This window comes from Ceratotherium simum, chromosome 17 (genome assembly GCF_057802395.1).
Source record: "Ceratotherium simum simum isolate JZ-2026a chromosome 17, ASM5780239v1, whole genome shotgun sequence".
Lineage (NCBI taxonomy): Eukaryota > Metazoa > Chordata > Mammalia > Perissodactyla > Rhinocerotidae > Ceratotherium > Ceratotherium simum.
The window spans coordinates 18,067,699-18,139,486 of NC_141916.1; the positions used below are offsets into that span (position 1 = coordinate 18,067,699).

Genomic DNA, 71,788 nt, shown 5'->3' on the forward strand with positions numbered 1-71,788 from the left:
TCCTAGTGCACAAGCAGCCCTAGTACAAGTGCCCGAACCAGTTTCACTCAGACAGGAATGGCTTCCTCAAAGAAAGCAATTGCTTTTACTCTACCCGTTTCATCCACTGGCACTCACAGGCCAGGCCGGCCTCCAGCTCCTGCCGAAAGGGACACAGATGAAATCTGAGGATAAACGTTTTCAAAGTCAATTAATTGTTCATTAATATCCAGGAGTGGCAGATATATGATGCTAACCTTTTCATGGAAGGTCAAAGATGAAATCTGATCATGCTTTGAAGGGTGTGGTTTGCCTTTTGAAATTCCCTGCCGCGTCTTTACCAATGCTGTGTTGCCCCAGAGGAGCTTTAAGTGCGTTTATCTAACCAAGGGAGGCGCACTTGTCCACATATATAGAGGCAAGAGCTGGCACTGGGAAAAGTCAAACCCCTTCTGCATCATGAAGAAGCAGGTTAAGACTGAGGCAGCTCCGCAATGTGAGCTAAGTAAGTAGCCAGCAAGATGCAACAGCCCAGGAAGTTGTCCAGCTGAGCAGACCTGGAAGGGCCACAAGAATCCCTCCAGCCATTTTATTTTCTAGTTGCACCAGAGGTTCCCAAAGGAAAGCTTCTGGTCTGGAGGGACTTCATTAAGCCTTTCTGAAACTCCCCAGATGTGTTGTAGAAAGATCTCAGAACTAATTTGTACATTTTCTTTTCTCTCCAGGAGAAATTCTGTATGGAAACCAGCCTGTACCAGATAACTGATGATGCCTGGCCCAGTTTTTTTAGTCCCTGAGTCTGTTTTTATTTGGTATTTTATTTGGATTTTTCTTTTTGCAGTTCACTTTCCTTTCCTCCTCTCTTGGACTCTTTTCTCAACTAATAAAATTTTCTCCTAGCAGTTTTTTACTGGAAGAAAGAAGTTGGAGGGGTTTATGCTTTTCTTCTCTAGGCCTACGACTTGGTATATAAGCTTGGTTATCTTTAGTGTAAGCGGTAGGGGGTCTAAGAATATTTCTGGTAGCGCTAAACGACATTGTAGAAAATTAGGGTAATTTGCCAGACCATTTATTTTCTCCCCTCTAAAGCACCACTCATCTGCCCGTCATCTTCAGAGACAGACTCTGGGGTGTGAGCTTAGGCTGGGGGTGGAGTGGGATTGCTTTTGGGGAGGTGGAGATAAAGCTCAGGGAAGAAGCGAGGCAGCTGGGTAGCACCGAGGAAAACAATTCATTACCGAGCTTGGGAGTAGGGCATCTCAGGCGGTCGAACTGGCTGCACTAGATGACGTTTCGCGTCGTTCCTCCTAGGTGTGGGATGCTCTTGGTGTGGCAGCAGATATTATGATGTGGGGGCGAGAGGAAATGGTCCTGCCAGGTGGCTATGCTTATGGGGTGGAGCTGTACCTCGCAGAGCCACGTCTCCAGAAGAAAGGGGCTTGACTGCCAGTACCTAACGAACTGCGGCAGGAAACTTCTCTGCCCCCAGACGGCCCGCGGATGGGAGCCTCCAAATCCACGCTCCGTGGGTTGGCGCGGCGCAATGACCTGCTCTGCAGCACGCAGTCCCCGCTGGTGCCGCCCAGGCGCCGCCTCCAGCCTAACCTCAGGGTGGGCGGAGCCTCGGGACTCGCCGTCAGCTGGCCACGTGCGCCGGCCGCCCCGGGAATCCGGGGAATCCAGCCAATAGGAATGTGCGGCTGCGGTCCTGTCGGCCAATCGCGGGGCGTGTAGGAGGTTGGCCGGTTTGGCGCTGGCTCCAGGACTATGGGGCCGCCGGCGCGGGGGCAGCTAGTCAGGTGGTGGCGGAGCCGGTAAGGCGAGGGGCCGGCGAGGTCAGGGGTCACGCGGGCGCTGCGCTTTCGGCGGGCGGGTGGGGAGGGCGCAGGGCGGCCTGAGGGCCAGCCTGGGAGCAGGCGGCGGGGCCACTGTGGGGCACGCGGGGGCCGTGCGGGGCTGCCAGGGGCGGTGCGGGCAGGGGGCGCTGAGGCGCGGGGTCCAGATGGAGCCGCATTGTTCGAAGGAAGCCCGAGAAGAGGGCGCCGGGGGCGGGAGCGCACACCAAAGGTCACGGGGCCTCGCCCCTTCCCGGCCGGCCGCGGCCTAGGAGAAATGGCCGAGCCCCCTGCTGGACCCGCCGCGCCTCGTGATGACAGTGCGCTGCCCGCTTCACTCTGCGGAGGAGGCCGACGGGCACAGGGCAAGGTCCCCGCGGCCGCCTTATCTGCCGAGCGCTGGGCCCCGGCTGCCCCCTGGGCCTCCCGCTGCCTCACTTCAGCGAAAAACTCCCTGTAGCTCAGCCGACGTCCATGGAGCGCCTTCGGGTGAAGGGCCTGGGCAGGCCGCGAGGACTTGTGTGTAGGTTGGTTTTAGGGCTGTTTGTGCAGCTTGCGGGCCCCAGCTACTTTGGTAGGGCTATTGTTGCACACGGTGTGTGAGCGGGGTGGATGCTCTCCAACTGCTCGCTTTCATGTCCCTTCTTTTAAAACTGTCGCTTACATTTCCATTTTCAGCCTTTGGATTCTTTTTCACTTTGCCAAATTCCCTACCTCGTATATCAGAGTGTTTCAAAGGGCATCATTAGAGGAGAAGTCGGGGAACCTGGGCTTGAGTTTTCCTGTGTGTAAAATGAAGATATATCGCCCACTGCTTTCAAAGGAGCATTACGAAGTTAAAGGAGTGTGACATCTCTTTAAAGTGGAAAACAAAAGCAGAAATTATATGGAAGGAGAGGCAAGGGGAGATAGGCTTCCAGAAACTTTTGCTGGCCATAATTTTAGTGAATATTGATGAAACCAGGGAACGCTATGTTTCCCTTGACTCCTGTGGATTCTGAAGCCCGACCGTTTGTATGGCTTCTTGGCTGTGCAAACCTTTGAGCAATTTGCTTGGCCTTTTTGTTGTTTTGTCTCCATATACTTAAGTGGGGATTGATGATAATATCAATCTTAAGGGTTGTTGATAAGTATTAAATGAGTTAATACACATAAAGTGCTTAGAACAGTTCCTGGCATATAGAAGTTTTTGTTCTTATTACCTACGTATGCCCTCTTTCCCTTTAAAGATTCCAAACTAAAGATCCTGAGCCTGTTGCTTATGAACCCTTAGGCCCATAGTTTTCATCCATGTCCTTAAACGTTGGTCTGAGGGTGTAGTATAATTAGGTGTGACTAGAGGCTTTCTGCTGGGTGTTTATCGTTAAGTAGGGTTAGAAACTATCATAATGCCAGGTCTGTCTGTAGCTGTGTTGGATAAATGACACTTGAGAACTTCTTTGGCTATTTAGTTTTTCATTGGATAATATTTCATTTACAGTCCTGGCCTAGGCACAGTTTATTCTGGACCCAATACCGAAAAGGCCATGATTGCAGCATACTTGGTTTCTCATGTTTCTGGAATAGCTGTGGGACTTGGGAGGGGAATTTCTGGGCAGCCTGGCAGCATTTCTTGTTAACGAATGGGGAAGCTTGGTACGAATCTAATCTTATTCTACTTTTAGGAAATCAGCAGTGATTCCTTGGATTACTCTAGAGAGCTGCCAAACAAGCAGCTTTGGTTCAGTTTTGACTCAGTGAAGTGAAGGTTAGAGAATGGTATCCACAAAGTAGCATCTTTCCTATTTGACTTTTCCTGCTTAGAGCTTGGGTGGACGCTGTGGAATCAAAGACATCTTTATTCCCTGCCTCCTCACCATGTACATAAATACAAATGTCTGTTGACTGATTTATGCCCTTTCTATGAGCTTAAAAGTCCCTCTCAAGTTCTCTTGGTGCTGTCTGGAAGGCTCTAATGGAAGACTATTTTGCCTTCCAATTCTCCCCTTCCAAGGAAGCTGCTATTTGTACACGTAGCATTATTGAGAACTAATCACCAATTGAGAAACTTTGAATTTACAAAAAAGAACATCGCTTACTGCAGCAGTATGCTGGCCCAATTTGGCTGAAGTACAGATGGCATAAGTTTAGTTATTTAACTTTGGAATAAGACAGTTGAGTACTTCTGTAGTACTGAAAGTTTGACGTTGGCTTGATGAGAGTGGAGGACATATCTTTGTGAAACCTGTATTTGTGCTGGCATAAGGAGGAATGAGAGTGACATCTTTAAAGAGTTGGATGTTTGAGGTAGAAAGGGAAGCCTTTTGCCCTAATATTTTTGTCTTTGTTATCTGAGTCTCTGTGGTTTGAATGAAATATTTTGGAAAAGAAAGCAGGGAGCATTTGAATGTGGAGACTATAAGGAGTTAGAAGACCTAAACCTTTGTTGTCTCACTCATCAGATGCCATTTATTCTTTTGATAATTTAACAAACATGTATTGAACAATTAACATTTGTTGGCCCCTGGAGACACAAAGAAGAGCCCTCCAGGTATTCAAGAATATTATGGATAAAATAAAACAACATATATGCCTTATAGACTATATTTTAATAAAATCAGAATGTAATATAAAACAGTTGGCCAAGAATCATAAAAATATATTTATTGTCTAATTCCTCTTCCTCTTTTAATTTAAAGTCAGAGTAGCTTACATTTTTTTAATGTAAGAACCAAAGTTTCTAGTAAAGACTTAAATTCGGAAATTAGGGTTCTCAGTCTTATCTTAGTTCTTATTGCTAGGTCATCTTGTATGGGTTATTTTTATTTGTTTTGGTCCCAATTATCACTAATTAGTGTCTGTTAAAACTCATAGGTAATGAAAGGAGAAGGCTACAAATTAATTATTGAAATTTTGACAGGCTCCAAAGAGCAGGAGGAAGCATGTATAAGGCTGGAGAATCTTGTAGTATGTGTCGTCTGTCTTTACATATAATTTTTCTTTGCTTTAAGAAAAGAAACATTGGGGAAAATATGTACTTAAAATTGGTAAGGCCAGTCTGTATCTGGGGGGCCAGTATCTGTTCATTGGAATAAATGAGTTGAATGTAATCTAATGATAATCATTCTTCACATTTGCCAGAGAAAAGTGACTCAAGTAAGTATGAGGGCAAAATATTTTTTCTGAGTCAAGAAGTGGGTATAGACTGATTTAATAGACATTCTTATTTCAGTATAAAGGGGTCTTTGAAATTGTTTGTAGAGCTTGGAGTTATGTTCCAGGATAGATGCGTCAGGTCAGGAGGCCAGTGTATTTCCCCCATAGGGAAATACACTGCTGAGGTTGGTCCCCCAAAGGGAAATGCACTGCTGTAAACTTCTGGTTAGGAGGAAATCAGAGGAAGCTCACACTGTGAGAGTTGGGAGGGACAAAGACCAAGCTATAGTCTCTAGAAGTAAGACTTTAGTGACCCTGATGTGTGAGCAGTCAAGGAGTTTCGGAAGCTGGTTAAGCCTTAGAGCACTGGGCAGAGAAAATGAAGAGTTCTGTTTAACAGGTATCAGGCCCTTCTAATTCTGAAGTCTCTGGTTGATGACTGATATTTTTGTCTAAAAGATCAGTACTTCTTGACAGCCTGGCCACATTTCTCCCAACTGTTATCGTCTTTGACACCCAGGCAGCCGGTTTCATTATCAGCTGTACTTTTTCTCCCCATATCTTACTCCCTGTCTCCTCTTCTTGCTGCTTAACATTTTTTCCTTTTCTTCTTCTTTATCATTAGATGTTCTCAGTATTAGGTTTTTCTTTCAACTATAATAGATTCTCAGAAGTCCAACTCAGGTGAGAAACAGCAAACTTGATGTTGAGTTGAAACTGGTTCTCTGGTAGACTAAGCAAGATGTCGCCAATTTTGAGATTACTTTGGCATCCAAAGTCAGTAAAGCCAAGAACAGTCTAAGATGGTATCTCAGTGGCCACTGTGCCAGAGTGAGAGAGAGACACACACACCTACAGAGGCCCTGATGCATAGTAAGCACATTGTACAATAGCAGCACTGTTTGTACTTTATGAACTGGGCGTGTTTGTGTGGCTTTCAGTTGAAGACATTCTAACACTACCCACTTAGGTAGAGAGGCTTAGAGTTTCGAGGCGTTTTTTTTCAACTTACACCAGTTAGTTCACTGTTCCTTCTGTCAGAAAGTAGATATAATCAGTCTTCAACCTGTCTTTTTTTTTCTTTTTATCAATTTTACATCAAATTCATTTTCATAAGAGAAAAATAGGGTGCACTTATCCAAATTTAAAAAATAATTCCAAACTTTACATTCTCAAGAATAATTTAGAAATTCACATGACTTTTCTAAGCTGTTTCTCTCCCGTTACCCCCAGTGGGGGCAGATTGAGTTTGGGAACTAATTATAATTAGATGGATATTCTTGATGGAAAGACTCAGAAAATGGTGCTTCTTCCTTGACCTGGAATGGAAAAACAGAGGAAGTAATCTCTCATTTTTAAAAAAGTGGCTAGTAATCTTCCTTATTAAAATATGTAGGGTTCAGAAACCAATTAGCTCTGTTCCAACCAGTTGAATATTTCAGAGTTTTGTTGACTCCCAGTCATCCCGGGGCAGGAGCTCACCTTCATGAAGAGCATCTTGTACAACATAGGTGTTAGATTAATAGTAATGGTTTAGTAGGAATATCAAATACTTGAGCCTTAAACTGGACCTTTAGAAAAGGGAATTTTAGAGGGATCTGGAAATCCTTGCATTTTCTTGAGGACAAATGAGGTGATACCTTTTAAAAAGTGGATCTGAGGGGCCAGCCCGGTGGTGTAGTGGTTAAGTCCGCACGCTCCGCTACGGCGGCCCAGGGTTCACAGGTTCAGATCCTGGCCGTGGACCTATGCCACGCTCATCAAGGCATGCTGTGGCGGCATCTCATATATTTAAAAACAGAGGAAGATGGGCACAGATGTTAGCTCATGGCCAGTCTCCCTCACCAAAAAAAAAAAAAGTTGGTATCACTTTTTAAAGGCTTGATCTGTGCATCTGGCAGTTTCCACTTTGTTACCAGCATGTTGCTGGCACTGAACATTGTCTGAGGGAAGCATCAAGAGGCAGAAGAGGTGGCTTTGCCAATCAACTTGAAACATTCCTGTTCACGTTTATTTAATCAGTTGCTTCCATGCAAACACTTTTCTGGTTGCCTCTCGGCCTTCTTTTCCTACTTAATGCTGTCTTTGACTTTATTTATGTAGGGGAGGGGAAGAAAAAACAGGGGAAGAATTAGAGCACTGTTCAAAAATATTCCTCTCTAAACCTTACAGTTAATTTTAGGGAGAGCTTTGGAACACAGCTCTAAAATCAGTGAAATGGTTGTGAGTGCCTTTGCTCTCTACAGGGGAATTTTATAAGCAAAAATTATTTCAAATTAAAAAAATGTTTTTAACCATAGGGAAAAAAGTTTAAGTCATATGTATTTTAATATTCAGTATTTCAACTTTCTTGGGGCAATTTTTAAAACAGGTTTGGGCTACCCAAATTGTTCTTCCAGAGTTCTTGTAAAGGCTAAGAGAACACGGAATTATTGTTAATTAGATGTTTAGAATTTATTATAGTTAGTATGTGTTTTGGAGGATCACTTTTTATTTTGATATAATTTCAAACTTATAGAAAAGCTGTGAGAATAGTATCAGGGAATAAATGATTTCAAGATAATGTGATAAGAGTAATGGTACTGGTAAGAGCAGGTGCCTTGGGGGAACATGGAGGAGGGCCATTTAACCCAAATTCGGGAGTTGGGAAATGCTTTCCTGAGGAGGTGGCTTCTAATTCAGGTGAAACTCTGAAATCATAATTTCAGAGCATGGTGATTTGGGCACTAAGACAAAGTAGTAGTAAGTTAAGGCAGTATAGGCCTGCCAACTGGACAGCTGCAGATCTCTAATTATCCATTACAGAAACTTTATCAGAAAGAGTTCAACTGAGCATCCCTAAAGTGTTTGTTGAGAAGCTGAGTGAATCCATGTGATCTTTACTTTTTCTTTTTTTTTTTTTTGGAAGGTTCGCCCCAAGCTAACATCTGTCACCAGTCTTCCTCTTTTTGCTTGAGGAAGATTCGCCCTGAGCTAACATGCCAGTCTTCCTCTATTTTGTATGTGGGTTGCCACCACAGCATGGCTAATTAGTGGTGTAGGTCCATGCCTGGGATCTGAACCTGTGAACCCGGGCTGTTGAAATGGAGCATGTGAACTTAACCACCAGGCCACGAGGCCAGCCCCATGACCTTTACATTTTTAAAAAATAAATGATATACATACACGGTAAAAAGTTTTTTTAAGTGGAAAATGGTATACGCTGTATATTCAGTGAGAGGTCTTCCTTTCACCTGACCTCATTTGTGCTCCCTGACTTCTTCCTCTTAGGGACAGTATAACCAGTTTTCGGCGTGTCCTTTGGAGATAGTCTGTACATATACATGTGTGTATTCTCCTTTTTGCTACATTATGATAGCGCACTGTTCTATAATGGGTTTTCTACTTGATAACATATTTTGGAGATTGTTTCCTATCAAAATACATATATATCTGCCCTGTTTATAATAGCTGCATGGTATCCCATCCTGTACATAGTTTATTTAACCAGTCTCCTACTAATATCTAGGTTGTTTTTAGTCTTTTGATAGTACAGACACTGCTATGGGAAATATCCTTGCACATCATTCCTTGTGTGAGTGTTTCTTTAGGATGTACTCTTAGAAGTGGAATTGCTGGGTCAAAGGATGTGTAGACTTTTGACATTTTAGACAGAAAATGTGATTTTATTAGCATTTTTATCCTGTAAAACAGTCTTACAACTTTTGATAAGGAATGGGAAAAAATAGGTATATTATATTTAACCACGAGTGCCATTTTTCTATTGTTGATTGCTGTTCGATAGGAGGATACTTACTGACTTTAAGAAAAGGTGACACTTTATGGTTGGGGGTGAGCTAGAATATCAAAGTAGTATTAATCATAATTATCAAAGTATCGCTGGGTTGATTCTGGTTGGTTGTATCTCAACTTGATCTTTTCCTTAATGTCATTAAATGACGGAAACAACCTGGTGGTACGGTCCTAGAGAGCAAAACTGTCTTAATATTAATTTACTGCTTCCATATGGTGTTAAGTTTTCGTGGAGACTTAAATACTGTGCAGCACACAAAACATAACTGACCCTCTCTGTTCCCTGCCCTACTTGTGTTCTGTGGACACTGCAAATAATGGAGCTTATAGTGTGCTGACTAAAAGTTTTGATGAGAAAGTTGGGATCTAGAATCCGTTTTCTCTCTTGAAATAATACATTCCTGAGATTTCAGAGAGAAGACCAGACTTCTTGTTTTTTATCGACTCTGTATGTAATTAGCATAGGAATAATCACTTGGAATACTAATAATAATTAAAAATTTTATCGTGAAATATTTCTGTCTAAAATTATTTGACTTCACCTTTGCAGACTATGGGCTTGGAAAAACACTGCTATCTCAATTGTTTGCTTTTTAAATATGACTCTTAAAAACCTGTTTTGTGGGCCGGCCTGGTGCCATAGTGGTTAAGTTCGCGCGCTCTGCTTCAGTGGCGCGGGGTTCGCAGGTCCGGATCCCGGGTGTGGACCTACACACTGCTCATCAAGCCATGCTGTGGTGGCATCCCACATACAAAATAGAGGAAGATGGGCACAGATGTTAGCTCAGGGCTAATCTTCTGCAGCAAAAAGAGGAAGATTGGCAACAGATGTTAGCTCAGGGCCAATCTTCCTTACCAAAAAAAAAAAAAAAGCCTATTTTTGATAGGAGTTTTCTTCAAATGTTTTAAACATTTCTGTGCCTTCTTAAACAGGATATCAACCATCACTACAAAAGCAATCTAATCAGTTCTTGGTGAGTAGGGCCACAGTTAGAAACTTGAGTTGTTCTTAATAATAATAATATAATATTAATAGTATAATTAATAATATATTAATAATAATATTATTCTCAATAATAATATTCTCAGAGCTGATCGAAGTATAAGGAAGGGCTTTTTGGCTCATACCAAATGGCTCAAGACCTTTTCCTGTAAGAGCCATAGTCCCAGATCTGATTTGTGGTTTCTAATTTATTGTGGGTTAGGATAACCTGATAACCTGGCTTCTTAGAATTATATGTAAAATAAAAGTAAAAAGGCTCTGGGTAGGGCCAAGGGACCATGCTGTGATGGGAATCCAAGTGCCTCCTGCTACTCGGAGTGGCCAGATATGTAACTGTCATTTAGGTGAGGTGCCGTTGTAACTGGCTGAAAGAGGGGTGAGTTTAGTCAGTGTTACTGAGATGTGTTGGCTGGTGTTAGGCCATCTGGTGGCTCAAAACCTGATAGGAGGGACATGGCTAGTTGTCCATTATAACAAAATAGTTAATATTGCTGACTATAGAGATGAAAGATTATGTTTTCCAAATTAGCAAGTGCTGGTATGTTTTACATCCCAGAAGATAGATGAAACCTAAGACCTGCTTCAGTCTGATTCTGTAATTCTATAAGATAGGTATAGAATATGTTAGTAGATAGATTATCTAGAAGAGAAAGTAGAAGACTGTTCATATAGGAGCAAAAAAGGGACAGGAGTGGAAAAGACTATTTAAGCAGTAAAAGATAGCTAAGGGGAGGGTTCGTGACTTTTTCAGTAGGATAGTTACTGGGATTTAAGTGTGTGTGGGGGTAACAATAACTATTACACTGTCTTTTCCCTTCTAAATTTGGAATCAACTGGGAAGTAGATTCTTTAATCAGTGGGTCAAAATTTTTAAAAAATCAGCCTTACTGGTGCAGCTGACTAGAGAATATGCCATAGATCTGTGCCCAAATGGGCTTACTGATATCCCCCGTCCCCCCAGTTAAACTTACCCCAACAGGGTGCTGGACATCTGGGACACCCCCATCCCCTGCAGGTTGCTTATTGCAGGGTGGAGAGAACTGCTGGCATCCTGCAGACCATGCCTAGGCCTGCTGGTGCCTCAGCTCTCCTAGAGAGCCCAGGAGGGGAGGACCATGGGCATTAGTTTCTTCTCCTGGTTGTTGAAGGGTTGGGGAATGAGATCTGAAACATAGCTGAAGTCTCGTCTCAGGGAAATTTGAGGCTAGGAAATAGTGGCCCTCCACTACCAGTATGCTGGTGAAGTGCTTTTTGTCCCCCCTTCCCAGTAAATTGAAGCGTTAGCTTAAATTGTTAGATCAAGAGAGTTATACATCTCTGTCCTTAAAAACTCATAAAAATGGGGGAAAATCAGTCTGGTTTTAGATATTTGGGTTAATCTGGAGGCAAAGGCAGAGACTGGGTGGTTGCCTAGCAGTCTGTCTGTGGATGTTCATTAAAAAGTATTTGCCTACTTCCCTGAAATACCTTTTGCTTCAATTTGGTTTTCAAGTGTTGCCAGCAGAAACGTGATTAAGACTTTTACATTTTTTATTAAATATCTCTTAATCGTGTTCTGAAAACTAATTATTTTCAAGGTTATCTAATTCAGTAGAAGATTTACTCTTTTCACACAGTAAGGGTTCATTTGTACCGAGTAACAAAATGCTGGTTCTCAACTTGTTAGTTTGTTCTCGCTAATTCCTCTCCCTCCTTTTTCTCCTTTCCAGAATCCTCTTCTGAGCACTCGGGCACTCAGGTATCCACCATGGTGTTGGGTCCTGAGCAGAAGATGCCAGATGGTAATTTACAGCTTTGTGTTATTGTCTAATTTTTATTTGGTTTTAGGCTTGAGTCAGTAATAGAAATTTACCATATTTCCCTTCTTGTCTGTTCCAACAAAAATTGTCCTCATCTCCTTTCTCCCAGCCAACAATATCATCACGGAGGGGCCGGCCTGGTGGCATAGCAGTTAGGTTTGTGCGCTCTGCTTTGGTGGCCTGGGGTTCCCAGGTCCGGATCCCAGGTGCCGACCAACACACCGCTTGTCAAGCCATGTTGTGGTGGCGTCCCATATAAAATAGAGGAAGGTGGGCATGGATGTTAGCCCAGGGCCAGTCTTCCTCAGCAAAAAGAGGAGGATTGGCAATGGATGTTAGCTCAGAGCTAATCTTCCTCACTGAAAAAGAAAAATTATATATATGTGTAATAAAAATAAAAAAAAATTATATATATATATACATACACACATATCATCACGGAGACCTGCTCCATTCAGAAGTCATCATCTGGTGACTTGAAAATGGATTTATAGCCACAGACACCTGCCTCATATCTTACTTTAAATTCTGAGATGAGCCAAAATTAGCTACAAGGTTGGCTTCTATAGCAGTAATGCTTGCAAGGGCAGTATTATTCGCAGACCTGGCATAAAAACCTCTGGAGTGCTTTGGCTGCTCCTGGCACTTCAGATATGCATGAAGCAGTAAAATACTGCATGAGCACCTTATACTGTGTATTTTATTAGAGCTTCTTGAGTGCTTTGACTAATCGTTCCTAATTCTAAATTTGCCTTTTAGAGTTTCCATTCCTTTTCTATAAATTTCTTCATCAATTCAGGGCCACTTAAGATGAAGTGGGTCAGCTCCCTGTAGAAAGAATGCTTTTGTTTGTCTAATTGGAGATGCAAGGATTTCTTGGAAACACTGAGATTAGAGTTTTGTGGTTCAAAATAGCCATTTGATGGCTGCAGCACACTGGGCTTTGTATCCTTCTGGCAGATTAGCCATTTTCTCCCAGGCCCTCCCTCTCCCTGCATTTTAGATGAACTGCAAAATGCAGGACTCAGGGAAACACTGATATCAGTCTGAGAAGAGCCCTCCTATCAGGAGAGTGCCAGCACCCCGTGACCTGAAGCTCTTCACTGCAGACCTTAGTCAGGAGGCAAAGGGTTCCTGCAGCTTCAGATTTTAGCCTGAACTGTGGCAGGATTTTGCAGCTTCCACGTTTTTTGAGAAGCCTGACAGAGGTATAATGTCTAAGGATGATTCTTTGAGTAAGTCGTACCAAATAACGGGGTGTGTGTGTGTGTGTGTTCCACTAGACTGACCTAGTTATTTTTTTTTTTAAAAGTTAGGATTTTAGGTACCGAAGGGGCTAGTCTGGGAATGTTATATTTTGAGCCCTAGGCATCAGTATTTTTAGAAGAAAATGAAATGGCTCTGAAAATTGCCGAGTGGGCATAGAAGTGTGAAAGCACAAAAACCATTTGTGAGATTAGTGTTAAAACTGATTTAGAGCTGAGTGACTGGAGAAGATGGGTGAGAGGGAGCTTTTTTACCTTAAGCTTTTTTGTACTTCTTGAATTTTCAACCATGTGAATGTATTGCTTGTTAAAGAATTAATTTATTAAAAATATAAATAAAAATAAACTATTAGAAATAAACTGAGCTAGAGTCAGGTTGGTCTTATGCATTTAGGTATTAAAAAGATTTAATTTCAGTATTACTAAGGATGAGTTAGCATATTTGTTCATTTTTATGCATTTCTTCTCAAATCTGTTAATTCAGATGATGCTTCTGGAGACCATGGGGACTTTGCCAGTCTTGGTGCCATCAACTCTGCCTACAGTAACTCCTCTCTTCCTCAGTCCACCGGGCAATCAGAGGAACCCTTCACCACCTACTTCGATGAGAAGATTGCCATTCCTGAGGAGGAGGTTAGTGACAGGTCCTTGGAGGATAACATTATTATCTAGGGAAAGCCTATGAGTGAAAAGTCTACTGGACAAGTCAAGATCAACAGCCTTAGATCTAATTTTGGCAAGCAATCTCTGAAGATTGAAGTTTTGTAATCAGAATAAATAGAAACTGTTAAGGAAAATGAGGGCCTTGAAAACGGTTGCCAAATTGTACTAGTGAGCATTTTTTGATCAAGAAAGTATGAATTTCATGTTCCATTTTTACAGTGGCTTTTGTCCCATTTGGGTAGTGGTTGGGCACAGAGGTACTGATATTGTTCCTTGGGTTTTAGACTAAGAGGCTGATGGGAAGAGCAGGGAAGGGAAGGGCTCTTGTTTAGACAGAAAAGTGGCCAGCTTATTGATGAGAAGTGGAGAGGATGGAAGTGAAACTTGGACACATGCAATATCCCACAGCCTAAATCCGTTGTTCTTGTGAAGCTGATACTGTTGCTTTATATGTGATAAAATAACAGATCAGTAGTGAATTAGATCAGTAGTTTGGAGGTGATGAAAAGTTTGATCTCTTTTCCTCTCTTGTACAGCACTCTTGTTTTAGCTTTCGTAAACTCTGGGCTTTCACGGGACCGGGCTTTCTTATGAGCATTGCCTACCTGGATCCAGGAAACATCGAATCTGATTTGCAGTCTGGAGCAGTGGCTGGCTTTAAGGTGAACATCTAGTCCTACCCCTGTCTCTTTTAAACACACACAACACACGCTCACATCCTTTTCCTCTACCTTGCCGGTTGGACATCAACCCCGGGGGCTACATAGAGATACTTTGTTGGCAGTGACACTTAAGTACTTTCCCATCTGGTTTTTATTTTATTTTATCCACATAGTTTCCGTGAACAAAGGAGAAACTGCAGATGGGAGAAACTAAAGCTCAGAAAGGTACAAGGTGACATAACAAGGTCATGTGCAGAACCTGATACGGAACTCAGGTCACTTGATTCCTGACCTGGGCTCTTTCTTGAATGTAGTGCTTCCCATTCACATTGCCAAACAACTAGACAAACCCCAGTTGTCTAATAGTATTATGTGGGATTTTATTCTTCTCTAGTTGCTCTGGGTTCTTCTGTTGGCCACCATTGTGGGGCTCCTGCTCCAGCGCCTTGCAGCTAGACTGGGAGTGGTCACTGGGCTGCATCTTGCTGAAGTGTGTCACCGTCAGTATCCCAGGGTGAGTAATGTACTGTCTGTTCGTCTGTCACTCATGTCATAGGAATCTGTGTGTCTGGCATTATGTGCTGGCCTCACCGTGTACTGAAACTGGAGGACTTGGGGGTCCCAAGGGAAATTCTGTAGCCCCACTTGCTGCTAAGCCGTGGTTCTCTGCTCTATCAAAATCTAACTTGAGATTCACTTTTTCCCAGAAAATTTCCTTAGAAAAACGCTGTTTGAGTAAATATTTATCATTCACTTTGCCTTCTGGCATCTAGCACTACGCAGTCCATGGAGAGGGGAGGGGTGCTCTCTCTAAGCACTTTCGTTCATACATCCATCAATATTACTCCATCACTGTGTATTATACGTATTTTCTTTTCTGACTTTGCCATCAATTTGAAAAAAGTAAGTTTTTTCCTTTAGTTACAAACTATATGTGGCAGGATCTTTGGATTTGCTACTAATTATTTTTCAAGTGACCCTGACCCTGGAGGTTATACTGTCCTCTGTAGCTTCCTTCTGGACATTTTGGGCTTTCTTAGTGCCATCTAAGGCAGGAATGGACCCTGTGTCTGGAAGACAGCTTTAACCTAGCTTCATCTTTAGATAAGATACTAATCTACCTCTGGTTTGTCCTTGGTGTTTAGTTTCTTTTCCTGGCTGTGAGAAAGTATCTTTATCTGCTTTTTTTTTTTAAATATATGCCTCTCAAAAAAAACCTTGGTAATTTATAATCCTTTTAGCTTCTCTTTCCTCATGTGTCTTAGCAGTTGTTTTTCATGACAAATTTTTTGGATAGTAGGTACCTGGAAGTGTTTTTTTTTTCCTGGCCTCAGTGAGCCAGCATTAATCAAATTTGTCTTTCAGCTGGATTGTTTAACCAGATTAGTTTCCTATTTTGTTATACGCCACCCAATTCCAACCACTTTGCCCAGAGTCCCTTTGCATATCTGTCCTTTTCACTTGCTTATGTATTATTATTACATTAAGAATGACACCAGCCTTTTCACATTTGTTTTGTCTCTTCAGCTATGGTCAGTATAGATATTTTCTTCTGCAGTCATTTTCTGTTCTCTCCTAAACAATATTTTGACCATACTGGCACCCTCCTTTTCCTCTAAAACTTGCAGGATTATTTTTAGGCAGGAAATTTTAAGTGGAAATTAATAAATGGAAATTCCATTCCTTTCTTGAGTGGAAAGGAAAGAGAAAAAATTAAGATTAGCTGCCGCCCTGACCTTGTCTCATAGGCTCTGCCACGTGGAATCACCCTTGCCTTTTCCAGCTAGGGGCCACAGTACAATGATGGGCCAAGTGGAACAAAGTTCTGGTACTTCATGTCTAGACTGAATGCCTTTAAAGGACTGTTTCTGGGTCAGTGCCAAAGTGTGAATTCTAAACTATGGAGGAAGGTCTTAGAAATGATTAATTAGAATCTTCTTCCTGTTGTTTGATATTTAGGTCCCACGAATTATCCTGTGGCTGATGGTAGAGTTGGCTATCATTGGCTCAGATATGCAAGAAGTTATTGGCTCATCCATTGCCATCAATCTCCTATCTATGGGAAGGTGAGGGGGTTTTCCTCTAGTAATCAATGTTTTGCTAGATTTCAAAGTAAACGTAAAAACAAAAATCCAATGCATTTTCAATTTTCAAGATTCAACTCAAGTATTATTTTTTCTCTGGAACCTTTTTGGAACCACTTTCTTCTCCCCTGGCAGATGTAGACTCTATATCTTCCATGTTCTTAAGCCAAGTTATACATACCTCTATTATACAGTGTGTGGCATTGTGTATTACAATTATTTATTTGTATGTCAGTTTATTCCACTAGACAGTGAGCTCCTTGAAGGGTAAGACCATACCTTTCAGCTTTGTCTCCTAAATGTCTGTCATACTAGACAATCAAAGTTTGAATGAATGTAATTCAGTTGACGGTGTGATCCTAAACTACCCCAGGCCTTGCCTCCTGCCACTGTTCATTCTCCCCCAAGTCCTTGCTTCTCCACATGTTGTATATCTGGAGAGTTGTTGGGAAGAGTGTTTCTGTTCTTTTCCTTTAATCTCCGTTTCTTATCTCTGACCTAGGATTCCTCTGTGGGGTGGAGTTCTCATCACCATTGCAGATACCTTTGTATTTCTCTTTTTGGACAAATATGGTAAGGAGAATGGGAATGGAGGAGTTAGTCAAAGGAGCCACTTTCCATCATGTGGCTGATGGGGGGGTCTGCCTTCTGTGAGCTCACTGCTGCATTTTCTCTTTTAGGCTTGCGGAAGCTAGAAGCATTTTTTGGCTTTCTTATCACTATTATGGCCCTCACTTTTGGATATGAGGCAAGTGTTACAGGCGATTCATTAGCTTTTTAAAACAAAAAAAACTTTTTTCTTTTTTTCCTTTTATTTTAGAAGACAGTATAATGCTAGGATGGTTTAATTGTATCACATGTTAACAAAAAGCCAGTTCAGCCCCACGCCAATTTTGAAGGAATATGATCTATAGCAGAGACTAGTGTTAAGGAAGGCCTGTAGGGACTCCTAGGTCAAAAATGACTAGACTTCCTAGGACTTTCCAGACTAGACTCTCTGGTTCCAAGTTGGCCATCCTGACAACAGAATAGCCTTGGAGAAGGTTAGGGAGGAGGTTGCAGGTTTATTCTTGGCTCTTACAGGGGTTCTGTTTTCCTCATCCTGGTTTATATTAACTGCAGCTTGAACTTTCCCTGTATTGCAATAGTTAATGAACTAGGGGATATAGTGGATGTTTCCTGGTTTGTGCCACAACCCAGACATTCCTAGGAATCAGTACCATTATATGCAGTAATAGCATCTTTCTATGTCCAATCATTATAAACTGATTTCTGCTTATTGGCCTGGTTAAACTCTAAAAAATACATCTCATTTATGAGTAGGTTATGCAGCTTGGTCTAAGGCTTCCAAGAGAAATGCTGAACCAGGAAAAAGTATGTATGAGAAGTGTTAATGAATGAGTCTCAGCATATGCTAGTGGCAAACAGTGATTTTTAGATGAACATAGGTGAATGGAAGCATGGTAAATGCGGATAATCAAGAATTGACTCTATATTCTTGGGTCTGTCTCATAGGAGTTATTGTGAAGCTAATATCAATAAGGCAGTTAGCAGCCATTTTATTTCTTTAGAATATTAATTACATTCTATACACATCTATTTTGTATTTCTAAAATATGATACCCCAGCCCTGAATTCTGTGACCCCTGGCAGCAAGCCCCTGATGCTGCTTGTTTTTTTGATGATTCTGTATTCCTTATTATCTTCGGTAGTTGTTGAAGAAGGGGTTGTAAGGAGCAGAGGATGCTGAGTGTTTCCTACTACTATGTTACTCCCCTGGTCTCATTTTCCAGTAAAGACTAATGGTTGTTATGTTGGTATATAGTATATTACAGTGCAACCCAGCCAGAGCCAGGTACTGAGGGGCATGTTCGTGCCGGGCTGCTCAGGCTGTCGCACCCCACAGGTTGAGCAGGCTGTGGGCATCGTGGGAGCTGTCATCATGCCACACAACATGTACTTGCATTCTGCCTTAGTCAAGGTGAGCAAGGCCCTTATCTCAGTGGCCTCCTGGGTTGGTCGTGGAATCTTTTCCTTCAGTTGCAAGGGACACACACTTAGTTTACCAGTTAGAGCCCTGAAGGAGCAAGGTGTTTTTCCATGGTTGGACATTTATAAGCTCCACACACTTGGACTCTGTTTTTATCAACCTTGGTGACCAGAGATAACTGACTTCACAGAAAAGCTGGGACTAAAGTTTTTCATAAAAGGCCTGAAAGTGCACCATTCTCTTATGTTTGCATCTCAGAAGCATGAGTGGCCTTGTGGAGGTCAGGAGTAAAGGAGCCCAACCAGGCTTTTATCAGTCAGTCTTACATAACAGTTTGCTGGGAGATTTCAGAGACCTTTATAATTAAGGTTATATACCCCTTAGGACTGAAATCAGGTTTTTGTAGGTCAGTGGTTCTAGCCACAATAACTAAGAGCTCAGTAGTCACTTAGTCACTCTTCCCTATTTGGGGAATGTGCAGTGTCGTCAGGGGGTCATGAAGTTCTTACTCACTTAAGGAACTAGGAAGTAAGCAAGTTCTCTCACAATTCATCTGGTCAATTGTTTGCCCTCTAAATCTTTCATCTGACTCCAAACTCTTGAAATATTACAAGGAAACTTGTTCCAACTAGTCAAAAAATAACTGCTGTTGTTATCTCTCTAGTCCAGACAGGTAAACCGAGCCAGTAAGCGAGAAGTTCGAGAAGCCAATAAGTACTTTTTCATTGAATCCTGTATTGCTCTGTTTGTTTCCTTCGTCATCAACGTCTTTGTCGTCTCAGTCTTTGCTGAAGCATTTTTTGAGAAAACCAATGAGCAAGTGGTGAGTAAGCCAGGGTCTTGAGTGGTAGTGAATGTGAGGGTAAGGTGAAGGCTGGAATGGGGTAGGAAAATATGACAATGATTTGGAGCTCAGGGGAAATAGATCTCTAGCCTCAATGTTGACCCCTAAATCACTGCACTAGTCAGAGTCTACAGTCTGGGGGCTGAGCAAGCCTAGACTCTTCTTTCCCAGCTTTTGGCTAGGAAGGGAGCTTGCTTCAGACTAAAGATTGCCTCATGCTGTTTTGTTCGCATCTGTTTGGCTCTTTGTCATCCTCTTTTGTTTCCTTTTTATCAACTGCCAGTCTGCTTGCCAGTCCTGCCCTTTGGTGATGAGGACGGGTTGGGAGGAGTCAACACGCAGAAAACAGACACTGTGGCTAGGACAGACTGTTTTGTCATTTTGAATTCTCTCTCATCTTGATTCCTGATTGCCTATCTAGTTTTGATCACACTTTGTTTCCCATGTAGGACCTCTGATTCCTCACTCTGCTTTGACTAAGGACTCCCTGTTCTGGGTGTCCTCTCATATTTGAAGCCTTCTTAAGAGGCTTTTCCTCCTTTCATCTTTTAAAATGACCCAGTATTCATGTATTACCATGCACACTGTAACTCAGTAAATATTTTTGATGCCATGGGGGTATAGAAAGATTATGGAGGAAGACCACAAGTGACATTGCGGCCAGTCTCTGCTCCCATCACAACCTGTATCCAGTGTCTTACCTCCAACCTGCGTCTCGTAGATGACTTGCGTGTGATCTGTAGGAGACCTCTTTTTTCTGGTCTTTGCCTTGAAAATAAAAGTTGCTTGTAAACTGGTTTGTGTTCCAGCTTCAAGTCTGTAGCAACAGCAGCAGTCCCCATGCTCACCTTTTTCCTGATAATAATGCAACACTGGCTGTGGACATCTACAAAGGGGTAAATCTATTCAGATTTGTGATCTTTGCTCCTGAATCAATATTCTTGGAATAGTATCTGGTATTTTCTGTGGGTTCACTTCAGAGCTGACCATATCTTCTCTGGAGTGTCATTTATTTAAGAGGTTCAGATGCCAGACAAGCAGTTTGGATACATGGGAGGGAATAGAGGATAAGCTGAAAAGATGAATTGTATCAGCAATGTCCAAACTTGTGTTGACAGTATATTGTTCTACAGGATGTTAATTGGGGTGACTGAAGAAAGTGTTCCTGATAAAGTGTTCTTTATCGGGTCTCTCAATTCCTTTTATGCCAGTTACATTGTGCACCTCCAAGAGTAGAATTATTTATTTGACCTCTCTCTCCGCTCCTATTACCATCTTCCAGAATAGTGTGTTAAGACATATAATTTGAGAAATACGGTACAGACCTTTTTTTCTTTTTTAAATATGTAAGATATAGGTTGAGGATGAAGGCTTTAGGAGCTTGGAGAAGAGAAAGGACTAGGCTGAGGAATGAAGAAGCATCCAGCAAAATTTAGGTTGAAAGCCTCTAGAATGAGGTCAGGACCTGGGTCTAGCTTCTGGGATAGTGCCCAGTGCAACACTCGGTGTGGGTGGGTGCACAGCAAAGAAGAGGGAGAAATGCCACAGAGAAATGCTGTTTGGGGTGTTGTCTAAGCAGATCATTGACACACATATCTTTGTCTCTTGCACCTCCCAGGGTATTGTGCTGGGATGTTATTTCGGGCCTGCCACACTCTACATCTGGGCAGTGGGGATATTGGCTGCAGGACAGAGCTCCACCATGACAGGAACCTATTCTGGCCAGTTTGTCATGGAGGTACGTGCTGTTTTGACTGGTATAGACTAGAGGAAGAGGACATTGCCTTTTTGTTACTTCTTAATCTCATGCTTCTCAGGTCTTCCTGAACCTCCCCAAACCTTTTTCTGTTTCCAGAGATTCATCCTGCTTCTGTATTTTCTTCCAGGGATTCCTGAACCTAAGATGGTCACGTTTTGCCCGAGTGATTCTGACCCGCTCTATTGCCATCATCCCCACTCTGCTTGTTGCCATCTTCCAAGATGTAGAGCACCTAACGGGAATGAATGACTTCCTGAATGTTCTGCAGAGCTTACAGGTGAGGAGGGAGCGGGGGAAACTCACATCCCATTTAGCGAAGCAGTATAATGTATTGCCCTTAGATACCAAGCCTAGTGTTGGGTGCTGGGGAAAATTCAGAGGAATAAAGAAGTGTGGTCTTGGTTTGCAGTAAATATATATGAAATCCCTGGCATTAAAAGGCTTTCAGAAATGGCTTGGTTTTTTTAAAGCCTGTTGAATGGGAATTATAAGCTGTAATTACATGTAGAACACAGAATTATTGTTCATTAATCCAAGCAAACATTAAATAACTGCTAGGTCCTATGGAGGTTAAGAAGACAAGGCAGATACAAACATTTGTAAAGATACTTAGAATACTAATTGATGCTGGTTAATGACAGCTTTATAGATTTCAGCACAATGCTCCAGCATGTTGGGATGATGGGGGTAGTTTCTCATGGGGTAGATGAGGCAGGGTCTGTGTTTCCCTTTTGCTAACAGTGCTGCAATCTGGGGTGATACAAAGACTCCAGTATCCCCATCTGATCTTAATTCTTTGTTTTCCAGCTTCCCTTTGCTCTCATACCCATCCTCACGATGACAAGCTTGCGGCCAGTAATGAGTGACTTTGCCAATGGAATGTGAGTGTACTCCTCTCAGTTCCCCAAAGATATGTGGGGGAAGGGTCTCTTCATTAAATAGGCCAGTCAGAAAATGAATCACATAGGGAAACTATGTGCTTTGAGAGCTGATTGCGAGAGCTGCCCCCTCAATCTTTGGCTTAGAAAATGGAGACTGTAAAAGTAGCGAAAGAGGGCAAGCATATCTTTCATTTTGGGGGGAAAAAATTTTGCTTTTAGGGCTTTAACTCTTCAAACTTCACCCACTGAAGTTTAAAGCACCTTAATTCCATGTTAAATGATCTTAATGAGAAAGGCATAAGCTACCTTATATATACATCTTTAAAGGATATCAGGTATTTGAAATGACTTGTTGCTTCTCTAGGGACTCTCATGACTTGTTGCGTTTCTAGGGACTTAAATAATAGGAATTATTTGACAGGTCTTTTTTTCCTCTTTCTCCCTATCAGTGTTTAACTTTGGCTCATTTAACCTAATCTAGCACATAGTAAGAACCATTTTTCGTTTCATTTTGAAATGCCTCCTACTCCTGTCCCATCCGCCCCACAAGACGCAGCATCCTTTTCTGTTTGTGGACAGGTTGGACTGTTCTACCAGTGACGGTGCTGATTCTCTTACAGAGGCTGGAGGATTGCAGGCGGAATCTTGGTCCTTGTTGTCTGTTGCATCAACATGTACTTTGTCGTGATTTATGTCCAGGAGCTAGGGCATGTGGCATTGTATGTGGTGGCAGCTGTGATCAGTGTGGCGTATCTGAGCTTTGTGTTTTACTTGGTAAGTCCAGTTGGGAGAGGGCAGGGGCATAGGTATCAGGGATGGTAGAGGTGGGACTGACTAACACTCAGAAATGAAAGGACTGCACACAGCAATCTGTCTCCAGGTTATTGAGACAATTTACATGAAATTGTTAAATCAGCAATGGTTAAGCAATATTTTGAACTGTAAAATTTATTTTGGTTCCTAAGAGCTATCATTTTTCTATTTCTGTCACTTTGGTCTGGTTTCCATTCTTAACAATTTCTAACAAAAGACTGTAGTATGTCTGAGGAACTAAAAGAAGAGCAGCAGTACAGGAAGCAGAGAGTGTATAAGCTGAGGTTGGAGGAGGGGCTGTGCAGTGTGATTTCAGAGCTTCAGGGTGAGACACAGGTGGGTTCACAGCCCTGCTCAGCCCTGCCACTTAATAGCTGAACAATAAGGAAATAAGTAAATAGTGATATTCTCTCACCAAATTATTCTAGAGTTATTAAAAAATGGTGGTTATAAAACCATAGCTACATAGAAAAGGAATGTAGAATTGTGTATACCCAGATAATAAAATTTTTTTTCAAAAGTCTAGAGTAAATTATGTAAAAATAGTAGTTCTTTTAGGATGGTAGGATTATGGATATATTATTTTCTCTATTTTCCAAATCTTCTGTGACATTACTTTAATGGAAAACAGCTACAGCAACAACAACAGATCCACCTCCCTGTTCTATATAAGTTTCTCTGAAAAACACAAGGGTTGAGGATTAGGGACAGCAGAATTCATACCATATCTACTGCAAAGAATGGTTAAGGATGGAGGCTGGACACCTGTTGCTGATCTTTACAACACTTACCTAGTCCCCATGCCAGTGTCTGCCACAGGTTAGATACTTGATTGAGAAAATCACTTTAGCGAATATTGAAAAATTATGTCCTGGATTGATATATCCCTTCTCTTTTGTTCCCCAGTAAACCTTGGGCACACTAAGATTATGCTGACTCTGTAGTCTAGGACTTACTCCAAGGAAACCCAACTAACTGAATATATCCTTGAAAGGAACTGTTTTAAAAATTTGCTGTAGAAGTTAAGGGAATCCTTCCTTCATGCAAATTTGTTATGAAGGTTCCGAGTTATCCTCAGTCGGCCTGAAACTATTGAGATTGTTGAAGAGCCATTTTTACGGCTGAGGGCTGATTCTAGAGTGGGTTACTGCTGTTTAGCTCCAAAACATGTACTTCATAGAGCAGCTCAGGAGACTATTCCAGTTGTGTTTGTCAGTCATCCCTGCATTGTGAGGAATGGGGTAGGACTGAAGAGAGGTGTTGTTCAGGGAACTCCTAGTCAGATAAAAGTAACAAACCACAAACACAAAGCAGTAGGAACAGAGGGAACTCAGTATTGAAAATAGTATGGAAAAATTTTGTTGAGGAAGGCAGATTCCAAGATATTTTGAAGAGGGTGTGGGTGGGGTTGGGAGAGTGACTTGTGCAGCCTTGGTGGTAGAAGATAGGCAAAGCTGGATATTCAAGGAAGAGGGCAAGTTTGCAACTGGGCAGTGCATATGAGCCATCATGGTGAGGAAGAGAGTTCTTCAGAGAGGTTGGTGAATGATGACCATGTTTTATCTTTCAGAGTTGGCTATGTATGATTGCACTGGGCATATCCTTCCTGGAGTGTGGGCACATGGTAAGCATCTCTAAAGTCCTGTTGGCCGAAGAAGCCATTGATGGCTATACTAAGTAAACACTGGATCAGTCTGTCTTCCACAAGTAGCCATCAGAGCCAGTGTGTTTCTATGATTTACTGTGTGAACATAGCCAAAAGTATGTGCTGTTGCACAGACTGCATTTAGGACTCAACTGTTTGTTGAGAAAGACTTTGTTTCATGTATATTTGAAAGATGGGATTTTTTTTTTCATCTTGACCTCCTAACCTGGGAACTGGATTAGGTAGGATCTTTGAAAAGCTGACATTTGCTGCTATCATTCCAACACTAAACTCTTAAGAGCTGCCCAAGGGCCAACTTGTTTTATCCTTTTGAGAGATAATCCTCTATGCATGATTCTTAACCAGGCTATATACTAAAAAAAAACATACTTGGAAAATGTAGTAAGTTTTTCATAATACAAATTACAGAATGGGTATGCAAGTTTTGTTTATCAAAAGATACTGGATTTTAAAAGGCTGAGGAATACTTTCCTTATGCATACCCTTTCAATTATTTTAATTATAAAAAATAAAATCTCAACTAGAGTGGTTTCATCCATATTAAATGTAAAAGTATGAGACATTTACCTCTACCAGATCCGGGATTCTTCTAACTTATTTCCACTTTAAATTTCTAAGTGGAAGTGAAGAGGGGTGAGAAAGCATAAGGAAGGTGGTAAATGGCCAAATAACAAAACTCACCTGCAGGTGGTTTTTGAAGATTTTCCTCAGAGATTGAAAGCTTGTCAGAATTTTCTTGGGAGTCTTTATTTTAATAACTTGCATGTTAAAACAGAGCCTTCCTGATGATATTTACTCTTGAGCACATAGATTTGTAAAACCTTCACCTTCCTCTCCAGGAGGGTGGTGATAGAAAAAGTTGGTAGCATTTATGAACTGACATTCTCATGAGACTTTGGGGTGAGGAGAAAAGATTTGAAAGGAGAAGAGGAGCCATCTGTTTTATGCCTAAAAGTCGCCTCCTACCAGAATCGTCATGGTTTTCTGAAGCATGCTCAAGATGACTTGCATGACAATATCAGTAGCTATGGACCTAACCGTTGCAAAGCTCTCTCTCAGCAAGTCAATAGGTATCACTGTGGTTGCAACATTCTTTCTCAGCAAGGTTGCACTGGGCAACCTCTCTTCAGCCAGTCCCTCAGAGGGAAAAACTTTGAGACCAGATGGTGGAGCTCTGGAGTCAGAGGAAATGGGTCCCTTCAGCATGAAGCTGCTGCTCTTCAGACACTTCTGACATCTTTACATGTGGAGCCTGAGACTATGTGATTATCTCAAATCAAATCACGTTTGTCTGGTAGAGATAAATAATCAAGTCTTTTGTAGCCGTTGACTTGGTGAGGACAGTAATGGGAATGGCATTGAAGGACTTCTCAGTTTTGGAGCTTTCCTTCTGGAGTCCTGGTTGATTGATGTTCTCTGTTCATCTGAGCCCCTAAAGGCATCATTCCTGATGTTTTGCACACAGTCAAAAGCGCAGACTGGATGGACTGTCTTTTATAAGGCATTAAGGGTAAACTACTGTGTTTTACTGACTATACCTTTATCTTAGCCCCTCAAGTAATATAGCCCAGGATCATGAAAGACAAATTTCCCTAACCATTCCTCCTCATATCGGCCCCTCTCCCCTACCATCATTCCCCAAACTGGTCATAAGGGCACTCTGTGAAGTTATCGGGGACTGACATCTTAAGCTCTTGTCTGGCTGCAGTAGGTGAAGGTCAAATAGACAAAAAATCTTTGTAAAGACAGTGCAGTAACATTTGCCTTTGCCCTGAGTCTGGGTGGGTCCAGTCAGTCGCAGATTCACAAATATTTAGAAGCCCAGGTAAAAGCTGCTTGTATTCTTTTAAAAGTTGTATTTATGATTTGCAATGATGGAAAATTTCTTCTAAGTTAAATAGCATTTTCTAATACTATGTGTGTAGTGTTTTACACTCCCATACCGTATTCCATTTGATCCTCTCAGAAAGTGTACTTCAATCAGTACTCTGGGTGCAATAAACAATATTTAGAACTTGTCTTCCAATGCCAGCATGTACAGTGTGTTCTGGCAGTGTGTTTCTGTGGAATGTTTAAGGATATACAACTGTACTTATGTAAATTGATCTGTGTTCTCCATAAATGTGACATGAAATAATTGTGCTCCTGCTACAGTATACTGAGAATTAACAGTGATGGGGAAGAGCTGCAGTTTGGCTGCTGTGAGGTCCCGCTAGTGGTTTTAGGAGTGGTTACAACTGAACTTTCAGTGACCATTTAATAATATGTAAACTCGGTTTATAATTAAAAAAACTTTTCTTTTTCCAATTTGCTTTCCTGGGTATTTTTTTCAGCCTTGAAAATACTTTATTAATGGAGTCTCAACAACTTCGAAATACCAAAACATCAATTACCACCTGGAATGACATATGAAGCCCACACTGTTAGTGATTTTCTCTTTAGAAGGGCTAGAAAAATAAATATTTTTAGTCCCCAGAAGACTTGATTGCAGACACCAAACACTAATTTCTGTTTACTCACTTGGTCAGATAGTTTTGTTGTTGCTAAAGTTCACGTCATTACTGTATTTAAACTTGAAAAAAATTGTTATTCTGCCTTTCTGTGCTCTAAGCTGAATATTTTTGTATCTATAGTCGTCTTTTCACCATTGAAATAGGCTTTTATATTCTGCATATGCTGCCAATAAAAAGTATCAGTATTTGAAAAGAGAAACCAAATTGTTTAGCTTAAAAATGAATGAGCATTTTGGCAGACCTGATATAAATGGAAATATTGGCACCATTTAATAAAAACAAAGACAAAACTCAGGCCCACTAAACTACTAGCCCTGTCACCAGACTCTTGACAGCAGAATCTAAGTCAGCACTTCATTTGTCCTAAGGGTGTCACTAGAACTTCATTTTCCCTTTCTCTGTTGCAAGTTTTCCTTGTCTCTCTCACAGGAGCTTAATAATGTAACACCATAGAAGTAGTCTGGGAATTTTGTTCTCCATGTTGTCCTTCCTCATTTAGCTCTCCCTTCCTAATTTGGGTTTAATTTCAGAACTAAAATAGGATGTATAACAATTTGAAGATCCTGATTTGAGACATTTCCTTTAGCTCTACCCCCTGGAGTGTGTTTGCTCCTTCATTGGATGGGACCCAATGAATCTAAATGTGTCAGCTTCTCTTGGCACCTTAGCTTACGAATGTTAAAAGTGGCTAACACTTATTACTATGAGCTAGTCCTCATATGACCTCATTTAATTCTTATAACAAGAGGATCAGCCTCTATATAGATGAGGCAACTGAAAGGCCAAAAAGTAAAATAACTTCCCCAAATCACATCGCTAATAGGTGGGCAGTTGGCATTTGAACTTGAAGAGCTTAACTCCAGAGCCCATGTTATCATTCCCAAACCATCCGTATAATACATCCTACACCCTTCTTGCAAGGTTAAGACATCAAACTGGTGTTCAGCAACACCAGGAACATCAACACATCGAAGCATTTGCTTGATACTCTGGTTAGTGCTAGAATATGTTTTAGCTCAGAAGCTGCCAACTGGTAGACTAATTTTGTTTGGCTTGAGCTAAATTAAAAAAAATAACTTTGAATACTTTTTGGCAGGCGTAGAAAAAGGGGCAGGGCCCTCTATGATCTTACCCCAGCAATAGCTAAGAACTTATAGTAAGTTTACTCAAAAGCATTACCTCTGCCCCTGAAAGTATTTTAGCCTATTGCTGAGCCATTTAGCCCCATTTCTCAATGTCTCAGAGCCATATGACAAACTTCTCCAATGAAGGAGTTCTGTCTACTAAGTCATTTAAGTTAGATACTCTGGGGATCACAGACTAGAATACTGCAGCCTTTGTTTATTACATAATGAGGACGCCCACCACCTTAGCTCAGTTGAGAAAAGTCTGCAATAAATTGTCAGTGTATCTGACAATTGCTTTTGGTTACTAACACCTGAGATGTTAAGCCCCTAAAGTGAATTAAGCAAGCTGAAGTCTGAAGAGCTGTTTGTCTGCCCTAAGGCCATTGTGACTCAGTAATTCCCTAGCTCACTAGTTCAGAATAGTTTTATCTTGGCCTCCATTTGGTCTCATCTTCACACAGTCTTCACAAGCCTGTGAGGTATACAGGGCAATGTGTATAATGTGTTAAAAAAATTATATTTATTGAAGACTAACATCAGCATATTAATGTTCTTGGCATTTGCAAATTTATTCCCATTTTACAAATAAGTAGGATAAGGCTCCAAAAGCATACGTAACTTGCCCAAGGCCAAAGGAAGTGGCAGAATTGGAGCTTGAACCCCACTCTGGTGCCTTTTCCACTATACTGTGATAGGAATATTTTTTTCCAATGAATTTATAGTCTGCATTCTGCATTAACTCACAGGCTGTTGGTGCCAAGGAGCAGTAACATTCCTAAAGCCCTAAGTAATAAGAGTAGGGCTAAAATGAGACTCAATGATTGTCCCACAGTGTATGCAGAGGAGAGAAAAAGAGTAAAATGCAACTTCACAGATCCCAACACAAAGCATCTGGATTCAGGTCTCCAGGAGTGGGGTCTGGCAATGTGTTTTGAAAGCAGCTGAAGTGATTCTGATTCAGCCTGATGAACATTTGGGACCCGAAGGTCATTTCCCTCTCTCTGCACATGCCGTTTTATGTTGTTTTTAATGAAAGGCTTTTCTCTAATGCTAAGTGCCAAAGAAGAATGGGGCCCGGATAATAGGGCTCAGGATTTAGACCATTTGAAATTTGATTTCTAACACACACACTAATAAAATACAAAAGCACTCCGTGTGTTTGCTCTTAGTAACCTGATCAGAAGCACCCATCCCAGGGGCTGGCCCAGTGGTGCAGTGGTTAAGTGCGCTCTGCTTTGGCGGCCCAGGGTTCACAGTTTCGGATCCCAGGTGCGCACCGACGCACCGCTTGTCAAGCCATGCTGTGGCAGTGTCCCATATAAAGCAGAGGAAGGTGGGCACGGATGTTAGCCCAGGGCCAATCTTCCTCAGCAAAAAAGAGGAGGATTGGCAGATTTTAGCTCAGGGCTGATCTTCCTCACAAAAAGTAAAAAAATAAAATGAAGCACCCATCCTGAAGTAGAGTATGTCACAAGAATAGTCAAAGTGCAAATTTTGTGGAGGGCATTTGGCACTATCTCAATCCTTAACTATTTCAGTTTCTAGCTGTTATTTTATATAGCATAAACCATTCATGTATCTGTAAGCCATTTGTTTTCTGAAATAAAAATCAATACAGCAGTACTGAAAAAAGGCCTACATTGTTATGCTGATTATAGGTACTGAAGTGCCAATTTTAATATTTAAATACTTGCAAATCAGTCTAACTCTTTTTTATCTTTTTGTCCTTAGTACCATCTGGGATTGACAGCTCAGCCTGAACTCTACCTTCTGAACACCGTGGATGCTGACTCACTTGTGTCTAGATGACTGACAGCCTGAGAGAGTGTATAAGAACCACTTTCTCTTAGTCCTTTTGTGCCAAGTGTCCTGTTAACATATCTCTGTTAGTTCAGAGGTGAGTTTTGTTCAAACGTTTTGAACAAAAGCAAAGATTTCCTCATGGGAAGGGTGTTAAAAGCTGACAGCTCTAAGTGTAGGTCAGAGACCCACCCACCTCACAACAATCCTATAAGAGCCAGTTAAATGATTGGCCTATGATGGCCACACACCCCTATGGGCTTGTGTCTTGACTTCTGGAATTTATAAAATATGTACATATATATATTTATGTAAACCTGAACATAGTTTGGGTAGAGTTTTAAGGTTATATAAAATTGATGGATCTTTTGTATTTTTAAAAAAAAATATTGTTCAGATAAATCAGATATTTGTTTTGTCTGGATCACAAGTGAGAAAGGAAAGAGTCATGCTCTTTTTCAGAATGAACTGGTCAAATTGACTTACTTTTAAGGTGATGTTTGACTATGGCCAGTTAAATTTCACTTCAATTTTGAACAACCAGACCCTTAGCAACTACTGATACTAGCACATCATTTCTAAAGAAAACATTTCTTCTATTTGACAATCATATATTTTTTTTTGTGTTTGTGTGAGGAGGACTAGCCCTGAGCTAACATCCGATGCCAATCCTCCCCTTTTTTCTTGAGGAAGAGTGGCCTTGTGCTAACATCCGTGCCCATCTTCCTCTACTTTATATGGGACGCCGCCACAGCATGGCTTGACAAGCGGTGCGTGTGCACCCGGGATCTGAACCTGCGAACCCCAGGCCACCGAAGCGGAACGTGCGCACTTAACAGCTTGCGCCACCGGGCTGGCCCCTGACAATCATATTTAATCTTGGTTATTGGCGTGCTTTATAATTATTATTCTCTTTGTTGTCATTTTTCTTGAATTTTTCAGAGATATGATGGTATTTTCCGAAGAGGTTAATACCTAGTAACAAGATCCAGAAACCATATTTTAAGCAATGATCAGTTTTCCTTGCTGCATTGTAACTCAGCCCATTCTAGCATTCAAGTTTTAGGTATAAAGAGAAGAAACTTCCAGCATTTAACTTTGTAAGGCCCAACAGAAGATAATGGAGTTGTTAGTTTTCTTTCTAATGTTTCTATAGTCCTACCATGTCTTTTCTTCCCACTTTTCCCATTAACACACCAAACGCCATTTCTAGGTCCAAAGTCTATTTCCAGGAGTGGCTAATATTGCTAATGTTGAATTAGAGGGAATGCTAAGCGTTTTAAGATATTTATACCAAATAGTATGAGATTAGAACTAGACTGGACTTGGAAGATTAGTTCATCTGTCACAAACTGCCTGCCTACATGTGGGTTATAGGTTTTTTTTTGACTCCTCTTTCTAGCCAGGATTTTTTTTCCTTAAAATTATTATAATAAAAAACTTAATATTTAAAAATGCAAGTTTTTGCACAGTTAACTGATCGAAAAGTCAGAAAATTTTCAACACTGGGCTCGTGTTCCTGCATAAAAGTGCAGTTGACTGGAACTGAATGGCAGCTATCCATTTTTAATGGGATATACTCCAGAATGGCATACACCCCCCTTCACGCATTTCCTTCCATTCCCAAAGGCATTGAGTTTGCAAACCCTGTAGCCTTTGTATAACTTTGAGCATCATTTTCCTCTTTCAGCATAAAAGTTAAATATCTGACCTCTGCCTTATTTTAAAACTTAGTACCTTTCTTTTTCTTTTTTTTTTTTTTTGTGAGGAAGACTGGCCTTGAGCTAACATCTATTGCCAATCCTCCTCCTTTTTTTTTTTTTTTCCCTTTTTCTCCTCAAAGCCCCAGTAGATAGTTGTATGTCATAGTTGCACATCCTTCTAGTTGCTGTATGTGGCACACGGCCTCAGCATGGCCGGAGAAGTGGTGCGTCGGTGCACGCCTGGGATCCGAACCTGGGCCACCAGTAGCGGAGCGCACACCCTTAACCGCTAAGCCATGGGGCCGGCCCCTAAAACTTAGTACCTTTCAATAGGACTTAAAAAAAAAAAAATCCAGACATTGCCTGTCTTCATTTTCAATGACTTGGCCCTCTAAGTGGCAGGGATTTTCTATGATGATACTTTAAAATTCCTTCTTTTCTACTTCAGGGGGCTTTGAAACTTCTGATAAGAGCAGCAGCCTTGCAACCCAGGTTACAGTCCTTCTGATCTTAAAAATGAAACTGAATTAACCTCAATTATAAGCTTTCACTTGAAAAAGGGACTTAAAATGAGTTTCAGTGTTTTGATTTTTTTATACACAGACAGCAACTCTAGATGAACTGATTTGTTGGATTTTCCTCCCTCCCTGGGCAATTTAATTTCTCAGTAGTTTTGTTACCAGAAAATGTTTGGGGAAAGAAAAAAAAAGGCAAAACAAATCCTGTTTTGCAACTCATAAAAAATGAGGTGGTTGGTTATACAGAGATTAAGTACCTTTGGGATTTCTGTAGCTCTTCTCTATTTTTCAACTGTATGTTATGAAGAACAGACTAGAGTTCACAAACATTTACAAGTATACCTCTCAGGTCATACAACTCCTGTAATCAGAAAATTTGATAATAAAGCAAACTGAATCATGCTAAAACCAGTAGAGGAGATTGATGTCTACACAGTGAGTCTTGGGTAAATTTTTTTGCTAAGTTAAGAGAACACTTAAGCATTCTCTAATTTATGATTTACAAATCTGGATTTCTATATTATGTGCTTACATAGATATTAATATAGTCAATCTTAAGATTAACCTAGATGCGTACACTCACTCAATTCCTGGGGTTTAACACTGTGGAGTCAATTTGAAAAGGATGCTCTGACATTGTATACCCAGAATGTCAGAAAAGTGCAGTTCAGTAATTGTTGCTGAGCAGCTGCTGCTACACAGCTGTGTGTGGGCCTAATATAAAAGGCAGTCAGGGCATATCCAGGCACATGAAATAGTTTAATTAGCAAGTGAGGCATCAGGGGTTACAGTAGCCAATGAAAATAGCCTTCTCAATTTTAAACATTATGATATTAAGCCACCAAAGCTTTGCCCCAGAAGTACTGTGCAAATTCAGGTACTGTGTATTCTATTTATAGGGTCTTCCCGCAGTGACCCTCCCTCTTTACCAAGCTAATGTGGGTAAATGAGCATCCTGCATACTTCTTAGCTTTTCTCCATGTATGATTTTACATTTTAATTTAAACACAATTTGTGACTTCTTATGCATAGCTACTCTTATATGTAAATACTTTGCATTGCTTTTTATAAGCAATAAGTATATTACTTTTGTTCTCTCAGAGTAAGGTTAGAAAATTCTGGAACCTATTGGGTTTTGTGAGAAAAGCCCATTCCTATTTAAACACTTCAGTTAAGCTATTTTTTATTATTTAAAAAAAAATTTTTTTTTTGGTGAGGAAGATCAGCCCTGAGCTAACATCCATGCCGATCCTCCTCTTTTTGCTGAGGAAGATTGGCCCTGTGCTAACATCCATGCCTATCTTCCTGCACTTTATGTGGGATGCCGCCACAGCATGGCCTGACAAGCGGTGCATCGGTGTGCACCCGGGATCCGAACCCGGGCCACCAGCAGCTGAGCGCCAGCACTTAACTGCTACGCCACAGGGCGGGTCCCCAGTTAATCTGTTTTTAATGCCAGGTATATATTGAGAGAGTGGACTCTCTCCACTTGCCTGATTAGAAATATCTTTTCATGTGTAATCAACATGAAGGATGACATGTCTATGCCAGCTCTCCTCAATTTTCTTGACCTTCATGGAATGTATTAGATCCAGCTGCAGGAATATTTAGTCTAGTAGAATAAAGTAGTTCCTTGCCTATTTTCCAAAGAGGACAGTGTTGACCAAAATATGTGGACTTGTTGGTAGCACTAGAAGAGCCTCATGATAGGTACAAATGACAACTTTTAAAATAATTACCTGTGCCAATGGAGAAAAGTGTATATAATACATATAACAGTGGGTTAATATATAGAATGCAGACATATTTTCAGATATTCCTACATTTTTCCCTTCCCCAAATACTGGTCTTCATTTTCCTGTCCCAGTAACCCTCGACTACCAGAAACATCAAGGAAAAGGAAATCACCACCATAGATCATCTTACAGTGCATTCTTGATTTTATTTCAGCTAATACTTTTTTTTTTAGTTTTCTTTCCCAGGCTTGGAGTCTTAGGGAGTAAATCTGAGTTATGACGGTTATAACTTCAACAAAGTCTAGTTAATTGTTTAGAATCCTAGGGCAGTTACAGGAGAATTTGAGGCCACAGGCATACTTAACATTTCTTGTCTATTTTGGTTTCTTGTGTTTTCTGCAGTGTCATACCAGATTAGCAATAGTACATCAGGACTAAATCCTTTCACCCCCACAATACTGTGATCTGGGGGAAAAGGGATTTTTTAGCAATTTACATTTGTACTCCTAGAAATACTTTCAAGAAGTATAAAAATGAATACGCAGATATTTAAATATTAGACATATTTGCGGTAAAATAGTCAAGTTTCTATTTAAGAGTGAGGTACACAGTGGTGAACCAAATTTAAATAACAACACGACCATTCTCCTCTGATGTAATTGTTGCCCATTCTAAAAGGGAGTCTATGAAATTACTTCCGTACTTAATTACTCCCTTACTTAATTCTTGCCCTATTTGGGGAGAATTAAGCCATGAGCAGAGTGTCATATTTAATGTGGATATAGAAAATTTTTCTGTAGCCGTTACATAACTAACTCCTAATTTTCAAATTGGTTTGGCATAATATAAATTATTTTCTGCCACTCACTAGAAAATAAAAATTTTGAAAGTCAGAAAATCATGTCCCAGGTTCTGAAAGACATCAACAAGGATATTTTTAAATTGACTATGATTGTTGATTTGGAAATCAATTTCTTAAACAATTGAGACTTACTATACAATGCTATGAGAATTCTGTCTGATACTTCTGCAGTATAATTTTCTACATATTGAAAATTCTTCATAATAAATAGTTTTCAGGAGGCTTCTTGTCTTTCTTGTACATAGCTTCATTTTTTGGACACATTGAAGAATCGAGGTCTAATGTAATCCTTATACATAGAATAGAGAACACCTAGAAACAAAAAGATGTGCATCAACAGAGTATCCATGGGAAACAAACACTGAATTCCTTCCACTTATATTTTTCCAAAACTAGCCCACAATTTAAAAACAAACAAAGGCCTTCCATCTTACTAATTTTTGGCTTGGATCATACAAGTGGCTCCAGAAAATAAACAGAACAAAACAAAACTAAGAGCCCTTTCAGATGAGTATAAATCTGAACTTATGATGTTACTATGCCACCTTAAAGTTTGAATTTTAAAATATTGGTGAACAAGTTAGGAAAGGGGGAAAATTTGGCTAGATATTAAGATAAAAATAATAGGCACCTCAGCTTAACAAACATCTATTCAATGTCTGCTTGTGCTCAGTATCCCAAGGAAAATAAAGGTGAATGGATCTAATCCCTGCTTCTAGGGATTTACAGTCTAGTGGGTAAATTAGCTATGAGTTTAGGCAGATGAGATAGATGTCTTCCACAAGGATGAGGTCCTAGGGCTATGCAGAAAGGGAGAAGTAGCCAGGGGAAGTAGCCTGAGGAATAAAGGAGCCGCTTCAATGAATTCTGGGATGTCAGCAAATGTTCATACCCAAAGCAAGTTAAAGAGTCACAGATTTAAACCACAACTCACCCCTCTTCCTAGTCCATATCAATTATCAAGCCATCAGCTATCTTAGTAGATTGTCTAAACTAAATCCTTCACTTCATTTCCTTCTGCTTTCTCTCTGACACTGCTTGTTAATGTCTTCAAAGAGTGCACAGAGGATAAAGGGTTAGAAAGTTAGTTCTCATCTTAATGTGATAGCAAAGTGAGGCAGAGGTCTGCATAATTTTCTAATGAAATGGTACTATAACTATCACAGATGCATAAAATTCAAGTCAAAAAAAATTTTACACTTGAATTATTGTGGTGTCTATGGAAATAACATTCTCAGATTCAGAGAGATTTATAGGACTCATTTCCCTGTGCTTATTAGACATATAATTCTTACCTCTTGTCTGCCTTTTACATGTTGGTGTTCTCTGGAGTTCTGATCTCAACTCTTTTCTCGTCTCATTCATACCTTTGCTTCACTGGTAAGCAAGTTAGATTTCTAAGTTAGATCTCTCTTCTGAGTGTGAGACCGAAACATTCATTATACTATATGTGACGTTTTCACATCTCATAGGTAGGTGGTCTCCAAACTTTTAAATTGTGCATGAGTAAATATGTTGAACGTACACCTCAAAATGTGCATTTATTTATAAATAATATAAATGTAGTATGGTCAGTCTACATTTTAGTAAAGCTTTTTGGTTTTTAAGATAAAAATATTTTCTTGTTACCTCACCGTGGATCTTCTTATACATCTCCTAGGGTATGAGTACTCTAATTGGGAGATATCTGCCATAGGCATCTCAGTCAGTATAATATACAGTTAACAGTTTAGGCTCTGAAGTGGATTGCCCATGTGATTGTGAACAAGTAACTTTTTGCCTCTAAGCCTCAGTTTCCTTCTCTGTAAAGTGGGATAATAACAGTACCTACCTAATAGGGTATTGTTGTTTAATAAAAACTTTGGTCTTTGTCTGGAGTTTCTGGCATAGAGCTTCTAAAATGCTTGGAAGTTCCCAAGTAATAGAAGTGTCTTTGTTATTTGTGAGCCCCTTAGATCATACCTGAATTTATGCTAACGAGGTGACTCATGGTGGGCTCCTAGATGGCATCAGGATGTGGCTAGTCATGCCAGAAAGACCAACCATGTGATTAGAGGGTTCTTAAACCTCCAGGGAGCGGAGCAGGACTGGAGATTGAGTTCAGTCATGTGGCCAGTGATTCAGTCAGTTGTGCCTACATAATAAGGAAGCCCCAGTAAAAACTCTGGACACTGAAGGTCAGTGGAGTTTCTTGGTTGGTAAACATACTGATGTGCTGGGAGGGTGACATGCCCTGCTTCCACAGGGAGAGGGCACAGAAGCTTTGAGTTTGGGACCCTCCTAGACCTTATCCTGTGTGTCTATTTGGCTGGTCTTGATTTATATACTTTATAATAAAACTATAATTGTAAGTATCGTGCTTTCCTGAGTTCTGTAAGTTGTTCTAGTGAAATGTGAAACCTGAGGGAGTCTTGGGAACCCCTGAATTTGTAGCCAGTTGGTCAGAAGTGCAGGTGGCCTGGGGACCCCCCCATTGGCTGATGTCTTTTTTAATTTTTTTTTATTATTTTTTATTTTTTTTTGTGAGGAAGATCAGCCCTGAGCTAACATCCATGCTAATCCTCCTCTTTTTGGTGAGGAAGACCGGCTCTGAGCTAACATCTATTGCCAATCCTCTTTTTTTTTGTTTCCCCAAAGCCCCAGTAGATAGTTGTATGTCATAGTTGCACATCCTTATAGTTGCTGTATGTGGGACACGGCCTCAGCATGGCTGGAGAAGCGGTGCATCGGTGCGCGCCCGGGATCCGAACCCGGCCGCCAGTAGCGGAGCGTGCGCACTTAACCGCTAAGCCGCGGGGCCGGCCCTGTGATGTCTTAAGTAAGGGCAGTCTTAAGGGAACCATGTCCTCAAACCTGTGGCATCTGATGAGAGCTCTAGGTCTTTAGCATCAGTATTGAATTGTTTTGCAGTACACCAGACGGTGCCAAAATAGGTATTTATTAATATTAAATGAGATAATGATATATAAAAGTGTGGCTTGCACATAATAAGCACTCATTAAGTGTTAGCTGTTATTGTTTTGTCCAATATGCACTCATCCTCCCATTAAACCTGTTCTTTCTTCTAGGTTCTTTATATTTGTGAAAGGCAAAACCTTTCATCCGGGTGCCCAAACCAGAAACCTAGGAATCATTCTTGATTCCTCCTTCCTTACGTTTCCCAGTCACTTAGACGCCAAGTCCTCAATATTTCTAGAAGTAATCTCCTCTTTTCTGTTTCCACTGCCACTGCCTTAATTCAGATCCAATTCATCATCTAATTGGCTTCCCTGTCTTTATTTTCTCCCTTCCTTTGAAAATCATCTCTAATCGTTTTCTTTTTCCTCTTAAAATTTTTTTCATGGTGAAATATAATATGCATGGAAAATAGTACATAAAACTTAAATAACCAGATTAACAAATAGTTGTAGAGTGAACACCTGTAATTATGGGTCAAAAAATAGAACACTGCAGGCATCCTAGAAGCCCCCCAGGTTTCCCTTTCTGATCATATCCCCTCTCTTTTCCATAGGTAACCACTGTTCTGAGTTTTATGCTAAGTTTTCTTCCTTGTCTTTATAGGGTGACTGTCGGTTCAGTATTCCTAAACAGTTTCATATTGCCTGTTTCTCATCTTTCTATAAAGCAGGGATCTTTCTAAATTGTCATTCTGACTATGTTACTCATTGAAACCCTTCACTGGCTCACTTCATCTTGTTACTCCTCAGCTCCCAACCATATGAATGTATTGGGGATTTGTTTTATGTCAATGTAGCTAAGTGTCTTATGTTTTCCAGAATTCCCTTCCCTGCATATTTTTGGGTTAGCTTGGCTCATAAGAGACATTTTGCTTGAAATTCGAAGGTGAAAGTTGAAGCAGCAGCTGCCACATTCCTTTTACACTTGGAAGGCTTGGTTCAAAGCACCAGGCACTATTATGGCTTGTGCATGTTGCTGTTTATCTCGTGGCTCCCTTCACTGTTGTTGGGCAGCAGTCAGGCCCATAGATCCTTCAGCTCCTTCTGGATCTTCTCCTTGAGCTTCTCTGGCTCCTAGGCCAGGTGTGGATTGGCTCAGTGATAGAGGGAGCCGGCTTCTCCTACAGCTCACCCCATGATCAGAGTTGGAGTCAGTAAGAGACTGACTCAAGTTTCCATCTGTCCTTGTAGGTTCCAGCTCATCTTTGCAGATTCCAATTTATTTTTCCTTCCCAGCTGCTGCCTTGCTAACTTCAGGCCCCAGCATTAGAAACATAAGCAACGGCCTAACATGGGCTTTTTAACCAGCTCCCAAAATTGCTTAAGGTCCTATCTTTGTAATAAATCCCTTTTTATATATCACTACTAGTAGTTTTGCTTCCCCGATTGATACAGAATTTGGTATCAGAAACTTCCAGAGGAACATAACCATGAAGACAGGTTCGCTGAATTGGACTGAGTTATCTGGAATTGGTTCTCTGATCTAATTAGATTTAAAGGTATTGATGACCATTTTTTTCAGTGCTAAAGAGGATGCTAGCAGTCCATGGCATGCAATAGCAAAACATTTCTTTAAATTATTGCCTGTAGATACCCTTAATCAGGTGCCTATAGAAAGCAAGGCTTTGGGTGATCAAGCATTTACTGCTATAGAACATTTAGTGGAAATAAGGAGTATAATAAGGTATCTAAGTGTGTTGGAGAACTTGGGAAAACAGTGGTGGGCTCAGGGCTTTTAATTTCTAGCTCAAGGTCCTGTGAGGGACCGGAAAGCTTTATGACTTTCCAGAAAGAAGCTCTTAACTCCTGTAGCCATGAGGCTGCTATGTCATAATAGTTTATAACATTGTGAACTTTTAGTTGTACGTTATTGTTTGTCAGTCACAATATAAATGCATCCCTTCACCCCTTGTGCCCACCCCCCCAACCCCCTTCCCCCTGGTAACCACCAAACTGTTCTCTCTCTGTGTGTGTTAGTTTATCTTCCACATATGAGTGAAATCATGCGGTGTTTGTCTTTCTCTCTCTGGCTTATTTCGCTTAACATAATACTCTCTAGGTCCATCCATGTTGCAAATGGGACGATTTTGTCTTTTTTTTTATGGCTGATTAGTATTCCATTGTCTGTGTATACCACATCTTCTTTATCCAATCATCAGTCGAGGGACACTTGAGTTGCTTCCATGTCTTGGCTATAGTGAATAATGCTGCAATGAACATAGGGGTGCATAAGCCTTTTTGGATTGTTGATTTCAGGTTCTTTGGATAGATACCCAGTAGTGGGATAGCTGGATTATAAGGTATTTCTATTTTTAATTTTTTGAGGAATCTCCATGCTGTTTTCTATAGAGGCTGCACCAGTTTGCATTCTCACCAGCAGTGAATGAGGGTTCCCTTTTCAACATTTGTTATTTTTTGTCTTGGTGATCATAGCCATTCTAACGGGTGTAAGATGATATCTTAGTGTTGTTTTGATTTGCATTTCCCTGATGATTAGTGATGTTGAACATCTTTTCATGTGCCTATTGGCCATCTGTATATCTTCCTTGGGAATATGCCTGTTCATATCCTCTACCCATTTTTTGATCGGGTTGTTTGTTTTTTTGTTCAGTTGTGCGAGTTCTTTATATATTATGGAGATTAACCTCTTGTTGGATACATGCTTTGCAAATACTTTCTCCCAGCTGGTGAGTTGTCTTTTCATTTTGATTCTGGTTTCATTTGCCTTGCGGAAGCTCTTTAGTCTGATGAAGTCCTAGTTGTTTCTTTTTTCTTTTGTTTCCCTTGTCTGTATAGACATGGAATTCGAAAAAATCCCTCTATGACCAATGTCAGAGAGTGTACTGCCTATATTTTCTTCCAGGAGTTTTATAGTTTCAGGTCTTACTTTCAAGTCTTGGATCCATTTTGAGTTAATTTTTGTGTACGGCGAAAGAAGATGGTCTACTTTCATTCTTTTGCACGTGGCTGTTCAGTTTTCCTAGCACCGTTTATTGAAGACACTTTTCTGTCTCTATTGTATGTTCTTAGCTCCTTTGTCAAAGATTAGCTGTCCATAGATGTGTGGTTTTATTTCTGGGCTTTCAATTCTGTTCCATTGACCTTTGTGTCTGTTTTTGTACCAGTACCGTGCTGTTTTGATTATTATAGCTTTGTAGTATATTTTGAAGTCAGGGATTATGATGCCTCCCCAGCTTTGTTCTTTTTTCTCAGGATTGCTTTGGCTATTCGGGGTCTTTTTTTGCCCCCATATTAATTTTAGTATTCTTTGTTCTATTTCCGTGAAGAATGTCCTTGGGATTCTAATTGGGATTGCATTGAATCTGTAGACTGCTTTAGGTAGTATGGACATTTTAACTGTGTTTATTCTTCTGATCCATGTGCATGGGATGTCTTTCCATTTCTTTATGTCATCATCGATTTCTTTCAATAATGTCTTATAGTTTTCATTGTATAGGTCTTTTACCTCATTGGTTAAATATATTCCTAGGTATTTTATTCTTTTTGTTGCGATTGTAAATGGGATTGCCTCTTGAGTTCTCTTTCTGTTAATTCGTTATTAGAAGATAGAAATGCAACTGATTTTTGTAAGTTGATTTTGTACCCTGCAACTTTGCTGTAGTTGTTGATTATCTCTAACAGTTTTCTGATGGATTCTTTAGAGTTTTCTTTATATAAAATCATGTCATCTGTAAACAGCGAGAGTTTCACTTTGTTGCCTATTTGGATTCCTTTTATTCCTTTTTCTTGCCTAATTGCTCTGGCCAAAACCTCTAGTACTATGTTGAATAAGAGTGGTGAGAGTGGGCACCCTTGTCTTGTTCCTGTTATCAGAGAAATGGCTTTCAGTTTTTCCCCGTTGAATATAATGTTGACTGTGGGTTTGTCATATATGGCCTTTATTATGTTGAGGTACTTTCCTTCTATACCCATTTTGTTGAGAGTTTTTATCATAAATGGATGTTGTATCTTGTCAAAAGCCTTCTCTGCATCTATTGAGATGATCATGTGGTTTTTATTTCTCATTTTGTTAATGTGGTGTATCACATTGATTGATTTGCAGATGTTGAACCATCCCTGTATAAATCCCACTTGATCATGGTGTATGATCTTTTTAATGTATTGCTGTATTCAGTTGGCCAATATTTTGTTGAGGATTTTTGCATCTACATTCATCACTGATATTGGCCTGTAATTTTGGTATCAGGGTGATGTTGGCCTTGTAGAATGTGTTAAGAAGTGTTCCATTTTCCTCTTTTTTTGGAATAGTTTGAGAAGGATAGGTATTAAATCTTCTTTGAATGTTTGGTAGAATTCTCCAGAGAAGCCATCTGGTCCTGGACTTTTATTTTTTGGGAGGTTTTTGATTACTGTTTAAATCTCTTTACTTGTGGTTGGTCTGTTCAGATTCTCTATTTCTTCTTGGTTCAGTTTTGGGAGGTGTATGAGTCTAAGATTTGATCCATTTCTTCTAGATTGTCCAATTTATTGGCATATAGTTTTTCATAGTATTCTCCTATAATCCTTTGTATTTCTGTGGTGTCCATTGTAATTTCCCCTCTTTCATTTCTAATTTTATTCATTTGAGCCTTCTCTCTTTTTTTCTTAGTGAGTTTGGATAAGACTTTGTCAATTTTGTTTATCTTCTCAAAGAACCAGCTCTTAGTTTCATTGATCCTTTCTACTGTTTTTTTTGGTTTCAATTTCATTTGAGTTTTTATTATTTCCCTCCTGCTGACTCTGGGCTTTGTTTCTTCTTCTTTCTCTAATTCTGTTAGGTATAGTTTAAGGTTGGTTATTTGGGATTTTTCTTGTTTGTTAAGGTGGGCCTGTATTGCTATGAGTTTCCCTCTTGGGACCGCTTTAGCTGCATCCCATATGAATTGGTATGGTTTATTTTCATTTTCATTTGTCTCCAGATAGTTTTTGATTTCTCCTTTAATTTCTTCAATGATCTATTCGTTGTTCAGTAGCATGTTGTTTAATCTCCAGATCTTTGTCACTTTCCCAGTTTTTTTCTTGTAGTTGATTTCTAGTTTCATAGCATTATGGTCGGAAAAGATGCTTCTTATGATTTCAATCTTAAATTTATAAAGGCTTGCCTTTTTTCCCAACATATAGTCTATCCTTGAGAATGTTCCATGCATGCTTGAGAAGAATGTGTAATCTGCTGTGTTTGCATGGAGTGCTCTATGTATATCTATTAAGTCCATCTCATCTAGTTTTTCATTTAAGTCCACTATTGCCTCATTGACTTTCTGTCTGGATCATCTATCCATTGATGTAAGTGGGGTGTTAAGATCCCCTACTATTATTGTATTGTTGTTAATATCTCCTTTTAGGTTTGTTAATAGTTGCTTTATGTACTTTGGTGCTCCTGTGTTGGGTGCATATATATTTATAATTGATATGTCTTCTTGGTGGAGTGTCCCTTTTATCATTATATGTTGCCCCTCTTTGTCTCTCATTACCTGTTTTATCTTGAAGTCTACTTTGTCTTATATAAGTATGGCAACACCTGCTTTCTTTTGTTTGCAGTTAGCTTGGAGTATTGTCTTACATCCATTCACTCTGAGCCTGTGTTTGTCTTTAGAGCTGAGATGTGTTTCCTGGAGGCAGCATATTGTTGGATCTTGTTTTTTAATCCATCCTGCCACTCTGTCTTTTGATTGGAGAATTCAATCCATTTACATTTAGAGTTATTATTGATATATGAGGGCTTAATATTGCTATTTTATCACTCATTTTCCGGTTCTTTTGCATTTGCTTTGTTTCTTGTCCCGTGTGTCTCAGACTACCAGTTCAGTTGGGTAGTTCTGTATAATGGTTTTCTTAGCTTTCTCTTTATTTATCGTATGTGTCTCTGTTCTGTTTATTTGTTTAGTGGTTACCATGAGGTTTGTATAAAAAATCTCGTAGATGAGCTAGTCCATTTTCTGATGGCCTCTTATTTCCTTAGACTAAGTCAATTCCATCCCTCCCCTGTCCCCCTTCTAAGTTATGATTTTTACAATTTTATTCCATCTTGTGTTGTGAGTTTGTGTTTAAAGTGCTGAGGTTATATTTTTTTTAGTGTTTCCCTTCCTTTAATCTTTGATGTTATAATTGTTTGCTAATCTATTCTGATAGAGAGCTGCAATTTTTCTGCTTTTATCTACCTATTTTTCTCCTTGCTCAAAGCTTTGCATCTCCTTTTTTTTTTTTTTTTCCAGGCATGAGGGCCTTCTTGAGCATTTCTTGTAGTGGGGTCTTGTGGCAATGAACTCCCTTAGCTTTTGTTTGTCTGGGATAGTTACTATTTCTCCATCACATCTGAAGGATATTTTCACTGGATAGAGTATTCTTGGCTGAGAGTTTTTGTCTTTCAGAATTTTGAATATATCATTCCACCCTCTCCTAGCCTGTTGAGTTTCTGCTGAGAAATCGGCTGAGAGCCTGATTGGGATTCCTTTTTTTGTGTGTGTTGCTGCCCTTAATATCTTTCTTTGTCACTGACTTTTGCCAGCTTTACTACTATATGCCTTGGAGAGGGTCTTTTTATTTTGATATATTTAGGAGATCTATTGACTTCATTCACTTGTATTTCCAGCTCCTTCCCCAGGTTTGGGAAGTTCTCAGCTATTATTTCTTTGAACAAGTTCTCTGCTCCTTTTTCCCTTTCTTCTCCCTCTGGAATATCTATAATCCTTATGTTGTGTTTCCTAACTGAGTCAGATATTTCTCGGAGAATTTCTTCATTTCTTTTTAGTCTTAGTTCTCTCTCCTCCTCTATCTGGAGCATTTCTGCATTCCTATCCTCAATAATGCTAATTCTTTCCTCCATATTGTCACCTCTGTTCTTGAAAGATTCCGGGTTTTTCTTTATCTCCTCCATTGTGTTTTTCATCTCCAACATTTCTGATTGGTTTTTCTTTAGTCGCAATCTTGTTTGTGAAGAAGTTCTTGACTTCATTAATTTGTCTGTTTTCTTATAATTCATTGAGCTTCTTTATGCTTGCTATTTTGAATTCTTTAGGTCATAAATTTCTGTGCCTTCAGGATTGATTTCTGGGTGCTTGTCATTTTCCTTCTGATCTGGAGATTTTTGCATAGTGCCTGTTGGTGTTGGCTTATTTTTCCTCATTCTAAAAAATATCTGCTCGCAGCTTCCACCTGCTGCCACTAGGTGGGAGTCAAGAGCTGTGTATTCTGAGCCCACTGCAATCCGCAGGTGCTCTAGCGGACTGGTTGTGCTGGGGCCCCGGGCAGCGGGGGGGGCTCTTTCTTTCACCTGCTGGATCCCAGGGGCTTCTTGTGCTTCCCTTGCTGTCTGCTCTCCTGGAGTGCTAGCTTGATGAAGGCACCCCCGCAACATTTCAGTCCCCTCCGTATGGGAATTTCCCACAGGCTGTGTGAGAGCTTGGAGAATGATGGTTTTCCCGTGGAGGGCTGCCCCTCTCCCCTCTCTCTCTCTGACAGCCTCGCGGTCCTGGAGGGGAGGGGTCTTTCTTTCACCTGCTCCATTCTGGGGGCTTCTTGTGCTTCCCTCGCTGCCTGCTCTCCTGGGGTGCTAGCTTGACGAAGGCACCCCCGCAACAGTTCAGTCCGCTCTGTATGGGACTTCCCTGCAGGCTGTCAGAGAGCTTGGAGAGTGATGGTTTTCCTGCAGAGGGATGCCCCTCCCCCCTCTCTCTCTGAGAGCCACGCAGACCCGGTCCCAGGCTCGCTGTCATTCGGGAAGGAGAGGACTTCTCCTTACCTTCTTCCACTTCCTCTGGGGGTTCCAGTACTTCCACCTTCAGACTGTGGCCATGTGGGTCTCTCAGATGTCTTTTGTGTTGTGTGAATGTCCTCTGTTGGTATATGAATGTCCTTTTTGTTGTATCTTGGGGGGAGAGTCTAAGGGGAGAGCTCACTCTGCCATGATGCTGACGTCACTCCTTGAGGCTGATATTTTTGAAAAACATACACAGGGTCTAATCCTGTGAGTGGCTAATCACAACACAAATTAAATTTCCAACCTCGCAAAGTCTCTTATGTTCAGGTTAGGGCATTGCTTTGGAAGGAGTAGGACCTTGAAAATTGGGATGGGGACATATGGACAGATTTCAGTGAAACTGGGTCCTTGAACCCCTATATTTTACTAAAGCTCCTTTGCCAGTAGAAACAGTTCTTCCATCTCTGAGAATGACTGAAACTTGGACTCACAAGTAATCTCTACTAAATGAAATTGAAATGCCAGAACTTCCTTGGTATACTTCTGTGGTAGAATAGTGATTCTCTGCTGGCAGTGATTCTTCTTTACTGGGGCAATTTTGTTTCCCCAGGGACATCTAGCAATGTCTGGAGACATTTTTGGTTGTCACACTAGGGGTGGGTGAGTGCGACTGGCATCTACTGGCTAGAGGCCCCGGATCCTGCTGAACACCTTGTAATGCACAAGACAGCCCTCCACAACAAAGAATAATCCAGTCCAAAATGTCAGTCTTGCTGAGATTGACAAACCTTGCCATAGAGGAAGGTATCCAAAGGCTTCGGGAGATTGGAATGTTAGAGTGGATTTATCCTGCTCACTCACTCCCTAAATATATCTACTCCCTTCACCAAGGCTGTGAAAAATACATCTGTGAAGGGAGCCCTGGCATTCTTGAAGAGTCCTATGATGACTATTTTTTGTAAGCCAGAAATGATAGTGGGCAATGCTGGGCTCCCTGAATTCAGTGGGGATGATGGGATTTTGAGGTGGCAGGAGTCAGGGGGCGGCATAATTGACGTAGATAAGGAAAGCATGGTTACTGTAATGGGCAGCAAAGCTAAGCAGTGATGAGAATAGTCTAAGCCACAGAGATCTTTAGCACTGGCTAACTGATTATGGTGTCCCTAGAATTGAAAGTGGTGGGCAGCATATAAGCAGAAAAGTTCTAGGTTTGGTGAACAAAAGTTTGACTTGAATCATCACAATAGAGAGCCATGACCCCCTGACCAATTCCCAGATTTAAGTCAATTCACAAACCCAATGTCCCTTGATAAAGGAGAGGTCAGATCTCCTTAAGGAAAGACCCTGTTACACAGCCCCAAATGTAAATACTATAAATCCTCCTCCTCACTTTCCTCAAAGGGACCTGTGGCCATTCACCAGGGTGCCTGTGCACGAGAAAGGGGAAATAATCACATTTGTGGGAGATTGTTAAATATTGGTTTTGAATTGATATGAATGCCTGGAGAACTGGTGTGGTTTACCAAACTAGGAATTTATGGAGGTCAGGTGGTCAGGGGAGTTTTGTTGTGGGTCTGTGTTGCAGTTGGCCTGGTGAGTCCCTGAACCCACTGTATGTTATTTCCCCAGTTCTGGAATGTGTAATTGGAATCGACATATTCAGCAACTATCAGGATCCTCACATTGGTTCCCTGACCTGTGGAGGAAGGGCTGTTATGGTAGGGAAAGCCAAGTGTAAGCCATTCTAATTGCCTCTATCTACCAAAATAGTAAACCAAAGCAATACTGCATTCTCAGAGGGATTGTAGAGATTAGTGCCATCATCAAGGACTTTACAGATGCCAGGGTGGTGATTCCTACCACATCTGCATTCAGTTTGCCTCTCTGGCCAGAAGACAGATGGATCTTGAAGAATGATAATGGATTTCTATAAACTTAATCAAGAGATCACTCTAATTGCAGCTGCTGTCCAGGTGTGGTTTCATTGCTAGAGCAAATCAACACAACCTTTGCTATTTGGTTTGCAGCTGTTAATCTGGTTGATTGCTTTTTTTCTGTATACCTGTTAGTAAAGACCATCAGAAGCAGTTTGCTTTCACCTGGCAGGGCCAGCAGTATTCTTGCACTGTCCAGTGTCAGGGCTACGTGAGCTCTCCAGCTGTATGCCATAATCTAGTCTGCAGGGACCCTGATCATTTCTCCACTCCACAGGACATCACATTAGTCCATTACATCAACCTGATCTGACTATCAAGGGGAAATTGAGTTGCTATTATACAGTTGTAGGGTACGGAGGAGTGTGTTTGGAATGGATGATATCTCCTAGGGTATTTCTTAGTACTCCCATGTCCTGTGATTAAAGACGATGAAAAACTACACCCCAAACAGGCAGGATGGCTAATGACCCAGACCGTTTAGGAATGAAGGTATGGGTCACGACACCAGTCAAATAACCATGAATAGCCAAGGTGTTTGCTGAAGGCAAAGGGAGTATGAAATGGCTAGTGGAAGGACATTGTTTTAATACCAGCTATGATCACCTGACCAGTTGCAGAAACAGAGATTGTGATAGTTATGAATATTTCTTATTTTGATATGAATATGTGTATACATTAGACAATTTTTTTTCTATTTGACATTTCCCTTTACCTACCTTCTAATATAAGAAGTATTAATAGTAGTTAACCTTCTATCTCAGGATTTAAGTCACAGGATATCAAAGGGGAATTAGACTCAGCTCAGAGATGAATCAACATCACCCAAAGATGGATAAAGAGATTTGTATCCTCTTTTGGGAGGGAATTAGCATATTTTGGTTATACAAGGGATGGTTGATTTTGCCGCTGTCTTTATTTGAAAGTTAAGTGTATTAAAAGAGGTGCGTATGTGGACAGTAATGGATTTGTGTTGTGCCAACTTAGCTAAACTGTATCTACATTTTCCAGAATTCCTTTCCATTTATTCTCTGAGTTATTGCACAAGAGACATTTTGCATGAGATTTAGAAGGCAGAAGTGAAGCAGCAGCCAAATTCTTTTTTATGCTTGGAAGGCACTGTTGCAGCATATTTTTGCTTATGTGCTGGCCCACCTTGTCGGCATGAGACAGCAATCAGGAGTTAGCTGCTATGGCTCCTGCTGAATTTCCTCCTGGACCTTCTCTGACTCCTTGGCCAGGACAATGTGTAGCTCAAGGATGAAGGGCATCAACTTTTTCTATGTCACTTCCATCATCGAATTTGGAGGCTTAGAGATGGTGAGAAATCCACAAGTGTTCCAGTTCATCCTGTGTGTTCCAGTTCATCTTGCAGGTTCCAGATTTTTCTTGCTTCTCCCACTTTACATCAGTCTTGTCTTTCTGACTGCTTGCCCTTGCCCACTTCAGGCCCCAGCTCCTGACACATAAGCAAGAGCCTCACAATTACATAAGTCCAAATACCTATAATAAATCTCTCATTATAAATTACTAATAGTAGTTCTGCTTCTCTCCTCAAACACTGACTGTTTCACCTACCATACCAAGCTTCCACTAACATGCCATGCATCTGTGCCTTTGTTTTTTCCTCTGCCGAGAATCCTGATCTCCTTCTCTGTCTAGTGAATTCTTCCACGTTCTTGGCTCGTCATTGTTTTACATCCTTAGAAAAGCGCCCCTTGCACTCTCAGCCCTAGTTTAATGGCCCTCCTTTGTGCTTGTGCTTCCATAGCAACCTGTGCTCTCTCTGTTGTAGAACACATGACTTTGTATTGTCTTCTGTTCTTGGTCTCTCTTCCTAAGGAGACTAAACTATTTGAGGGTGGGGAATGAGTCTTATCTTCTACATCTCTAGTCCAGCACAGTGCCTTGCCATAGCAAGTGCTCAATAAATGTTCGCTGAATCACGAAAATGAGGTCTGTAACTTTGTAGTAAAGTTTCCTGTATTTTGTTCAAGATTTGCATATCATAGCTCATAGTAATAAGATAATTACCATATAACTCCCTATATGCAAGCACACCCATCACTCCACAATCCTAGACCTACTCTTAGGCTGATTCTACTCTGCACAGCATGAAGGGGAGCTAAGAACATTGTGACTCGTTCTCATTAAAGTAGACAAAAAAAAATTAGTTTAGAATTCCCAAAGTGAACTTCTTGTTAGAACTATCTAACTATTTAGCTGTTGATATAATCTGAATTAACCAGATGATTTTACACCTCTTCTTTGGATTTGACTGTGTAAGTATTGCTTAATTTATAGACTAATTAAAAAAGATTTGCCTATTCTCCTTGAAATAAAAGGAGAACAAGGATATTGAGACTTGTGGGCTCTAAAAATGTTTTCTTCCCAGTTAAACTACTTTAATAATTATGTCTGCTGTTCAGATAAGCTAGGAACTATGACTGCTGCTCTTAGTTGGGTGATAAAGGCTAGGGTCTATACCCACTGCTTTTAGCTGAGTTATATAGGGTATGAACTGTTCACTGCTCCTTTCACTACAGAGAATAACAGAACCCATAACCTAGTTCTCTACAGGTTTTTTTTTTAATTGAGGTATAATTAACATACAACATTATATTAATTTCAGGTGTACAACATAATGATTTGATATTTGTATATACTGTGAAATGATCACCACAATAAGTCTAGTCACCACACATGGTTAGAGAACTTTTCTTGTGATGAGAACTTTTAAGATCTACTCTCTTAGCAACTTTCAAATATGCAATACAGTATTATTAACTGTAGTGGCCATGCTGTACATTACATCCCCATGACTTATTTATTTTATAACTGGAAGTTTGTACCTTTTTTCTACTGAGTTTTTTTCCCCCAGTGCTTAAAAAACTAAGAAATTAAGCCTATAACTGGGCAGCAACCTCAACCAAGTGAGGATCACTGTCTTTCTCACCATTCCTTCTCCATTACATCATCTTGACCCAACATCTTCTAATATAAATGAATAAAATAAGTAAAAATACTCTTAAAGACAGCTGAACACAAAACACAAATTAAGTAGGTTACCTAGAGTCACAGCTCCTACAACAAATCCTTGGGCAGCAACTCGCATATGAATAAGATGAATGGACATTTTCTGATCTCTTCTGTACTTTAACTTGTAAAGACCATAGGACACCACAGTCGTAAAGCCTGCTAGCCCTGTGAATTTAAAAAGTCAGGGTTATATAAACAGCAGACTAGAATTCCCAAGAGCTTAGAGAGTTGAATAAAAGACTGTCCAAAGGATAGTAATGGAAGATAAGCAGGCAAGACACCAAAGAATACCTTAAAAGGAACCTTGTGGGATTTGATCCACCAGATTTTAAAATGGACCCTTAACATTCATGGATTCAATATTTGCAGTTTTGACTTTTCCCAGAAAAACCTGAACCATAGAGTGCAGTAACTTGTCTAGTAATTTCTAATTTTCCTGAGGCATGATTTTGAATTGTGCGTGCTTCAAGGCTTTTGTTTGCGGCAAGTCACTTAGCCAGTGGGTGAACCAACCAAACATCCCAGCAGCCATAGCTTTTGAATGTTTGCATTTACTCCTCTCTACCTATTGTCAAACAAGGAGTAAATCTAGTAAAGTGATAAAAACTTTAATCTTCTGTAAAAATGAGACATTAAACTTTAATGAGAGATGAAAAGGTATGAATATTCGCACAAGAAGTATGTGACTCCGGGAAGAACTGTGGTTCTAGTCCATATAAATATTTCTGTGTTCCCTACAGATGTCAAGGGGTGAAGATACTGCTGTGACAACCAAGATCCTATGTAATTGGCTCTAAAACAGAAAACTGATCAACTGAATAGGAAAGATTTTAGAAAGAGATTTAAAACACTCTGAGAACTTAATCCATGACAAATCAAAATAACCAAATCATAGATAAAGGAATAATTATTTAATAAATACCATTAGTACAATTTATTGGTATAGAGAACCAACTTGGATTTGTATCTCACACCCTATAAAAAAATTCTGGATGGGTTAGAATTAAATGTAAAAATGAAACAAAAGTATCAACAACAAAAACTAGAAGAAAATAGAATAGCATATTTATAACATCTAAAAGAGGGTAAAGTAGACTTAAAATGACAAGGACAATATTTTGATGTAAGAATAAAGAAAACTTATGCATAACAAAAGTGTGGGTTTATTTTTTGGGTTCTCTCATCTATCCTGTTGATCTATGTGTCTATCCTTCCATCAGTACTACACTGTCACGATTACTGTAGCTATATAATAAGCTTTAATATCAGGTAGGGTGATTCCTCCCAATTTATCCTTTTTTTTTTTTTTAAAGATTGTTTTAGCCATTCTAAAACCTGTGCCTTTCCATATAAATTTTAGAATAAGCTTGTCTATGTCTACAAAAAATCTTGCTGGGATTTTGATAGGAATTGAACTAATCAATTCTTCCCAGATCAATTTGGGAAGAGTTGACATCTTTACTATATATTGAGTCTTCCAGTCAATGAACACAATAGTATCTATATTTATTTAGGTCTTCTTTGGTTTCTTTCATTAGGATTTTGTAATTTTCAGCATACAGATTCTATACATGTTTTGTTAAGCTTATACCTAAGCATTTTACTTTCTTTGGAATGATTGTAAATGGTATTATGTTTTTAATTTCAGTTTCCATGTGTTGTTAATATATAGAAATGCAATTGACATTTATGTAGGGTAGCAGGTTTTGATTAACTGTGTTGGCACATGTGTGTATCTATGGGTGGGGGAGGATATATTTATTCTTTCAGCATCCATTTGAAAAGCAGAAATAAGAATCAGAGTTAATAGTCACATTTATATGCATATTTTATAGGCTGATTAGCAATAAATGAAGTTGAAATAAAAATGACAAACAAAACCAGCAAAAAATAAATAATAAAACAATGGTAGGCACATTCAGCATTCAGGTAAAATGCTGCAAGCTCTATAAGTTTAGCCAAATCTTTCTCGAAAGAACTCTGGAAAATATAAGTGGTATTAAACTGAACATGGTTCCTGCCCTGGAAATTCTACTTTTGGGGACATGCTCCAAGGAAATAAGCAAAAGAAAAGTCAAGAAGTTGACCCAAAGATGTTTATGGCTACACTATGTATGAGGAAAAACTAAAGAGTACAAATGGCCCAAACAAAGGAAAAACTGCCATAGCTATAAAAAAATTATAAGTATAGGATGTTTTAATACACAGAAATGTACATATGAAATGTTAAGTGAAAGAAACAAAAACAAATAATCTATCAACACAGAGTTTAAATATATATAACGTATGCACAGACCTTAACAGTAATCAATAGACAATTTTAAACAATATAAATAGATTATATTGGATGATATATTATTAATATAAATAGATTATGATGAAAGTTGTTTAGGATAACAAAAATTTTTTGTAAATTATCTATACAGGACACTCCATCCTGCAGCAGGAAATACGTAGTAGATATTGTTTTATAACAGTAGCTAAAAAAAGTATTCAATAATATATATCCAAATATTATTATCATTTGGTATATATAATATATATACCAAATATATTATCATTCTGTTTATTTTTCTAGCAAAAACTTGGCTCTCTTCCCTTATCAAATCAATGCTCTGTTCTTACTTAAATTGGTTTTGTTTCTTTTAGAGATTAAAGTCAGAACCTTTACTGTTTTCCATATAGCGTCTCTGTAGTTTGTATATAATTGAGTTTATCTGGAAACACTTTTATCTTTCTACTTTAATCACCCTAAATGTCTCTGAAACAATAATTTAATTTACAACAGGCACAGTGATTAATCTCTGTTCATTAGGGTGATCTGTTCAAGTGGCATTGAGTTCTTGAATTGTTTTTCTAGTTAAAAATGCTAAGGAAGATGAGTAAATCACTATAAAATTACTTGCTTCCATTTCTTGTAGGTGCTATTATAAGCCTTAATCAAATTAAGTGAAACTTCTAAACACAGAATATTACTGTAAAGTAAAATTTTTATTCTTTTTGATATGTGAATAATGGTACTTGTGAAGTTTCTAGATTTGCAGTGACACTTAATGGAAACATGACATACCTATTTAGAAGGTTTTATGGAGTTAATCACAAACTTATCTAAGGCTGACTTAAATAAGTTATTTTAATAGTTTCCAGACAAAATGAACACATGGAAAGAAGCATGGTTGCAGTATACAATAAGAATGCTGGGGGCAGCTGAAGCATTCAAAAGAGAAGAAAGAGAAAGTGCAGATTTTAAAACATAATATTGGTGCTTAGATTTTGTGGGTTTTTTTTTAAAAGTCCACATACATACATTTGTTGAAAATGTAAACAATAAATTATGTATTGGAAGAGGATAAAGAGGCTAAGACTCCACATCTAATTATAATACCACTTCTTTAATCTCAAGTTTACTTAATCATCAACCTCAACATCTTGAATACATCAAGGAGCCAGCAAAAAGGGCCACTGAGCATGAACACCACACCATTCATGCTCTCAAATGTACAGGTAGGCCCAGGCTTTCATTTAGAGCTTCTTTACTCTGAACTGACTCAGTTCTTTTAAGTTTGGATATCTGGCTTCTGGTGCCACAGAATCTTAGAAGCAGAAGATTTGGTGGTACCCAACAGTAATGGAAGAAACAGAAAAATCCGTAAACATCAGACACAAGAACTTAAAGGTTGGAGTTACTTAGAGGACAAAGAGACATATACATCTCAATAGTCCCTGACAGACTTTCAGTATAATAAACTGATGCTGCTGTTGATCCTGAGTCATCACAGAAACATTCAAGTCCATTCAATCAATTCCATTTAGATGGGCTGGGAAAGTGTAATTTTAGATAGATCTCTAAGGAAAATGGGTTAAAAAATAAAATTTGATGCTTCAGAATAATATAATAATAGCTAACATTTATTGGAGATTTACCATATACTAGAAACTTCTGAAAGTTTAACTCATACTCATGCTTAGAGCAAGTTAGCTTCAATTATATGAAAAAATTCAGTTATATAAAACATTTCAATCCTCAAAGCTACCGGATAAGGCATTATTGTCTTATTACAAACAGTTTCCCAGTATCCAGTCAAGGCTTGTACTTACCTATAGGGACAAAGGGGGAGTCTCTAGATTTCCTGATCAGTCGGGATAATTGGCCTTTGTCCTCATCTGCTGACCACTGGTTATCTGAAGACATTTTTCTCCCCAATAACAGTAGGGGATAAATGTGGTTGCTGTGAATCATTAAAAAGAATCCGTTTACCCTCTCCCAATATACTCTTGATTATGTGTTCTTCTGTTTTCATTTGCTTGACATGCCTGTCTGCTCAATTGAAATAAACAGTTTTTTCTCCACCCTTTTCGTTATGGAATCCTTTCATTTTGTTGGGGGGAGGTAAAAGAAAAATACATCAAGAGAGGTAATGATAATAAGATTATAACAATAACAAAGTAAAAACACAGATCATAATTGTGTTATTCAGTCTCCTTTCACTGCTCAGCATTTGAGATCATTGGAAACCTCAGAAATTTCTTCCACAAACAGTAAGAACACAGTGTTTCTTTTACAAAATATCATTTTAAAGAATGATGGCAGTGCCAACATAGGCAAAAATACCTCCAGATTTACAAGTGATGGGAGAATGATCACTCCAATTATGCGGAATGTGCAGGGCATTGTAAAGTCATTGAGATATTTACCAAGCGCCTACCATATGCCAGGTGCTATGCTAGACAATGGAAATAATCTTCCCTGTCTACACAGGATGAATGAGGAAACTTGCGAGAGCAACTATAGTCACAATCAACATGGTTTAGTAGCACCTCAGTCTGTTATCCCTGTGACCCACTATTTTCACCTCAAAATTCAAACATGATGGCTTCATCCTATGAATCAGCTTTCATCAGAAACTGTAACCCCGTAAGTGGCAGATGCACAATACCTGTGGCGTAGCCCAACCACCTGCTGTCTGTCTCCTGGTGTTCTTGGAGCAGGGAGCTGTAGATCAGAACAGTCTTTGTAAGGCTGGGACACACTTAGCTGCAATTTCCAACTCATTGATTATGAGAAAGCCCAGAAACACAGCCCCTCCAGAAGGAGTGGCCGACTGGTATTGGCCAAGGTTTCTACAGACCCTGCTGGAAGCTCACTGGTCGCAGCACCTGGACTGCAAATATTAGGCTTTTGAAGACGACATTAAGGAAACGTTAAGGCTTTTGAAGAAGATGCCTATACTTAATTCTGTTTTCACAGGGGAGCTCCCAACTTCCCTCTGTGGTTGTGAGTCCAGCTACCCTACTCCAGGACCCCAAATCGAGAGGAAATTGGCTCAGGGTTACAACACTGGATTTGTGGGTGGAGGTGGGAGTTAGCCATCTGAGGCCAAGATTCTTGTCTTTTAGCAACATAGGCTTGCCAGAGAGGCGCCCACTGTGGCCGGGATCCCGGGCTGAGGCCCGGCGAACCTGCCGGGGGTCACCTGGCGGCGAGGCCCTCGCCCCAGCACAGCGTTGAGCGGCACGCGCGCCCTGCGAGGAAGCCCATGTTGTCACCGTGCCGGCGGCCACTGCCGGGGAAGGGCGGGACGGCCCGGGACAGTGCTGAGCGAGCTCGCTGCTCTGCGCCTGCGTGGGAGCCTGAGGCTAACGTGGCTCCCTGGACGTTTCCTTCGCTTCTGTTGTGACCGTGCAGCCTTGGGCCGCTTGATGCCTCGAGAGGTCCTGGCCGAGGCTTCCTTCCAAATGCAGCCCCAAAGACCTTAGGATGAAAGCAGAGGAAAGGTAGCATTAGCGGGTTTTTCCTTATAACTTTTAATTTTTGAATAATTTCAGACTTACAGAAAAGTTCCCAGACTAGTACAAAGAACTGTATGTACGACACCCAGATTCTGCTTTCTTAACGTTTGGCCACGTTTGCTGTATCATTTTTCTCCAGATATGATTCCTTCCTTCCTTCCTATAAACCATCTGAGAGAAAGTTGCATGCTGGTGTGCCTTTACATCTACACACTTTTGTATGTATCTGGGGTATTCTCTTAGGCAATGATAGTGAAACGCCAGGCCCATTTAGAGCCAGTTGGAACAGACTCCATGTCTTCTCAACAAAGTGATTAAGGGTTGTCTTTCAGAAAAACTGCAAAGTCATGATGTCACGTAGCCAGAGCACGTGTAAAAGAAGAAATCGTGACCTGAAAAGACCCTGCAACTAAAGATGCTCTTTCCCATGGAACCCCAGGACCAAGTGGGACTCTTATCAGTAGGGAGGGGTCCCTCACTCAGGAAGATCCACTGGTAAAATGCCTTCCCAATCTCATCAAAAATGTTTAGAACCCCATCATAAATGTTTAGAACCCTGGTATAAATGTTTAAAACCTTACCATAAATGCTTGAAGCCCACCAATCAAAGCCTGTCCCGCCAGAATTTGTGTGTGCCAGCCTATTCTCCCTAACCTCTTAAATTTTGCCCTAAATCCTGAATCGGGGTGACAGATCTGAGGGCACACACCCCCTGTCTTCCTGCAGATCAATCTCGCAGAATAAAAGCTGATTTCTCTCCGAAAGGCTGATTCCATAATTAATTGGCTTGTCTATGCACATCGGGCAGAGAACCCCAATTTTGTGCGGTAACAATTGGCAACTCTGGTGGGACCAAGGTCCTGTGACTGCCTGCCCGAGACTCTGGAAACCCCAGCAGGGTGTGGGGTCTTTTCAGTGACCCTAAGTGGCTGCCTAGACAATTTCGTCTAGAGGCTCAACTGATCGGATTCCCGTTCCCCGTTGCTGTGCTGCATGACCCAAGGCATTTTTTGTTTTTTGTTTTTTTCTTTTGGGGGAAGAAATAGCTTCTGGGGTTGGAAGACATCTCTGGGCTCTGAGTAAATAACTTTAAGAAAGTGACTGTCCCTTGCCTAGTCTCTCTGGTTTGTTTTCCTGGAAATATAGGTTTAGCTCTGGGGAGTCCTGGTGGGCTGAGACCCGAACCTTGGGCCTGACCCAGCCAAGGTAATTAGAGTCAGGATAAAAGGTTCACCCATGAAGTTGCTTCTGGATCTGGGCAAGTCCCGGCACTGGTTCTCACTTGCCCCTGGTAACCTGGTTTCAGGTAGCTCCTGGCTCTGGTTCTCAGCTGCTCCTGGCAAACTAGCTAGTGTTCTGGTCTGTGTTATGTGTAGAATTGTATGTTAATGTTCGTTTGAATTGAATTGGCTATTTGGGGACTGAGTTGCTTGGTGACCATAACAAACTGCCTTTTAGATTAATCTTATGAGGGTCTTCTGCCTCCGAAGAAAAGAGGCACTGTTCCCTCTGGTCCTTCTGGATGTTCCCAGGTGTCTGGAGACTTCTGCTGGTGTACAATTCAGGACTTAAAGGATGCCTTTTATGGCGTACCCCTAAGTCCTGAGTCTCAGGAGCTGTTTGCCTTTGAATGGGACAATCCAGAGACTAATGTGAAACAACACTATTGTTGGATGGTACTTCCACAAGAATTTAAAAATGCCCCCACCATCTTTGGGGAAGCCTTAGCCAAGGACTTAAGGGATCTTTAGTTAAGTGAGGGAGTCTTACTCCGGTATGTGGATGACATACTGATGGCTGGTAAAACTAAGGAAGCTACAGACCAAAGTACAATTCTTACTTTATTATTATTATTTTTTTGAGGAAGATTGGCCCTGAGCTAACATCTGTTGCCAGTCTTCCTCCTTTTTTTCCTTTTTTCTCCCCAAAGCCCCAGTAGACAGTTGTATGTCATAGTTGTACATCCTTCTAGTTGCTCTATGTGGGACACCGCCTCAGCATGGCTTGATGAGCGGTGCATAGGTCCGTGCCCAGGATCCAAACCAGCAAACTCCGGGCTGCCAGAGTGGAGCATGAAAACTTAACTGCTACGCCACGGGGCCGGCCCCCAATTCTTACTTTAAACTTTCTGGCAGAAAAGGGATATAAAATCTCTAAGAGGGCCGGCTCTGTGGCTTGGCGGTTAAGTGCGCGCGCTCTGATGCTGGCGACCGGGGTTCGGATCCCGGGAGCGCCCCGAGGCACCACTTCTCCCTCCAACACGAGGCCGGGTCCCACGTACAGCAACTAGAAGGATGTGAACCTATGACATACAACTGTCTACTGGGGCTTTGGGGGGAAAAAACTGAATAAATAAAATCTAAAAAAAAAAAATAAAATAAAATCTCTAAGAGATTCCTCAGCCGACTGTAAAGTACCTAGGATTTGAGTTATCCAAAGGACAAAGAAACTTACTGCCAGATGGAAGGGAGGCATTAGCTAGGATGGCTGTGCCCACCACCAGGAGACAATTGCGAGGGTTCCTGGGCATGGCAGGATTCTGCCGTATCTGGATCCCTAACTTTGGACTGATAGCCAAGCCCCTGTATGAGCCTCTCAAGGATGGAGACAATGAAGCCCTTAATTGGACTGGAGAATGCCAGAATGCCTTCCAAACCATTAAAGAGAAGCTGCTTACCACACCTACTCTACGCCTCCCATTAGACATTAGAAAGCCATTTGATGTCTTTGTTCACGAGAGGAAAGGAGTTAGCTTTGGGGTACTAACCCAGAATTTGGGTAACATGAGAAGGCCTGTTGCCTATTTCTCACAACAGTTGGATATAGTGACTCAAGGATGGCCGGTCTGCCTGAGGGCGGTAGCAGCCACCTGTGACTTGTTACAGGAAGCAGAAAAGTTTACTTTGGGTCAGCCCACCATCGTACACACTCCTCACTGTGTACTTCCTCTTTTGGAACAAAAGGGAGGATACTGGCTCACCTCTGGGAGGCCAGGCAAATATCAGGCCATACTACTGGACAACCCAAATGTAAAATTAAAGGCGGTATGCACCCTAAATCCCCCCACTTTGCTTCCCGCTACAACAGGAGAACCTGTCCCTGATTGTATAGAAATAACTCAAGAGGTTTATTCTAGCAGACCCTACCTGACTGACCAGCCTTTGGAGAATCCAGATATGGAAATGTTTACTGACAGGAGCAGCTTCATGGACCATGGACTTCTTTATTCTTTATTATGATGGAAAGATCTAGGGTACATAGTATATCCAATATTACTAATTATTATTCTGAAACATGGCCAGTAGCCCACGCTGTTAATGATACAGGGCATGGCTACTGTTGTCTTTTACTTGGACCGTAGAATTATCCCAACAACTTGCAAAGAAGCAAAAGAAGACGGATAATACTGTGAGAACTATGGAAGGTTTTACACAAATCTGGGATGGATGTGTTTGTCTTACTCCTGGTCATGGATCTTTAAATGCACTGGCACCCTTATGTTGGGAACAAAGAAATCATTCCAAACAAAATTTTCTGAACTGCACTTGTAATATGGGATGGATATCCCCCGAGTTATGTCAAAATACTATCATACTTAAGGAAAGTGATTGGCTTGGAACAGACTGGTCTCGATGACCGGGCATTTACTGGGTGGCTTGTAATGGAACTCAGTGGTTATGTGGAAGAAACCTCTGGCCTTGGCTACTACCTGGGTGGCTAGGATGCTGCACCCTGGGTTTCCCCTGGGTGCAGGGAAGGAATCGCCCTGAGCTAACATCTGTTGCCAGTCTCCCTGTCCTTAAGGGCAGATGGGCTTGTTCAATGTTCCACTGGTATGACCACCTAACGGCTACACTTGTTCCTCCCTTGGGGCTAGAAGATGTCATAACACATATGGAAGCTCTGACTAAATTTACTCAACAAGGCCTTAAGGATAGTCAAGCAGGAATAGCATTCTTAAATACCGAAGTGTCTTTAATGAGGAAGACTGTCCTTCAAAACAGAATTGCCTTAGATAGTCTAACAGCCTCCCAACGTGGTACATATGCAATTAATCAGACTGACTGCTGTGTCAGTATACCTGATGAATCTTCCAGTGTCATCCCTGTTAAAGCACACGAGCAAGCAAGTGAATGCCTTGAGCGACCTCACACTCAGTCCTGATCTATTTGGTTGGCTTCCCTCAGGTACTGGTTCCTTTTTGTGATCCAGATTACAATTCCCATTTCTATTCCTTCTTGGAATTCTTGTATTAGTCATAGTATTCAAACTGATTACTGTTTTCTTTACTCAGGGTTGTAAGACTAGTATGCAAGTGAAAGTAATGATGGCTCAACAACTTGAGATGGTCGATCAATTTTATGACTCTGGACAAATTTCTCTTTCTGATAAATACTATTTGTTTTTATGTTTTTTTTTTCTTTGGTGAGGAAGATTGGCCCTGAGCTAACATCTGTTGCCAAGCTTCCCCTTTTTGGTTGAGGAAGATTGTCGCTGAGCTAACATCTGTGCCAGTCTTCCTCTATTTTGTATGTGGGACGCTGCCACAGTATGGCTTGATGAGCAGTGTGTTGGTCTGAACCCAGGATCTGAACCCACGAACCCTGGGCTGCCAAAGCAGAGCCCGCAAACTTAACCACTACACCACTGGGCCGGCCCCAGCTATTTCTGATAAAGCTTAAGAACTTATTTTAAAACTAGTCTTTTCTATAATTGTAGACAGTGTAATCATAAAGTCATGAAAAAGCACAGGTACAGTGTTTGCACGACAGTCTAAAATTAACTGAAAAACACATGAAAAGCTTCCTCTGCTAGTATGTATGTATCTATGTTTGTGCACTATTTCCCCACAATGTGGATAACTAGGTAAATCAATGGGATAAAGGTCTAGCACGGAGGAACTTGATGGGCCCAGGACAGGCAACCACCGCCGTGGCACTGAAGGATGATATTTTGATCATCAATGCTTTCTACGGAAAGATTATCAAACAAAAAGGGGGAAATGATAAATAAATGGAAAGCAATAGGATATATTAGAATATATGAGGGAGCCATTTGGTTTAAAATTAATTTGGCCTAACCTGGTTTTTTTACAAAAAGTCCTGACAGGCCTGTTGGGCAGGCATTGTACATCTGCTTTAAACATTTATGATGCCCCCAAAGCCAAGATAGGGATGTCGCCTTCCCTCTCACCCTGGCATCTCTTTATAAATAAGAATTTCTTCCCAATGAGTCATGGCTGTGCTTACTAATAGGTCCTTTGGTGATGGTCTTGTTACACCTTCTGTTCAGGCTTGAGGTTCTTAATTCTCTCGTCAAGTCTATTCCCAGAGACCCAAGGAGATCAATCCCTCTGGGAACAATGCTCTGGAACTTGTGAGTAGTTACAATTGAAAGCTGGTCATTCCTCAAGTCCTTGTTAGGCCTATGTCCCTTACCAGTAGGAAGCAGCTATAGTGGTCATCATCCCAGTCCCTCGAGATTGAGGCATGAACAACAAAAAGGAGAGATTTGTAACCATGGGCCTGTTCGGAGGCTGTTCAAACATACCCCATTGCTTATCAATAAAGTGATTAAGGATTGTCTTTCAGAGAAACTGCAAAGTCACATAGCCAGAGCATGTGGAAAAGAAGAAATTGTGGCCTGAAGTGACCTCACAACTAAGGATCCTTCTCCCCACAGAACCCAAGGACCAGGACACGATTGGAACTTGAAAGTTGGATTCTTATCAGTAGGAAGGAGTTCCTCATTCAGGAATATCCAGTGTTAAAATTCCTTCACCACCTCATCAAAAATGTTTAGAACCTCATCATAAATGCTTAGAACCCTAGTATAAATGTTTAAAACCTTACCATAAATGCTTGAAGCCCACCAATTAAAGCCTGTCCCACCAGCCTTTCCATGTGCCAACCTGTTCTTCCTAACCTCTTAAATTTTGCCCCAAATCCATAACTGGGGAGATAGATCTGAGGGCACATGCCCCCTGCCTCCCTGCCGATTGGTCTCACAGAATAAAAGCTGATTTTTCCCCCAAAGGCCAATGCCATAATTAATTGGCTTGTTTATGTTCATTGGGCAGAGACCTCAATTTTGTGCAGTATCAACAGCACAATGACCAAAATCAGGACATTCACATCGCTGTAATACTATAATCTAAAGATTTTATTCATATTTCACCAGTTGTCCCAGTAATATCCATAGTAGCAAAAATTTTTTTTCTGGTCTAGGATCGTGTCAGGATACGTACTCTATTTGGCTGTCAAGTCTCTTTAGACCCCTTTCATCTGGACCATTTCCCTAGTCATTATGTTAGTCAAGGTTCTCTAGAGAAACAGAACTGATAGTGGATATATATATATACATGTATGTGTGTATATACATATATACACATATATACATATGTATCTGAGGAGATTTATTATAGGAATTGGCTCACGTGGTTATGGGGCCAGAGAAGTCCCACGATTTGCCATCTGCATGCTGGCAAAAGTGTAAGTCCCTGTCCAAGTCCAAAGGCCCAAGAACCAGGAGCGCTGTCTGAGGGCAGGAGAAGAAGGGTGTCCCAACTCAGGCAGAGAGCAAATTCACCCTTCCTCTGCTTTTGTGCTTTATTGAGGTCCTCAAAAGATTGGATGTTACCAGCCCATATAGGTGAAAGTGGATCTCTCTGTTCAGTCTCCCAATTCAAATGCTAATCTCTTCTGGAAACACTCTCACAGACACACTCAGAAATAACGTGTTACCAGCTATCTGGGCATGCCTTAGCCCAGTCAAGTTGATATATAAACTTAACCATCACAGTCATCTTTTGTCTTTTATGACCCTGATATTTTGCTAATGCAGGCCAGTTATTTTGTAGGATGTCTCTCAATTTGGTTTTTTTCTAATGCTTTCTTATCTTTAGATTGAGGTTATGCATTTTTGGCAGAATACCACAAAAGTGATGTTGTGTCCTTGGTGTCCCTCCTTAATATCAGGAGGCATCTCAAGTCAGCTTGTCTGGTGGTAGTAATTTTGATCCAGTGTTATGCGGATAAATGACTAACAACTGGTTCTCCAGGGGGAAAATATTTGCCAATTTCCATGGTGTAACTAATCCCACCATGGCCAATTTCAAGCTACTGTCATGTCATCACTGGACACAAAATTGGAAAGAGATGTGCCTCTCCTGAGTGGTGTGAGTTGGCTCCCGCACACCACTGCTTTTTTTGTGTGTGTGTGTGAGGAAGATCAGCCCTGAGCTAACATCCATGCTAATCCTCCTCTTTTTGCTGAGGAAGACCAGCTCTGAGCTAACATCTGTTGCCAATCCTCCTCCTTTTTTTTCCCCCAAAGCCCCAGTACATAGTTGTATGTCATAGTTGCACATCCTTCTTAGTTGCTGTATGTGGGACGCGGCCTCAGCATGGCCGGAGAAGCGGTGCGTCGGTGCGCGCCCGGGATCCGAACCTGGGCCGCCAGTAGTGGAGCGCACGCACTTAACCGCTAAGCCATGGGGCCGGCCCCCACACCACTGCTTTGATCACTTAGATTACGATGGTGTCTGGCAATTTCTCCACTGTAAAGTTACTATTTTTTCCCTTTATGATTTCAGTCATGTGTCACTTAAAGATGGGGATACATTCTGAGAAACGTGTCATTAGGCAATTTTGTCATTGTGCAAACATCATAGAGTGGACTTACACAAACCTGGATGGTATAGCCTACTACACCCCTAGGCTGTATGTAGCCTACTGCTCCTAGGCTACAAACCTGTACAGCATGTTACTTTACTGAATACTGAAGGCAATTGTAACACAATGGTATTTGTGTATCTAAACATTTCTAAACATACAAAAGGTACAGTAAAAATACAGTATAAAAGATAAAAAATGGTCCACCTGTATAGGGCACTTACCATAAGTGGAGCTTGCAGGACTGGAAGTTGCTCTGGGTGAGTCAGTGAGTGGGTGCTGAGTGAGTGTGAAGGCCTGGCACACTGCTGTAGACTTTATAAACACTGTACACTTAGGCTCTTCAAGTTTATAAAAAAATAATTTTCTTTCTTCAATAATAAATTAACCTTAGCTTACTGTAACTTTTTTACTTTATAAACATTTTAGTTTTCTTTTAACTTTTCCACTCTTGTAATAACACTTAGCTTAAAACAAACACATACAGCTGAACAAAAATATTTTCTTTCTTCGTATCCCCATTCTATAAGCTTTTTTCTATTTAAAAAAATTTTCTATTTGAAAAATTTTTTATTTAAAACATTTTTATTCTTTACTTTTTAAACTTTTTTCTTAAAAACCAAGACACAAAACACGCACATTAGCCGAGGCCTACACAGGGTCAGGACCGTCAATAGCACTGGCTTCCACCTCCACATCTTGTCCCACTGGAAGGTCTTCAGGGGCAATCACACGCATGGAGCTGTCATCTCCTATGATAACAGTGGCTCCTTCTGCAATACCTCCTGAAGGACCTGCCTGAGGCTCTTCTTGAAGAGGCATCAGTATTTTCAGAAATATGTTCATGGTAGTTTGCTTGGTTTATTTCTTTTTTTCATCGTAGATTTGCTTGTAAGCAGATAATGCACCATGAACATTCCTCTGTATTAATTTTTCAGCTCCATTATAATCTTATGGGACCACCATCATATATGTAGTCTGTCATTGACCAAACATCATTATGCAGCGCATGACTGTAATAAGTATTTTGTGAGGAGATACTTTAATATTATACAAATATCCTATTATTTATCAGGCTTTTACCCATTAATTTCAGCATCTATTGACGATCCTTGCCTGAGTCAATTAATATTATTTTGCCGAATGGTAGTTTTTATTTATTTTTTTCATTTTATTATCATTATTTTTTGTGAGGAAGATCAACCCTGAGCTAACATCCATGTCAATCCTCCTCTTTTTGCTGAGGAAGACCGGCCCTGAGCTAACATCGGTGCCCATCTTCTCCTTTATATGGGACACTGCCACAGCACGGCCTGACAAGCGGTGTGTCGGTGCACGCCTGGGATCTGAACCCGGGCTGCCAGCCACGGAGTGTGCACACTTAACTGCTATGCCACGGGGCTGGCCCCTGAATGGTAGTTTTTATTTTATTTTATTTTATTTTAACTTTTTTTTCTCAGAGAAATAGACTTTAATAACTATTGACCTAATTGAAGCATATCTATACTTGTTAAAAATAACAACACGCAATTTTGGTTAAAACACAAATTCACTAAAAAGTGAATATTATACAGAGCAAATGCAGGAGGATTTGAAGGATGTGATGCCGCTAGAGTATCATTCAGTGGATTGGGAGCAGCAATTCACAGCTGTTGTTGAGCAGTACACTGAAGGTCATCTTATCCAGTCCCAGATAATGTGGCAGCAAGTTTGACCAATTCCAGTTCCATTTTGTGATGGCTGACTGATCTAGCATGTTTTCACTAAACGCCTTGTACACGTGGAAAGGGTTAAAGGCAAAAGGCTGATCTTCCACGCTCCTCAAGGTCATCTTTAAAGGTCGGATGGGTAATGGCTTTTCCTCTGAACCATTCATAGAAAACAGCTGTCCTTTTAAATATTCCTCGCAGTGCCGCTTTTCACTCAGCACAATAAACTGCCAAGTACTTAGCTCAATATTCCATCTAATGGACGTTGCCACAACAGGAAGTATATTCAGTTGTAACAACAGAAAAAACATAACTTTGAACTTAAGTGATCAAAATGTGGCAGCACCTCAGCGAAGACTCTCTGAATGGTAGTTTTTAAATCCATCATTCCTTTTATATTTTTGACTTGGCATTCTGCTATAAGAATCACTTTCCTTTCTTCCCTATTTAATTATTCATTTATTTATACCAGTTTGGAATCATGAATTTCTATTTTATATAGTGGCTTATAATCCATTACCATAATTATTATTTTGATAGTCAAATTGTCCCAGATTTGGCTAGTGGGAGCCCCTTCAAGCTGCCTCCTATGTCCTGTTAATGTGACCCCATCATTCTTTGAACACTTCTTTACGTCCTGGCATAACAAGTGTTTCCAGGCTGAACTTGTACTTTTTCTCCCCAGCCCTGAACTCAGCCATTTCTTCAGGAGTCCCGATTCATTTTAGTGAAGAGTGGTTTTTAGAAACCAACTTCTGGGCACTAGAGGTGCTCATTGTTCCTGGAGTGTCATTACTTATAGGCCCTCTCAGCATACAGTCATGATTTATATCTATGTCTATACCCATTTCTATTCCTATAACCTATCTATATTAAAACCATGAGTTCATAGTAATATCTCCAATTTCAATCCAACTCCACAGGGTTCATTCTAGTTTTCCCCTTTTCATATTTGTGGGGTTTTTCCTCTGACTGTGAGACATCTGACTCCCTTCCTCAGTATATTTATTTATTTGCTTAATTCTAGAGCACACAAAAACTGTTTTCAGAATTTCTAATCCATACCTCTGTGGGAAAAAAAGCCTATTAAATATTTTTTATAGTTCTTTTTGTCAGAGGGAATACAGTCACAACACTGTCTTCCAAAATCCCTTGGAATGAAAACATATGTCTACTCAAAAACTTGTACACAAATGTTCATAGCATCATTGTTCACAATAGCCAATAAGTGGAAACAACCCAAACATCCATCATTTGATGAATGGATAAATAAAATGTGATACATCTATACAGTGGATATTATTTGGCCATAAAAAGAAATGAAGTACTGATATGTGCTACACCATAGATTAACCTTGAAAACATGCCAAGTGAAAGAAGCCTGTCAAAAGTCCACATATTATGTGATTCCATTTATATGTAATGTCCAGAATAGGCAAACCTATTGAAATTAGTGATTGCCTAGGGCTTCGAGACAGTGGCGAAAATGTAGGGAGTGACTACTAATGAGTATGAAGTCTTTTTAGGGGGTGATGAAAAGTGTTTCAAAAACAGATTGTGATGATAGTTGCACAACTCTGAAAATACTAAAAACCACTGAATTGTATACTTTGGGTAAATTTTATGATATGTGAATTACATTGCAATAAAGCTGTTGTTAAAAAAGTCACTTGGAAAAAAGCCACTTGGGTTGATTTTCTCCCACTGTATCAATGTGGTTAGTACTGATTTGCAATACAGTTAGATGTTTTTTTATTTTTCCATTTTAGAGCTCCCCCATTCTTCATTTTATTTTATGTAACACGTTCTTTTACATATTTTATGTAAAACATTAGCATGGTTCCAAAAATCAAAACTCTACAAAGGATATACCAAAAAATGTGTCACTCCTCTCTCCCCTTTATTTCTACTCTCTTCCTACCCACCCAGGACAGATAATGAATGTCAGTAGTTTCTGGCTTATTCTTCTTAAGTTTCTTTGTGGAAAAATAAACAGATACATACGTATTTTCTTATTTACCGTTCTTTTTTACCAAGAAGGTACCACACTATAGTTTTACCTAACATACCTTTTGTTTATTTAATAATATATCCTTGAAATTACATCTGATCACTTCATAGAGCTCTTCCTCATTCTGCTTTACAGCTGTGTAGTACTATACGTGTGCAGCAGGACCATAGTTTATTCAGGCACTCATATATTTGAGCATCTAGCTTGGAAACATTACAAACAATGCAACAATGAATAACCTCGTACATCTGTATTTTCATGTTGTTGGAAGTGTGTCTTCAGGGTAAATTCCTAGAAGTGGGATTGCTGGGTCAAAAAGTAAACGCAAGTATAGTTTTGTTAGAAATTCCACAAGAGTTGTATGAGTTTGCATTCATACCAGCAATATACAGAAGTGTCTGTTTCTCCACGGCCTGCCCCACGGTATGTGTTGTCAGGGTTTTGAAGTCTTTGCCAGTCTGATATGTGAGGAATGGTATCTCACAGTAATTTTGATTAGCATTTCTTGTATTGTGAGTGAAACCGAACATATTGTCATATGTTTAGGGGCAATTTTTGCATGTTTCAAAAGATTATTGGTGACATTTCATAATTTTAAAATTGTGAAGAGTTTGGGGAGGGTTGGAAGGTATCACTGGAATCATCAAAGAATTCTGAGTCAAGGGATCATATGGGAAGGATCTAGAAATAGAAATGATCATTTTAGCATGGAGAGATTTGTCAGGGATGAATGTGTACTATCCCGTAAAACGCAGCCTAATTTTCCTTTTGAAACCTAGAGTGTCCAGACAGCATTTTATTTCTTTGTATCCCTCTTTAATACTTCACACAACTGTTCTGCATTCCACACTGTTCTCACCTCGGCTCTGTTAGACCAGTTTGCGTGCCTCACTCAAGATCCCATTATCATTTACATATTTGCCTTTTCTTTCTTTTCTGGTCTAGCTGATGTGATAGGCAGAGTAATGCCTCTTCTCCCCGACCCTTAGAGATGTCCACATCCTAATTCCCAGAATTTGTGAATGTGTTATGTTACGTGGCGAATGGGAAATTAAGGTTGCAGGTGGAATTAAGGTTGCTAACCAGCAGATCTTGAGACGGGCGATTGTCCTGGATTATGCAGGTGGGGCCAATGAAATCACAAAGGTCGTTATAAGCAAAAGTGAGAGGCAAGAGAGGCAAGTCAGGTTCAGGGAAAGATTTGAAGATGGAGGAAGGGACCATGCGGCAAGGAATCAGGGTGGCCTTCAGAAGCCGGAAAAGTCAAAGGAACAGATTATTCCCTAGGGCCTCCAGAAGACACAATCCTGCTGACACCTTGATTTTAGCCCATTGAGATCCATTTTGGACTTCTGTCCTCCAGAACTATAAGATAATAAATATGTGTTGTTTTCAGCCATGAAATTTGTGGTAATTTGTTACAGCAGCAATAGGAAACTAACATGGCTGACATGTACCCAGCATTCTCCTACACCGCCATTCTTCCTCGAAGGATAGGAGAGCGTGAGGGGAGATGTAGAATTGGGAATCATAGCTGTGCTGAACTCTCCAAAGGGAAGCCTGTAGGAATGAAGAGGACTAAGGATGGAATCCTGGGGAAGTAGAAGGCAGCAAACGAGGTTGAGATGGAGCAGCTGGAGAGGGTTGAGGAGTCTCACGAGAGAACAGTGCCCAAAAGCCACGGAGGAGGAGGAGGATCTCAAGAAGGAAGATCGGAATCAGATATTACACAGCTCATACACAGGATGAAGCCTTTACGTTTGAAAAGCAGGAAATCAATAGTGACTTTGTGGAGAACAGTTTCAGATGGAGGTGGAACCCAAGTGTAAAGGATTGAGATGTGAGTGGGAACTGAAAAAAGGGATTTGACATTTTCAAGAGATTTGACAGTGAAGGGTGGGAAAGAAGGCAGTAATTTGTGAGGAAAGCAAAGCTAAGTTTTTTTTGTGTGTTATTTTCTTTTGTTTTTCCTAGAGGAAGGTATAGTGGATTTGCGGCAGTTTAAACACAGGGGAAGGAATCCCTGGAGAGGAGAAGCATGAAGATGCCAAAGGAGTCTGACTTGGCAGAAGAAGACCTGAAAGAGATGAATGAAGAGCCCAGGGCTACCCTGGCAGAGCCTGGGAGGAGACCTCCCCGTTGGGTCAGGAGTGGGGATCTGTGAGATTCCTAAATTTCCAGTCCCTCTCCATGGCTCCTTTTGTGTTTCTTCTGTGAGACGAGTAGTGAAGTCGTCTGCCGAGAGGGAGAGTATGGAAATGAATGTGGTACAGGTTTGGCCTTGGTGGCAGCTGAGGGTAAATTACAAGATTCCTGAGCAGCACTGAAAGTCTAACTCAGGTTTTATACATTCTCCTGGGAGCAGCAACAGAGGAAGCGTTTGTCCATTTAGCAAAGATTAATTGAGTGCAGCGGATGCAAAGATGAGTTAAGACAACTGTTTTGTCCTCAAGAAGTTTAGAGTCAAGTTGGGGAAACAGATGAGTAAAGCCGTGGTGAGAGCACATTGAGAAGGTGGGGGAAGAGCCGTGGGCCTGTAGGAGCAGAGATTAAGCACTTAAAAATCAAACAGGAGGGTTAAGAAAGTTGTTTTTGGAGAAAGTGACTTATGGGATGTTTTGGAGAACTAGTAAATTTTAGATGAAGAGAGGGTATTGTTATTCCAGGCAGAGGCCACAGCTTGTGGAAACGCACAGAGGCAAACAACCCAAAGGGCACAATGTGTAGAACCAGGGATGGGAGTGACTTGTAGAGGATCGAGCTACAGGGCCAGATGGAGCTATGAGGGCCTTGCATTTTAAAGTAGTGATTTTGAACTTTAATCTGAAAGCTATGGGAAGCCATCAAAAGATTTCAGGCAGGAAGTGATTATTGTATTTAGGTTCTAGGAGCAGCATGGAGGACAAATTTGAGGGAGTCAGGCTGAAGCCAGTTAATCCGAGGAAAGAGTGATGTGTGCAGAAGTGATGGAGGAAGAAAGGAAGGGATGGTGTCTGACTGGTTGTGAGAGGTAAGAGAGAAAAAGCTAGGATGATGTCCTGGTTTCCAGCTTGAGTGACAGTGACAAAAATAGTTTTGCTATTTACTAAGATAAAAAAGTACTAAATAAGAAGCAGATTATGGATAAAGGAGAGTTTATGGTCAGAAATTGGCAGCTTTGTATGGCAGTAGGAAAAGGGGGCGTGAATAGGAGAGTGATGATGAATTGACTAACTCTGAGGTCCAGCCTGGTCAGAGAAGGGAGTCAGTGTCAGGTGGTAGCCTGAGACAGGCTAAGGCAGGTAGAAGCATTAGCAGTCTCTAAGTTGAAGAACAGGTTTAGTACGAGAGATGAAAGGCTAGGAGGCTATGTTCCAAGAATGGGACTTCAGAGTTTAAAATTTCACATGTGGCTCTCTGGAGGTGATGACAGCATGCTTAGACAGGTGCTCGGCATGTCTGTTTTCCTCCAGAAATGGTATATTTATTTGTAGGAGCATTTTTCCAGAGAGAGGATCTATACCTTTCATCAGACTCTCACGGAGTCTCTTATGACCCCAGGAAAATTAAGAATTGGTGCTAGGTAGCACCATTTTTACCTAATTCTCACATATTCAGACACACCTGTCGTGTAGGTGCTTTATAAGCAAAAGACAAATGTTTCTTTATAAAATTTTACTCAAGATCCCAGAAGGGCTCCTACCCAGAATGTGAAGGGAAGAAAATAAAAGCACAATAGCAAAAATGTAGGCTGGCAGGTTAACAATTTATTAATAGTGTCCACTTTCTTTAGTGTTTCTTCCCACTTTTAAAATTTTAGGGACCGATGGCGTCGTATGCACTGGCAAGCAGTTTTGTAACCGTGGGCCCATTAGCGCCAGTTCAAACAGATCCCATCTCTTGTCAACAAAGTGATTAAGAATTGTTTTTCAGGGGCTGGTCCTGTGGCCTTGTGGTTAGGTTCAGCGTGCTCCACTTCAGTGGCCCAGATGGACGGATTCAGATCCCAGGCGTGGACCTACACCACTTGACAGCCATGCTGTGGTGGTGACCCACATACAAAATAGAGGAAGACTGGCACAGATGTTAGCTCAGGGTGAATCTTCCTCAAGCAAAAAAAAGGAACATTGGTAACAAATGTTAGCTCAGGGTGAATCTTCCTCAGGAAAAAACAAAAAGAATTGTTTTTCAGGAAATTTGCAAAGTCACATAGCCAGAGCATGTGCAGAAGGAGAAATCTTGACCTGAAGTGACAGCAGAAGCAAAGATCCTACCTCCCCATGGAACCAAAGGACTGGCACATGAGCGGAACTTGAAAGTTGGACTCTCAGCAGAAGCAAGGGGTCTGTCATCCAGGATGATCCGGAGTTAAAATCTGTTCCCCACCTTACCATAAATGTCTAAAAGCTCACCATAAATGTTTAAAATCTTACCATAAATGTTTAGAACCTTACCATATGCTTAAAGCCCACCAATCAATACCTGTCCAGCCAGTGTTTCTGCATGCCAGCGTGTTCTCCCTAACCTCTTAAATTTCACCCCAAATCCTGGGTCACGGAGAGACATCTGAG

General features: G+C 40.6%; 2 protein-coding genes across 4 annotated transcripts; one reads left to right on the forward strand and one right to left on the reverse strand.

Annotated features, from left to right (window-relative positions):
• Positions 1-1,701: 1,701 nt before the first annotated feature.
• Positions 1,702-37,058, forward strand: SLC11A2 (solute carrier family 11 member 2). Of its 3 annotated transcripts, none has more exons than XM_004429023.3 (17): positions 1,702-1,793; positions 11,454-11,525; positions 13,293-13,441; positions 14,008-14,133; positions 14,528-14,647; positions 16,093-16,199; positions 16,720-16,790; positions 16,898-16,965; positions 18,043-18,198; positions 18,872-19,030; positions 19,861-19,947; positions 20,670-20,789; positions 20,938-21,087; positions 21,618-21,691; positions 22,312-22,465; positions 24,075-24,128; positions 29,542-37,058. In XM_004429023.3, the coding sequence occupies exons 2-17, from the start codon at positions 11,492-11,494 to the stop codon at positions 29,617-29,619; spliced, it is 1,707 nt and encodes a 568-aa protein (XP_004429080.1). In that variant the 5' UTR covers positions 1,702-1,793; positions 11,454-11,491; the 3' UTR covers positions 29,620-37,058. The 3 variants fall into 3 exon arrangements, with proteins under 3 accessions (XP_004429080.1, XP_087298537.1, XP_087298538.1); XM_087442411.1 differs by lacking the exon at positions 1,702-1,793 and adding an exon at positions 2,063-2,341; XM_087442412.1 differs by lacking the exon at positions 1,702-1,793 and adding an exon at positions 2,063-2,337.
• HIGD1C (HIG1 hypoxia inducible domain family member 1C) lies at positions 34,677-54,295 on the reverse strand. Its single transcript, XM_087442413.1, has 3 exons — positions 54,154-54,295; positions 50,086-50,220; positions 34,677-34,741 (listed from the first exon to the last, which is right to left on the reverse strand). The coding sequence occupies exons 1-3, from the start codon at positions 54,293-54,295 to the stop codon at positions 34,677-34,679; spliced, it is 342 nt and encodes a 113-aa protein (XP_087298539.1).
• Positions 54,296-71,788: the final 17,493 nt, after the last annotated feature.

Excerpts from the sequence above, each read along its gene's own strand:
- SLC11A2 (XM_004429023.3), top strand. The coding sequence starts at position 11,492 with ATGGTGTTGGGTCCTGAGCAGAAGATGCCAGATG. Across the intron at positions 18,199-18,871 it reads TGCATTCTGCCTTAGTCAAG|TCCAGACAGGTAAACCGAGC; the intron begins GTGAGCAAGGCC and ends TTATCTCTCTAG. Across the intron at positions 21,088-21,617 it reads ATGTTCTGCAGAGCTTACAG|CTTCCCTTTGCTCTCATACC; the intron begins GTGAGGAGGGAG and ends TTTGTTTTCCAG.
- HIGD1C (XM_087442413.1), bottom strand. The coding sequence starts at position 54,295 with ATGATTCACAGCAACCACATTTATCCCCTACTGTTATTGGGGAGAAAA. Across the intron at positions 50,221-54,153 it reads CTCCCCCTTTGTCCCTATAG|GGCTAGCAGGCTTTACGACT; the intron begins GTAAGTACAAGC and ends TTAAATTCACAG. Across the intron at positions 34,742-50,085 it reads TGTAGGAGCTGTGACTCTAG|GTGTTCTCTATTCTATGTAT; the intron begins GTAACCTACTTA and ends TTTTGTTTCTAG.